Genomic DNA, 68,650 nt, shown 5'->3' on the forward strand with positions numbered 1-68,650 from the left:
ATGTTTCCCTAGAAAGAGAAATCTTGTTCAAGCCTCTCTGCCCTCTCCTCCTCATCCCCTGGGCACCGGAGGTACTGGGTGCTTTGCATACCCACTCTGGCACTGTGTAAACCTCCTCCCTCCCTCCCAGGCAGTTCATTTGGATCGCAGAAGGATAGTGTGAAGTGATGCATGGGTCCAGGATCTTTTGAAACTGTGTTACTGGAGCACATACAATGACAACCTAAAGTGAACATCAGTGCCCCCTCCCCGAGACATGGACGCATGAACTGGCACAGTCGTTCAAATAGATCCACAACATTTATTCAATTGCTTTGAAGGTGCAGTAGCATAAGTGCGTGTTTCTACCTGTGGCCCATGAGATCCCTGCCACTGGCATCGCTGTTAGTTGCAGTAGTTTTCCAGTTGGTAGAGGGAGCACGTGTTGTGGCAGCATTGCTCGACGATCCCTCGCTTCACTTTCTCAAACTCTTCCTGCTGGAAGGGCAACTCTCCTACCTCACCGTGCAAGGGACCACTCACTGCCAGGGAAGAAAAAGATAAGCCATGGGATATCACACAGCATCAGCCCTGGCTGTTGAGTCCTGCAGACACCCCCTTTGCAGATACCAGATTTTTAAGCCAGAGTTGGCTAGAAAATGGGGAGGAAGTTGCAAAGGTTTCCCCGGGACGATGCTGCTTGTAGCACCTTCAGGCTGTGCGTTTCCTCTCCCAAAATAATCCTGTGGTGCTCAGAAGGAGCCAAGCTGAGTGGATATCAGAAGTGTGAGGGACAAAGGGATACAGGGGCTTTACTGAGGAAGGTGTGGAGAAGAAGAGAAACCCTGCACTCTCCTTAGGGTGAGCAGCTAGTAAGAAAGACGATAAAATGGGCTGAGAGATGAGTTGCTTGGGACTGCAGCCTCCCTCTGGCAGTTACCCACTCTTCTGGGAGCCTGGGCAAACAACTGGGATTTCCATGGGATTGCAAGGACAGTCCAGTCCTGGAGCTGGATGCATTTCCCAGCTGGTCCTGAACAGCCTGCTCCTGTTGTCTGCCAGGATGTAGCCTCAAGCCGATGGCAAAAGCATTCATGTGTGTCCGTGTTCACAGCTGGGGATGAGTTTTTAGAAGAAATGATGAATTGGGGTATTTGGACACACACACAACTCAACAGAATATCTCGTTTGCTGGTGGGAACTTGAAAACTTGTGGATAGAACTGTTCAGGTTTTAGTTGCCAAATATAGAAAATGGCAAATAAAGTAGTGATTTTTTGCTGTAGGAAGAAAAGAACCCCTAACAACAAAAAGAAAATGCCTGGAAAGCGAGAATGAGATGTGGTTTCTAGGGCAATATGAAAGTACAGCACAAGATGCAAAATCCCCAAGCCCCCAAAGTGTGATGCAATGAACGAGGCACAAGAGTAACAAGGAATCATTATGCTAGTGTGCTAGGAGGAAAATTTAGGAAAGATTTAGTCCAGCATTAAACAAAAGAGGAAATAGCTAGTCAATGTTTTGTGATTTACTTGTCTTCATCCTTCCAGCCAGCTGCAAGCAGACTGTAAACACAACCAGCTTGTGTGATGAGATGGTGACTCAGGCAAAAGTCCTGGGAAAAAGAGGTAGAAAGTCCTCAGATACTTTCAAACTGTTTGGCCCTGATGAAATTCTCCGTACAGTATTTAGGGAATTTGGCTAACGAAACTTCCAACCCATTCATGGCTGTCTTCAGAAACAAATAATCAGAGAAGGGAGCAACTAACAGCCCAACTGGCCATTCAAAACGAATCATGGCAAACCCTCTGCTATGACATTACCTTGCTTCACCTTCCAAAGACCTCTAAGACTATTTCACAAGATGGTTACATATGCAGGAGAAGGAATCAAATATGAATGAAACCAGTTTGTGATGGGAAGAGAAATGGTAGGAGAGGTGTATCGTACTCAGAGGAAGTTAAGTAATGGTCCATCTTGAAATGGCTGGGATTTGGCAGGGGGCTCTTCTGCATCTATTACAGTCTCCATTAGTAGCTTGGAAGACAGAAGAGAGAGTGTACTTGCTGGATTCATAGAGGAGCCAAAGCTGAGAAGAACTGCAGTTACCCATCTCCAGGAGAGACATCATCCTTGCATTACAGCTGGAGCTGGCCCCATCTAGATACAAATACTGAGTCGAAGGGCAGCTCTCTGGACTGCCTCGTGCCACCTGCCTTGCCATGCAGACACAAAGTGCTGGACCAGGGGCACTGACCCAGCACTGCACTGCAGGGTGTGGGGGTAGGGCTGTCATCTCCTCCTGGCTCTTGTACTCATCAGTGGTTCAGGAGTCCTAAGAAGGGGAACCAAAGCAGCTTCACCAGCATTTCACCACCATGAAATAAGAGATGATATAAAGCTGTGGGGGCTGCAAGTCTCCTGAAGGGCAAGATTAGTACTAAAAATTATCTTTGAAACTACAGAAACACTGAAAAGAGGGGATGCTGTTCAGTAAGAAATGGGAAAGATGGTAAAGGTAGGCAGGAAGACTGCATTGCACATCTAGGACAAGGGTTTGGCTGTGGTAGTGGTCCTTCAAGGACTGCTGATCCACCCAAGGGAGGGCCAAGGCATCCAAGAGAGGCAGTGATCACTATCAATCAAGCGTGGAGTGCTGCTTTGAAAAAGGCAAACCACCTGTGTAGACAGGAACATGGTGTGAAAAACATGCAATATTTTTCTTCCAGATTGCTCACTCTACTTGCTGGCAAGGCCTCAGCTGGGGTCCTGTACACTTCTCCAGACATCACCAGTCAGTAAGGATGTGAGTGAAATGCAGAACAATTTGCATGGACAGACATCTAGAAAATATGACCTAAGAAGGTAGTGGGGTGGGGAGGGGGGAGGAGTCTGGAGAGGATTTAGTTGAGAGCAGGTTAAAACTAGACATTGGAACAGTCTTCAAATATTTTGAAAAGCAGCCATAGAGAAGAAAGGAGTAGACTCTTCCCCATGTTCACTTTGGATAAGACAAAAAATAACTTACAGCAAAGGATGTTCAGGTTAGATATTGGGAAGAAACACTCAAGAAGAAGGTCAGTTAAGCATGGGAGTAGGCAATTTCAGAAGGCAGAAGAAGGTTTCTCCCTGGAGGATTTTATGGGCATACTAGACAAGCATGGGTCAGGAATAGGATGGGGACAACTGATCCTGTCTTGGGGGCAGAGGGAGGCTTCCTGAGTTCCTTCCACCTCTTTTTTCTATGGCCACTCCCAGGCCAGTGTTAAGGGCCACACAAAGAAATAGACAAGTTTGAGCTTTCAGGCACAATTCCTTTTGCCTCATAAATCCTCTTTCCCTGCATGCCCTCCCATCTGCCTTTTTAACCTGAAGACCTTTTCATTGGCAATGTGATGTTGATGGTATGTTAAAGGTATTCCTGGCATTCCCCATCAAGGACATTCTTGGTGTCACTGTCAAAGATAGGCAGTTTTTACATTTTGCATTGCATAGCATACGACTGCGCTCACGGTGAGCCTGACTTACCTAGAGGCTGCTCAATGTCCCGTCGGGCTTTGGGGGAGTAGAAGAAACCCCGCTCTCCGCACACCAGGTAGAGAGCCTCCACCAAGTGGGAGCCGCAGAGGTGCTGGTTGGCAGCCGCGTGGCTGGTCCCGGGGATGGAAAGAGCGAGAAGGGCCAGGAGAGGCAGCAATCGGATCCAGAGAGCCATGGTGAGCAGGGTGAGGCCTAGGGTTAAGAGGCAGAGGAGACACAGGGAGGTGTAGGAGGGAGAAATAAGTTGTCATCAAGCATCCTATGTTCTTCGGCTCCTTTGGCATGAAAATGAGACCAAAGTAGCAGATGGACCTTTAAAGATGCCCTAGCTTGAGAGGGAAGGAGAGCTTTCTGCATTAGGCTTTACAAGTCTTTACAGTAAATGATGAATGATTATAACCAGAAGTCCATCTCCATCCACATGCTCACATCAGTCCTGGCCTCCCTGCTGTCTTCCCCCAAAAGGCCAAACGAGACTGGAAGAGCCATCCCACCAAGCCCTGTAGCATACATGCCCAGGAGACCTGAGATAAGCAGACATCTTCAGAGGAAAAACCCCCACTGCTAAGTCAGAAGGGGCTGTTATTTATGATGACGGCCAAAAACCAGTACAACGTGCTCAAAGACCTGAGGACACCTCATCTTCTTGGACTAGTGAGCCAGCACTTGTCACCACCAGCTACATCAACTTAAGAAAACAGCTCTGCAAAACAGGTAGAAGCTAAAAGAGCAGCAATCAGACTTACCCAAAGAAGGGGCAGCAAGAGATGGAGAGAAGTTTGCTCTGAGAGATGAAGACTGGTTGGCTGGTAGTAATATCCCCATTCTCTCTTTCCCATATTTATATGCTTTACATTAGCCCAAGTGACAGAAGAGCTTACACAAGCTCCACCTCCTTGATGATGCTCTAGCCAAAATTTTTGCTGCTTGTGCACATTAATTTCCCTCTATGCAGCATCCACAGGTCTTTATGCAAGTTAAGAGAGAAGCAACAGTTTGCAGTTTCCATCTCATTTCATCCGACCTGTTTTTGCTTCCCTGAAGCTCTGTCCTGAGCCATCAGTGACCCTTTTAGCAGGAGATAATGGCGCTATTACAGCTGCAATGATCACTAATGACACTAATGCTGGCAATAGGCACTGCTGGCATTGAGGTGGCTCAACAGCTGTTTCTAAAATGTAAAATTAAAGGCAAACATGTTAATCTGTTTGATTAATATCACCTTGGAAAGTATGCAGCGATGGGACCAAGTTGTCAGTGAGACCATGCTACTGTCAGGTGTTAGAGGAAGGAAAACACATTATTGCGCTGAGGCTATCTGCAGCCTCACTCACTGGCCATGCGGCACACAGCGAGAGACACGTGTCCACAGCTTGGGCTGGGGGAGAAATACCATCTGCATTTTGCAGGAGACCTTGGGTGGTTGTTTTATCTCAGCACAAGGCCAGAGTTAGAGCATTTGAAATTTTGTATGTGAAAAAATAAGCTTTTCCCCCTTGGCCCACTGAAAGGCAGGTCCCCTCCTTCATCTGCCAGGTGCTCCTTCAAATTCCTGTTTGGGATTAACCAGAGTAGAGACTTGGTCTCTGCCATTTGCAGGTGAGAGCTCTGAGCACCTCAGCTCTTCCCTCTGGGGCTCTGTCCAAAATGGTGTCTTCAACACCAAGAAACATTTCTGGTAAATCCCAGTGAAAACCAAGAGATAGCTGGTTATCACCATTCTGACTGGTAAGTTTGCTTTTAACATGAGATGATGGGTTTCATGGTTTTTGTGGGTCTGATTTTGGCAACAGACCTAGCTCGCTCTTTCTTTCACAACATTACCCCTATTTTTGGATACCTCTGTGCTCGACTTTTCTGCTACCAATAGCATGTTTGTACCTTTTTCTGCTTAAAGTATACTTTTTTTTCTGCCTGAAAAGGCCCATTTTAAATACTGAGGATGAGATGATCTTCAAACTTCCCATTGCTCTAAATTTTGAGACTACAAGTGCTCAGCACCACTGAAAAGGAGACATTTTCATCTGTTTGAACTCTGCTGCTTGTTTAACTTAGAATAAGCCTTATTCTCCATACACAGTATAAATCAGAAGGAAGTTCACTGAAATCTGCAGAATGCCTGGAGGCTCGAACCAAACCCTTGATTTCTTGAGTAGCCAAAGCAATTTCATCCATCAGCATCTAGGAGGTAGGAAGTCCCATATGCCCCTGTCATGGCTTTAAGTGTGAAGTATCATATGTTTGCTAAATGACTACGATTGCAAAAAGGCTGGTGAGAAACGCTAAATCTCTGATGAGCATACAGAGCGGGGACTCATTTGCTCAAACGGATGCGAGACAGGGTTATCAGTTACATCCCCTGCCATGTAGGTCTTTTGGCCTCCTGTTAATAAATCCAAGTTGTGATGTTCAACTACAGTTAATAGCATTTCTGCAGAACGTGTAACACTATCTCTGTCTCCTTTCCCCTCAGAAAAGATATTGGATGTACTTGAATGACCTAGTGGTATACCCATGAAGAAGGTCTCAGGTTTCAGCAAGATATGAGTACAGGGAATTCACTTACTCAGACCTTCTTTCTACCGGGAGAAGATGGGGAATTAGCAGCTACACAGGATAAAACCTGGCATTTTACCCCATTTGAAGTAGGTTGTTGAAGCCAGGAGCAGAAACCTTGTGCCACTCATGCTTCTTCCAGAGCAGGAAGGCCCAGACTTGGCATCTCACACGAAGGGGACAACTTGCAGAATTACCCTACAGATCCCCTTAGCAGTTGTTTTCCTGCAGTCACCACACTGCATGAGGTCTGATGGATCTCAGTCCAATGGTCGCGTTGGAAAGGTTCCGGAGCAGGGTGTTCCCCGGGTTAATCACACACTGAGATTTGCCATTTAGGGTTTTCCTTCTTGCACTTTTGAACATTACCTGTGCTCACCTGAATTCATGTTTTATTTATAGCGGGACTTTGTAAGGAGGGTCCTCTGTCCACTTTCTTCTCCCTTCTAGGTAGCTTCCCTGCTGGGCTTCCCCCTTCCATGAGGCTTACCCCACTGATGTAGCAAAAAAAGCTGTTTTATTTTGTGTTGGAAGTGCCACACTATTAGTCTGTTGCTTCACTTACTCTTGGCTAACCAAATCCTGGAGGTAGCTTTGAAAAGCTTGTGGCATTTCCACAGCATGCCCCAGCAGGGGAAGAGTTGACTGCACCCGAGCATTCAGGAATCCCTCTTGGCTCGCTGTAGTTTGGGTGCAGAAATAAGCCAGAAGATTTATTGGAAGGAAAAAAGATATCACGCTGGCTCAAAGTTCAGCATGGGCCAATTTTTTTGCAAAAGTTTCCTACTATGATTTTTCTTTCCCCTTCCAAAATACGATCACTTTGATTATTTATTGGAAACCATATTTTCTTACCATAAATGGTCGTTTGGAATACAAAAAATGCTAGCAGTGATATAAATGGATATAAAATGGATATAAACTGCGGAAAGTTTTGTCTTAGAGGGAAAACGCCCATGTCAGCAGCAAACTGAGAGAAGGGGCCAAAAAGGGAGCCCATTTCTCAATGGAAAAACTTTGTCTAAAGAAAAATCTCAGCTCACTCCTTCCAGGTTGGGCTTCCCCATGATTTTCTTGTGATTAGGCAGCGACGGGCCAAATGCTCGTCCATTGTTTCAGCTACACATGCCTCCTGTGACCCCCCCCAGATCCTCAGCTCCACATTGGGCTCACTTGGCCAAAGGGTGGGAGCAGCTGGGTGGGAGTGGGCTGCTCCTGGCTCCTGCCCTTCCTGCTAAACCACCTTTAGACGTGACTTGAAGCCACCTCCCTCACTCACATCCCCCCGACCCCAAGCAGTTGCATCAGTGGGAATGAGGTTTAGGCAATCCCTGGTGTCATGTAATCAAGTTTTACAGTCCGTTGCCAGCACAATAAAATCTTTACTACTGTAGATGTCTAGCATTTTCGAACCCTGTCCTGAAAAAATAACAAGCCCGCTATGGGGGAACTAGTTAACAATTACAAGTTTGTGCAAGTTTTACTGACAGCAAAGGTCAGGTCTGGAGGCGAGTGGGTTCTCGGAGAGCACCAGGGGACCCCGAAACGCCACCCACATCCCTGCCACTGCTTTCATGCTCAGCAGCCACCGTCGGGGCCGCTCTACCCGTCCCCGGGTTTTGTGTTGCCCCAAAAGCAGAGCTGAGAGCAACGCAGCAGTGACAGCCTGCCTCCTTTTCCCTAGAGGGCAAATTTAGTGGCTTGTGAAACAAATAGCCCCAGAAGAGAAACCGCCTGCCAATGCACCCCTGTGCTGCACTGGCAGCCTGCCGAAACATGGTCCTGAGGCACCCGGGGGAGTCTGCACCCCCAAGAGCAGCTTTTGGTGGTGGCCAGCCCCTGGAAGGTGCTCCACTATGGCCACTGGTGGCTGGGGATGTGTAGTTGGGGCAATGAGTTCAAGTACATGGGCCGTTGGAGCTACAGAGGTGTAGCTTTTCACTCGGTACAGGGAAATGGGGTCCCCCCAGGTCCCCGCGGTTGCCCCCTCCAGGCTTTGCTCTGCTCCCCATGCAGGGTGCAGCAGCAGCCGGTGGCATGGCTCAGAGCAGGGAAGCTGGCATCGTTGTTGCTTCTTGTCTCCATGTGGTTTCCAGCAGCTGTGATCCCGCTGAGTGTCCAAGCTCCTGTGGAGCGGCAGCGTGTGACTGTCCCGCCAGCGGCCGTGATGCGAGTCGAAGGGTGGGGAGGTGGACCTGGCACTGAGGAGGGTACTTAATCACAGGAATGCTTGCAACCAAATCCTGAGATGCCTGCAGAGATACGTGGCAGGTGGGGCAGCCGCCATGGGCTTGGGGCTGGGGGGAGAGGGGGCTGCTATAGAAGGGTGAGGCTCTGCGGCTTATCTGCAGCCACACAATGAGAGATGCCCTTGCTTCAAAAGGGGCATTGTGCAAGCAGAGAAGGGGGCCACTCACTGGGATACAAGTAATCTCAGCTGCTTCTATAAACTACTCCAGGCAGCAGCCTGGGTGCAGCCCATGTGAGCCATCCCCATCACCCCGCCAGCCACCAGGCTCAAGGGAGATGCTCCTGCCAGACTGCAGATTTCACAATGTTCCAGGCTCTTCCAGGCCAGGGACATTATCTTGCTGCTTAGAGCACAAAGGGTTGATTCATAAAATGGAGGGTGTAACCCAAAGCCCGGTGTAACCCAAAGCCCAGTGTAACCAACCAGGTCTGGCCAATCGGTTTCTGTCACCTTTGGGTTAGCTGCTAACAGCAGAGAGGGTTGTGAGTACATCCGCACCTCTGGAGATGCAGCTTACTGGTAGAAGATGATCCAGGGAGCAACTCAGAAGAGCCAGTAGCTTTCGTGAGAGGACAAGGGAGTTTCCCAAGTGTGCTGTGGCTCTGAGAACAGCCTCCTGCAACCCAAACCCTCTGGCCGTCCCTCCTGAGTACATCACACCTTTCAGCAGGGAAATGCTGGCCTTTGGCCAGCCCAACTTGCTGGGGACCATGGAACCAGCAAATTGAATTGGCTGCACCTTGCTCAAGCCCCCCTGGCCTCTGCAGGGTCAAACCTCTACACAAGTACAGCTACCCAAGCAAAATAGACCAAATTTAATGATCTCTAGGGTAAAGCTCCCAAAATCTTTCCCATCCACCTTGGGAAGAGCATATGTGAGGTTATAAATATAGATGGAAAAAACAAAAGTGTCCTCCTTTTAACCCCATTAAAATATTACTGGCCACATATTTTTTGAGAAAGTAGAGGAGAAAATAGCACCTAAAAGCTGCTAATAGTTTCTAGACACAGCTATTAGCAGATGCAGCAGAACAAATTAGTGTGTTTAACAATGAGGAGAAGATGAAATCTGTGGCTATTAATGGCCCCAAAGTAATCCTTGGCCTAGATAGAGAAACATTAGAAGAGGTGACGAAACCATACTAGAGGACAAGTAGTGAACAACAAAAGCAACAAATAACTTCCACAGAGTGGAGACATGCTGGAAAAGTAGCTGAATCAGCACCAATCAAAAAATACACATTTTCAGCACTGATACCACTTCTGTCCTTCTTCATGTTGTGGAAATCCATGAGAACAACCAAAGAGGATCTTGACCTGGTCCTCAGGAAGCAACCATGAGAGGGGCCATTGAGTCCATCAGGGAGTTTTCTCCAGTGTCCACAACCGTAGGCGCTGAAGTCTTAGGGTGCCACCACCATGCCTTCCACAGCTAGTGGCATCACAGGCACCACTTGGGAAGCAAAGGCATGGATGACCTGGAGAAGCCTTTGGTGAAATAGAGAAGATGACCTGGTCCTTGGCCACTGTGCTGGAAAGCATGGGCAGGCCACCAGAGAGCAGCAGACATAGCAGAAATCAATGGGTGCTGTAGCCAGTTGAGGCAGTGAGGGGGTAAGGAGTGAAAGGCCAAAAAATGAAGGAATGGTTTTTGCTGGCTCAGGCTGGATTTGTCCCCTGCTGTAAAGTGGTCTCACAGATCGAAAATAAATGATCACGTAACATACTTCTGTATTGTCTGCCACTGCTCATGTCTGCAACTGTGGGTGCACTGTCGACGTGTCACAGTGTCTCTGATGATAAAATTGGGGACTGCAAGTGATACTGTAAGGGGACATTGAGGAGCAACGTACTCTTTCTCGCACTACACTTTCTGCTGAGTTTAAACATGAAGATTTGAGACCCCATTTTCTAGAATAAACTTTACTTTAAAAGCCACTGCTTTGCTATTAGGGTGCTCTTGGAGATTTTGGCTAACACTGCCCTGATGCTGCTGCCCTGAGGCCCCACTTTTCTCCAGGAGATGTGGCTTGCTATCTGGAGGTACTGGAGGTACCGCTCGCTCCTTCGCTTTCGCAGGGTGCTCCAAGCTTTAGCACTTCAGATGCCTCCAGCTGGGTTGGGACCCGAGTCAGGAACTGTGATTTCTTCCACCTTCCCCCTCACTCCCACAGCATCACCCACGTGGGAACTGGTGTTTCGCTGACCAGCGCAGCTCTGCACCAAAGGACCTTTGCTAACACAGCATCCGGCAGCGAATAAAACCCAACCCACCATTGCTTTTGTCAGCAGTGGCTGCTCCCAGGCATCCATCTCCCTGGCGTTACCACCAGCACTGCTGGTTATTCCTCGCTCCCGGGATGCTCTGCCAGGACCGGGAAGTGCCGAGGACTTGCAGAAGGGCTGATCCCCTCCCGGCTCGCAGTCGGCCAGATCCCACTGTAGAGTGCTCTGATATTCCCTGCCAGGGCATGGGGACTCCCTGGTCCGATATCATTAATTATCACCGGGTAAGTGGATTGTTTTGAACACTTAAAGCTACTTTAAGGATTTGGATGCACACCAGTAACTGGTCCGTAGGCTTGCCTATGGGTCCCTAGACAAGGAGGTGTAAATCCTACTGATAAGGCTTGTTAATGTTAGGGGGCTGGGGAGGGAGAGATGAGGGGGTGTTTGGAGCCAGGCACAGGGATCTCCAGGGGCCAGGAGGGGTGAGCCTGCCACTGCAGCCCCCTCCTTCTGCCGGGGAGCCCCGGGCTGGGGGGAGGCACTGGGGTGCTGCGGGCAGCTGGGGTCAGGCTGATTTACAGCAGCCGAGGAACCGGGGCTGTTAATTCAAAGTTGCCGCTTATCGGTGTTTAGAAAGCAAGCTCCGATCTGTTGGTTAGCAATTTGGCCTTTGCTGTAAATAGAGGGGCCCTGTGCTTTGCTCTGACATTTTTGTCCTTATTATCTTGTTTCAGCCTCTGAGGGAGGTGGGAGAGTTATTTAAGGCTGACCTTAGTGGAAGGAAAATGAACAACTCCCTTACCCCACCCTGTTTTTCTCTCTGCCGTCCTGGGTAACAACTGTTACATTGAACTATCTGTGTGAGATACTTAATCCTCCACCAACCCTGCAAATATTTTGTAGATCAATTCACCCTGCTGTGCCCAGAGAAAATAACTGCAACGAGACCACGTAGAACTAATGAAGGGAGTGAAAAAATGGATTTTGCATCGTTATCCCTCCAGGAAAATCAGTGAAGATGGGCCTTGACCCCATCAGGCACTGGAGCTCACCACTGAGCCTGTCTGGTCTTGCATCACTGCGGTTCAGGTCTAATTCAAACCTGTGTTTCACATGAGTTTCAAAACCAGTTGCTCCATCCCAAGCTAAACCTCTGAACATCACTTACAGAAACACGTGGTAGTGGCTGGTTGGAGGTGGAGGGAGTATTTTGGATTTGGGGAAATATAGATTGTGACACAAACCCTCTACGGTTCTGGAGGAGAGGATTTGGGGGATGTGCAAGGAGTCTGCATGGGGTGGGTACATGGTTTTGGGAGGCTTGCAGTACAGAAGTCAGTATGTGCACGTGCTCCAGCTGCTCCTGGGTGATATACACTGTGTACAAGGTGGTCAAAGTGAATTCATTAACAGAGACATGAAGAAACCCTCCTTCATTTGAAGCACAGCACCTGCAAGTCTAAAAAATGTCCAGTCTCCAAATACTTGTTTTATTGACCTGCCACCACCAACCCTACCAGCTGCATAAGAGTGCGGCAAGGCTATGGTAGCACATCTGGGGTGCAGTCACACAGGTTTTTAAATCCCTTACCTAATCTTTGCAAACCTCTCTATTCAGTTAAAAAAAACCAAAAAGCAACCCCCCCCCCCCCCAAAAAAAAATCTCCTGATCAGTTTTCAAGACATTTCAGATACTTTCTGCTTTCAGCCGCGCCAGAAAAATGTCGAAAGATCGTCTTTCCCCTAGAAAACCTAGTGTTTTCCCAATCATTGTAATGAACAAGTGTAGGAAAACTGAAAACAAATTCTTTGCAGTGGAAAGTGCAGTACCTTTTCTGGTCCCTGGGGAAAAAAACAAGTCTGATTTGAGCTGGATTAGCAGTACGAATGACAGCTCAGGTCAGCTGCAGCCTTATCCAAATCAATTCCCATCTCCAGGGGGGCGGTGCATGTGTGCGCGCATACCTGCGGCTATAGGATTTGTAAATAATTGAGTTCTTCTGATCCGTACCATCACAGCACAAGAAGAAAGATTTGGTCCTGAGGGGGCTGACAGAGGTTCAAGCCCCAGATCTGCCACTTAGACGCTTCTTCCCAAAGCTGTTTAGGCATGTAATTACTTTTCAGGCTCTGCGCCTGGTCTGAGTCTCTCTGATTCTCTGCCTCCTTTTATCTGTCAGCCTTTTACAGGGACAAGAGTACTTCTCTACCTCCCAAGCGTGTAATGAAGATGAATTCATTACAGCTGTAACACTTTAATGAGCGCTATGAAGATACAGGGTATCCTTACAAGTCCTAAATTAGGAAACTCCCTCTCAGACACTGCTGGGGAGCCTGGATGCATAGTCCAGACCTGTGCCGGCAACACATTAATCCACCTCTGTCCGTGATTCTGGAAGGCATTTAACCAGAGAAAGAGTCTGGCTTTCATGTAAAAGCCAAGCTTGCAGCAGTGACTGGAATTAGTTTCCTTAAACATAAGGATAACTGGAGTAGGAAACACTTATGTGGCCTTGGGCATCTCTTCTGGTCTGCGGGGGTGCATTCCAGTTCCTGGGCATCCGGTATCCCATCCACCACTCCCACATGGATGCAGCAGATGCCTTAGGTCATCTAAAATACTCCCTATGCTTAAGCAAGCAGGATCCTCCCCTAATTACTCTTAGAAGGGTGTTCAACACATTTAGGCTCAGAGTTGCATAGCCTGGTTACACGCAAACCAGACTACATTACCAGGCACAGTGCACACACCGGCATTCCTACATGGCCAGCATTACTGGAACTGAACAGAAATAGTGAGAAATGCTGGGAGAGAAAGCACGTAGCGAAGGCAAGCCCCCTGGTGTGTTACTATTTAAAAGAGACCTCCCAACTACTGTTCCATGCATCATTGTGCAATTGGTAATATCCTGGCAAAGAAAGGCTTAGATCAGCTCGTCGGCAAACAAGGGACCATTTTTCACCTCCAAGTTAACATTTTGCATGAGCACAAGTTGCGGATCTCCTGCCGTAACGGGCCCCAGGTTGGATTTTGCGTACTGCCTGCAGGCAAGATGTCTGGCTGACTTGAATCTGGACAGCAGAAGGACGCAAGAGCCAAACTCAGGATGCTAGACCAGAAATATAATTTTTTTATTCTTAATATCATGTCAGCAGCAGCACGATTCCAAAATGAAAAATAATTCTGTTTCATATTTCTTTACGCAGAGAGACAGACAGACAGATCCACCCACAACAGCAGCAGCGACAACAGCAAGAGACTGCTCAGCGAGGCACTGGGACACGCAGATACCAGAGGGTACGGTGGGGCCTGGCTCCGAGGAAGGCTCTTCTCCTTTCTTCCTCCCTCACCAGCCCATGCTCCATCTACAGGAGGGTTTAACCTGGGCTGACCCATCACCTTGGCTTTCTCCAGGTGACTTTTTATAGAGCTTGCAGCCACGTTTGGTAAGGTCTGGGGAAATGGCATGAAGGCTCCCATGACCCACCCAAAGGACATGAGCTCATGCTTAGATCTAAGCAGCCACATAATCCTACCAATCTGTTCCACTGTCAGGAAAAAGGAATTTATAACATCTTTTGGTGGAGGGTGTGACTGGGTAGATCCTCAAAGTCTTTTCCTCTGAGCAATTTCATTCAAGGCAACTCTACAAATCTGACCAGCCTTGTGCACAATACTTCAGGGATACCTTAAGACGAAATTTAAAGCATGGGAAAAATCTAAGACAACTCAGGAAAAAGCCTAAAAACAGGAATATTGGAGGGCTACAGGAAATCCCAACAATATCAGAGATTACAGCAGGGGCTGTGGGCACCTCTCCAGCCCACAGGAAGCTGATGGGTGACAGAGACCAAATGTTCCCCAATACCAGAGAACGGATGAAGGCAGACTCAAGGATCCACCGCCTCCATTAGTGGGACTGGTATGGGAAGCAGCAATAATCCATGCCGACCAAGCCAAGGCAACTTCAGAATATCAGCTGCTTCAACGGGAAAATCGTGTTTTAAAAGAGTCTATCAAGTGACTTGAAATAAGTTTGTCTTTAGAAAAGGAATACCATCTAGTGGCCCAAAAAGGCAATAAGGAGGTGCAATGGCAATTAGAGAATCAGATGAATTTAGAAAAAGAGAAGGAAAAACTGCAGAAGTAAGGAGAGGGATTAACATATATAGTGCAGTGATTCACCCTGGAGCAAGGGAGAGCTCAAAAGGGACCTGATCATAGTAAATGCAAAGCTAAAATTAGACACTTTCAAAAGCAGATTGGGATGCAAAAATTAAAAATAACTGCTGTAGCTGCAGGAAGTGGTGGAGAGAACTGGATCGGGAGCCATCAGAGGAAGATGATTTCAGGGATGATATGGGCAAATGAGAAAGAAAGAGAAGTTGGGAATAGCAGCATATCCCACAAAGACTGCAAGTGCTATCCTGGGGCAGACAGGTACAGCAGATCAAACTGCTGTAGCTGATAAAATGAAAAAAAGTGACCCCAAGGCAGGTAGCTGCAGATATGAAGCCACTGAAAGGAAGCACAACAGTAGAGTGGAGTGTACGAATAAGAGAAATTGCTTCAAATTTTGAATTAAATGGGAATTAAGCAGTAAATTGATTAGAGCCTGTGCTCCACCAGCTTTTATTCATTGCACATTGGGCACCTCCTTGAACATTTCATCAGGCCATCATGGGCATTTCTTCAAATTGCCCAGCAGAATGGTAAGACAAGGATGCAATTGGCAGCATTAACATGAGTCCATAAGCTTGAGGAAGATGGAGAGCCTTTAATGAACTGATGGGGAGCTGCTCAAATGTCAGCAGGACATTACACCACGTACCAACCACCCACTCCCAACGGAGCACAGGTATCTCCATTGCCCCTGGCAGCCCCGAGGCTGAGTAAGGCTCCTTGGACAGCAGATGAATTAGGAGAGCTAGTGGCACAAATGCACCCCCACAATTCACAGCAAACTCCCATATGGCAAAATGCAGGGAAAGAAGCAATTTACAGAGTTGCTTTCACATTAAGAGACAAACAATATACTTTTATTTGCATCCCACAGGGCCGAGCACCTGCCCCGCTGCACACACTTGCATTAGAAAAGTGTTCGAATGATGGTATCTGAGAAACAAAGAAAAGAAATTGTCTTATGTGAATAATATTAGGGGACCACAGCTACAGAAGAAGAGGTACAAGAGAGAAGTAGCTGAGTTTTAAAATTAATAGACCAAAAGGGATTTAAAGTCAATTTGAATATGGCACAATTAATGCAACCCCAGGTTAACTGCTTGGGAATTCGAACTGGTAAAATAAGAAGATGGATAGATGCTAGAAAGGTTAAGCTTTCTGTGAAATAAAGACTCCCACTAATCAGTCCCAACTCTGAAGAGTGCTGGGAGGATTTAATTTCTTATGGCAGCATATCTATAACTGTGCTAGTATCTTCTGGAAGCATATCCATCTTTGCTAGTACCAGCAGAGCATTATGGAAATGACAGAAAAAGAATCAGGAAGGGAGCTGGAGCAAAGAGCAAGACTGTGCTTTATCTAACGTGAAAGAAGCTGCTTGAAAAGCTCCTGCACTAAAATTCCCAGTCAAAGAAAAATTATTTGTAGTAAGAATTCCAACATGAGCTGATTCTGTGGGAGCAGTACTGTTCCAGAAAAATAGTGAAGGAAAATGGATACCGGTAGCATGAGTCCTCCTCTCTCCAGGGGCTGCACCAAAATTTCCCTGGCCATAAGAAAGCCTGGCTAGAGGCAGTCTGGCCTGTGATGGTCTTTGAGGCTTTCCCCCTTGATAGTCCAGTTGTACACTAGTCTACTCATACTCTGCTCTTAAGCACAAAGAGAAGAAATGGTTATTAATATGGATATCTTTTTTAAGGAAACTGGTAATAAACCAAAGGTATTGTGCACTCAATGGGAGTGCTAAATTTGAACAAGAAGGAAAAATAATCTAAGATACTGCTATTAGAGGAATGAGGGAAAAAATAGTGGGGAAACTAGAGAAAGGATCATGCCAAGGAGCTTACAGGCTGTCAGTAAAAGACAAACCCCTCACAATATCTCTCTACAGATAGCTACTATGCTGATAATAGAATAAAATACTGGATGCATGAGAGGGAGAAAGGCGATGGCAAACACATAATGGGACACCATGAAGAAAACAGGAGGTTTATTTCACAAGTCTAGAGGGAGAGTGGGAATAAAATATGTGTAAAGGGTGTTAAAGTACATGGGAAGACTGAAAGCAATACTGAGAAACAATTTAGTGAGCAAGTAGATAAATTGACTCAGAGTTTGTTTACTGCAGCCCCAATGAGGAATCAGCTAAAAGGAAAAATGGGATGGATACTGTGGCTGGCTGAATGACAGCAAGTTATCTTAGACTGTCGTAATAAGTTACATAAAGGAGTACAGGGTACTCTGAAAAGAGTGCAGAGAATTTATATTTGGCCCCAAATGAAGCAAGAAATAGAGGACATAAATAAAAACTGCATAAGGCATGCAATGATGCAAAAGTGGACTAGTAAAAGAAAGCTGCCAACTCTACTGCACTGGCTAAACCGAGGACCTCGGCAAATACTGCAAAAGGATCATCCAGGTAAGCGGTCACAAACTAAAGAAGGTTATCAGTATCTCTTTGTCACTATGACTATCTTTCCAGGGTGGATTGAGGCTCTTCGACCTAAAAGGAATACAGCCGCTTGAACTGTAAAAATGCTGTTAAAGAGAGTTGTCCGTAGGTATGGAACAGCAGCTGAGATAGGATGAGATGAAGAGCGGGTTTGGGGGGGGGGGGGGGGTGGTGGGTGGTGTAAGTGAGGTAACTTGAGCCTTAATGAGTAAACTGGGGATTAAGCAAGGACTGCATATACCCTACCACCTGCAATCCTCCAGACTGGTAGAAAGAAATGAGTCAGACTATTAAAAATAGACTAAAGAAAATTGTAGGACAATATCCAAAACAATGCACTGAAAAGTTAACCTCAATATTAGTAGCTTTAGGAAGCAGTGAAAGATTAGGGCCTGGCTTACAACTCTACCATATTTTGTTTGGTTAGCCCGTTCCTTGGCAGCCCTAAAATATTATGGCAGGAAAAAGAAGAAAACAAGGCTCGGGTAGAAGCAGCAACATGAGAAAAATACGTAAAATGAGAAAGGAAGAATCCAATTCATATATGGCTTATGAAATAAGGGGCCAAGTAATGTATCTGAAATCAGATAAAAAGGAACAAGCCCTAGAGACAAAATGGAAGGGGACCTATTTGTTACTAATAGGATAAGTCCTCTAAGATATTAAATAGATGAGGGCAATGGTAAATACAAATGGGTTCATGTTTCTCAGATGTCCCCCTAAGGGGCCAAAAAATTCTGGAATCTGTCATGAATTTGTCAAGAACGCAGACACAGAAAATGCCCCAAAGAGGAACCTCCAGCGCCTGTTCAGCCTGAGCCCCCGCACTCACAGCACGCCCCAGCTCAGCCTCATCTCTCGGAAGCAAACAGGAGCAGCCCACGTGGTGTTTACCTCGCGTGTGGCTGCAGTAGATCTGTTTATATGCTTGCATGCTAACGGGGCTGGTTCATGCTTCAAGTTTTGCTTATTTTCTATTTTTGTAGGGCAACAGATTTTACTACAGCTCCTCGAACAAGCAACAGCTGACAAAGTCACGGAGCAGCAATGCAAACTCCAAGGCAAGGCGGAGGAGTTGAGGGCTCCTGCAGTTGCAAGGATTTTTAACTTGGCTTTTCACTCCATATTAATAGCTTTGGTCTTTTTATAAATTGCATTAATTTTAGACATTTAACAAGGCAGATAATGACTGTGATGTGCTTCGGAGAACTAGAGACAACCATCTTCAGACCTTTATGGGGTTTGAGGCCAGGCCAGAAAGCAAACACCTCCACAGAGACTCCCTGCTCAGTCCTGATCAGGAGCCTGTCATCACTGCAGGGTCTGCAGCATCCTTACTGCACTCATGGGCAGTAACCCAGGAGCTGGAGACTACCAAAGGAGAGGAGGAACAGCGACCTGCAATAATGTGGCATTGCTCTTACTGACAAGGCCATAAGCTGTGCATTAACTATACAGGCTTCATTGTTACTTCTTGCCTGTTTGAAGATTTATTTTCTTTATCTTAGCCTGTTTTACTGGAGTCACTAATAAGATTTTCATGGCTAGATAGCTAACCTATGATCTAACCTGCCTTAGTCTTGCATAGCTTGCTCCAGCTACTTAATCAAAGAGTAATAGCTTAAGACCCCAAATTAAAAATTGTTAGAGCCCTTAAGGGAACCTTGAGAGTTACAGCTCAAGATCTGGATCCACCCAGATTGGGAGATCATAGCTGAAGCTTTGGAAAAAGTGCTCTAAAATTATAACAACTGAATGAACTCAGTAGTTTTATTAATTTATGGGACAATCGAGGAGGAGGAACAGCTTGAGGAGAAGTAGCTAGCCGTAGTGTTGAACTGCTGATTTCAGTAATGGCCTTTTAAGCAATTTAGGAGGAATTTAGGAGAGGGGTCAAATAAGAAAGGAAACAGAAAGGAGGGATTGAAGTAGGTGGGAGACTAAGAGCTGTCAGTGGCTCAGTAGTTAAAATTTGAGAGAACTGGGGGTTAAGCATATGTATGTGAAGGTCTGAAATGGGATAAATTGTAATGGATTGTAAACTATTATGACTGAGCCACATAACATTGGAGAGCGATGGTATATATAAATATTGGAGGATACTTACACCTAATAGCCAAAACTTAACAGCTAAGCCTTGCATTTCTTTAAAGAGGAAATAATAAAAATAGTATATAGTGGACAAGGGTGGTAAAAGTCTATACAGAAATGTTATAACTGATCATGCAAACATCTATGTGTAATTCTCCCCTTCGCTGTCCCCCACAGCTGTTTAGCTGCCTCCACGCATCCCAAGCCCAGCTCTGATACTGCACAGCTGCATAACCTTGGGCCAAACTTCTGAGCAAACCGCTAAGTTATGAGACAGCCTGCAAGAAGATAAGAAGGGCAAAAGCAGGGGGAGGAAAACTGAGACCTTTGGATCACATCAAGCCATTAATTTCTACAGTGAAAGCTGGATGAAACTGGGTTTGAGCATCCTAACCATGTGCTACCTTCCTCAGAAATGGCCAGCAATGGCATTAGTCACACACCTGAGCTACATCACGTGACAGTGATATTGGGATATCTAAGAACAAGACAATGCTGTACCTGTGTAATAGACTGGAAAAGTGAAAGCATGTGAAATCCTCCCAGGGACTGGAAAACTTGGGACACTAGTGGCCCTACTCAGTCTGCCATAAGCAATAAAGTCAGGACACCAAGAGGCTGCCAGGGCTGCCCAGGGCCACTAGCCCACAGGAACATCAATAGCTGTGACTGCTATCTGCTGTGAAGGATGGCAGCTGGGCTTTTGAGGACTCCCTGCTGTAGGAAGCTCTTAAAAGAGGATTTGAAGGGGATGCCCACGCGCTGGTCTGGGGTGGCCAGGGCTTGCTCTGTGGTGCTTGTGCTGGGAATGATGCAGGTAGATCAGGGCTGCTCTATGCCAGACAGGCAACTCCTAGCTTAGGTCAGTTTGGAGGTTCAGGGGAGCTACAATGTTTATTTCAGCCTGGTGGGGTGGTGCAGCTCAGGGTCTTCTGCTTAAGCATCACCCTGTGCGAGGAGCTATGGGGAGGCTGGGAGCTGAAATTTTAAACCTCGTAGGGCTGGTTCAGGCAGAAAAGTTTCTAGAGCAGCTCTTCATTTCCCAAATGTATAAGGCTGTAGGAGGCAGGAGATGGTAGGGACTTAGGGCCCCTCATGAAGTTCCTATAGGAGTTGCTCTGGGGCTAAAAAAGCAGATTAATTTATTCTCTCGAACTGCAAAAAATAGATTTCCTCTCTCTGTTTTTTTAAATAAAGAAGTTTTTCTCCTCTTCCTTGCACCCAGGAGCCTAGCACACAGCTCTTGACTTCAGCTTTGTAGCTTGGCCATGCTTCTGGTGTGTATTAAGCCTCTTCCAGTGGTCAATAGAAAAGCTACCCAAAAAGCCAGCAGGCCTTGGGTCCATCCCTCTGCCCTCCTCCAAGCTGGCCCTAGATATAAAAGTGGAAAGCTGTTGGGGTCGCATGGTGACAGGCAGCGATGCAAATGTTTGAAGAAGACAGGTAGGAGTTAATAGGTGGGAACCAGGCGAGAGCAGAGCAGGTGGTTTTGGGGCTGTGTGGGAAGAGGGGAAGGAAAGAGCCCAGTTCTCATATTAACTGATAACATTGAGCGCGTTAATCAGCGAGTGAAGCTCATCCCTTACACTCTCCAGGGAGTGGCAGATCGTCTGAGGGCTGTCCAAGAGCTCGATGCTGTGAGTGTAGGGCTCGTATTTCACTGAGAAGGGCCGCTTGATGTGTGCCGCGTAGCTCCTGCAAGGAAAAGGTGCAGAGGGCTTGGTACAAGAAATGGGTCCTGAGTCTCCCTCCTACCCACCACCATTTACCCAGATCACAACAGGTTAATGCCTCCTTTAGGCAGAGTTTCTAGGTTAGCACAAAAGCTCTGGTCTCCCACCTTTACAGCTCCACAGGGCTATAGCTGTAGTTGAGATCCCTTCTCTTCAGCAAGGAAGACCATGAGTTTGACTGCAGGTGTCCATGGGCTGAACACACGGGCTTGCATCAAACTGGAGGGTACACTGAACTGGTCACCTCCATGGCCATCATCAGGCACCCTCTACTTCAATTTCTTTTTTTCTTTTTCAAAAATGCCGAGGAGATTTAGAAGCTAATCGCAGGGAAAGCCCGTGGAATTATAGTATTATATTCCTAAATCCTTTCTGACATTCATTTATTGACTAATCTCTGCTTGGGGAGGGGCGAACTAGCTGCAAGCTCTATTCAGGACAGATTTGACAGGCTGTGGCTCAGGCGTGGCTGAAAGGATGGGAATTGCATTATCAGAGCCATGTGCTTGAGCAAAGTTGCACTACTGTACCCAAAGCCAGCTGGAGTGCAGATCTCAGTAATGAGCCTGACTTTACCTGATACCTCTCAAGAGCAAGACCTTCTTGCTACCTTTCTAATGGAGAAGTACATGGTCAAGTGAAAACAAATCAAGGGTAAGTTTTCCCCAAAGTTGCTCCTGTTCACTTCCAACACCAAAATTTGTACATTTGGCTGGGTACGGGGGTTTTTTCTCTAGCAGCCGTGTAAATATGGAGCTGGGGATCTATATTTAGGTACCCATGGCTACAGTCTCATGCTGGAAAGGCCTGGGAAGATGAGGGGACAAACAGCACTAGCACCAGGCATGCTCCTCGCCTCTGCTGAGGTTTCACCCTTTCGCTCCTGAATTGCTTAGCTTAGGGTACCCTCTTGTGGCTACCGTGGGTCTGCTCTGGCGCAGGGCTCGGGGAAAACGCATCCCTTTCCCGGACAGATTCTCCTCTGGCTGGTACTACATGCCGTGGGGAAATCTAGTCCTGAATTGCTGGGGCTGGGGGGCGAACCCCAGACAGGGCCAAGCGGCAAAACGGTCAAAGCCACAGGCTGGTGCTGGCAGGGGGCTGCCAGGCTTGCAGGGAAACAAAAAGAAGTGCAAACGGAGGGGCTTTCTGCATACTCACGTTGTCCAGTTCCTAAAAGATGCGGCTTATCTCAGTATTACCAGGCAAGGTCCAGCTCGTCTCACTTATTAACGTTATTGGCCACTGTGATGACTCGTAGCACAGTTGCTAATGGTTAGAAACTTGCCTTCCAACATGGGTGTGTTGACACCTTTTTGAAGCATAAAAGTACCACATGGATGCCTAGAAGGGCACTGACGGAGCTCTGTCTACCCTAGAAAACTAGTAGGAAGTTTTCTTTCTAGGAAAAGAGGCTTTTCATGAGGGATAACACTGATAATCAGTGTTCATGGTGGCAACTGCCAGTAATGCAAAAAATATAGATGTTTTAATGTTTTCACCTCATAGACTAACATCTCTGTGGTCTCTGAGCTCTTTAAAGAGGATCATTTACAGTGCTTGTCACTGTCAAAATCCTCTAGCCTCATCCTGGCTGTGTATATGGTGTATTTTTACTTTTTAAATGCAAGGAAATGACTCATTAGGCCACGGTTGTTTGGGTTTCTTTAAAGCAGCCTAGTGTGTGTGAGAGGACAGGCTCCCCAGCTACTTGCTTTTGAGCAGCTGGACTCCAGGTTGTATGAACGGTGCAAGTGAGGGTAATAAAAGCAGAAGTTGAAATATAGCAGTCCTCGCTACGTTATTTATATGAAATACCCCACTAGCAGGAACTGCAAAGTCATGTCATTGTGTAATACTTCATCTCAGCCTACCCCTTTCCTAAGGTAAAATGGTATAGGCAAAGTTTACCTCTGTCAGTCAAATGTTAAAGGACTGAGCTTTCCTCCTGTGGGCAATTCTGGGTATGACTAAGCAAATCCTCTTCTGAACACATGTCCATGGGTAGAGCTGCCCCTCTCCATCCTGTCTGAAGTGCCACGGGATGGGGAAACCCAATTACACTGGCTGGATGCTGTCTGGCATCTGCTAACCCATGTTAACCAGCTTAGGAGGCAGAAGTTCCTTTTTTTCCATGGATAAATCAATCCATGTCAAGCAAATATTTTTTGTTTTTGTATGAGCTACTAACAATGCCTGGGGGGGGAGCTGCTGTTTGAATGCTAAATGGCTACGTTGCCCAGCAGCTGCTCAGAAAGACAAACATCTTTCTGCATCCTAAATTCAGAGAATGCCACCATTTTGAGCAGCTCTTCACCTCTCTCCTAAAACTTTCAGCCACAGAGCAAACTTTTACATGACACAGAAGCCTGTGTTTCAGAAGGACACATGCTAGTGAGATGCTCCCGTGAAGGACAGCCAGTACCTGACCTGTATCACTTGGCCCTTCTGCAGCAAGGAAGCAAAGGGGGACCTGGTGGATGCTTTGGGTCTCCAATTGCTGGACCACCAGCCCTCTGTTATGTTGCTTGGCCTCCCCTGGGAACTTGAGATGGTCTGTAACTCCTTCTTGTGGGAACTAGGCAGACGAGCTAGATTTGTCCCTTTTCTTGCTCCCTCAGTCTTGTCTCCAAGAGTGCCTCCCACTCCATACCACTCCTCCACACCCACACCCTTGAGTCCAGCATATTTTGGGGGGACTCTTGGGTGAATCCAAGGGAATGAGTCTGGACCCCGTAGGAACTGGAGAATCTCTTTACTTTGAAAGACCTGACAACACTTTCCAGAGTACTTCTGAGACCTTGAGCTGAAAGCAGCCATGGTGTCAAACCCTGTTTCAATATATTATAGCTTCATTTCCTTCTGTTTGAGTGTCTCACTGCCCAGTCCTACCTTAGTTTATTTTTGGCATCGCTGAAGCTCTCGGACACAAAATATACGGGCTGGTAGTTCTGGTCCTGGTAGGGCTGAACAGCAGCAGCATCAGGGTCAAAGTCTCGCACCTCTGGTTCATCTGACAAGGAGTGCTATGGACACAGCAGAAAAATGTTGGCATGAAATTAAGGGATCAGAGAGCACATATGTGATAGACAGAGGTGGAGAACAGATTGGGTAAAGCCATTGGAGCTGTGCAGAGGAAGAAGGTTTTTTGCCGTAAGGGGTCTAGAGCAGAGAGGCAAGTTATGCTGGGACTTACTATGAGCTCCCCGTAGGAAGACAGGAGCCCGGCTCCGTAGGCTTTGACTATCCCGTTCTGTCTGCAGAGCCCAAACTCCACCGTAAACCAGTAAAGCTGTGAAAGGAGAAAGAAAATATGCATAGGGGATACAGCTCCTCATCTTCATCTCCCTGTCACTTCTGAGCCCTTGCATCATGACTGATGTCTGGGGTTGTTTAAATGAACGGGTGCCTGGCATTTTGTCCCTTCTCCTTACCCTGCACCCATCACAGCCAGAGCAAAGTGCTAAACTAAGTTTCTGCCACACCAGGACAGATGGAAACTGTGTCCCTGAGCTGGTCCTCTGCATGTCTGGCTGCTGCACGGTGCTGCCGTTCGGTGTCCTTGGAGCAGGACGGGTCACCTTGCCAAGGGAGAGCCAAAGGAAGTGGATGCCATTTAATCCCATCCCAAAGAGTCCCAGCAGTGCTGTCGTTAGAAATACGATGCTTGATGATACTATGGTGCCTGAGAAAATTGGGTTAATGTGCAAGTGAGCTCTGCTGTTTAACTGATCTCTGCTCTGCACAGTCATCATGAAAAAGCAGGTCTGAAACAGATCGGGTAGGGGCTCTGAGCCTGCAAATCTGGGGAAACTAGGCTGGACCACTCCCCTTGATACTGCAGAAGTGCTGCTGGAGGGGTTGGGGCCCCCATCTAGCACAGAGAAAAACTTACCGTTGCGAGTTTCTCAATTTCTTCATCAGTTGCTCCCAGAGACGCCAGCCCAATGTCCTGGGAAGAGAAGGGAAAGGGTGAATGTCAGCACAGATTTGGTCTGAGGGCCTTACGCGTGCATTGCTCTGTTTTATTGCCTTGAGACAACAGATACTGTTGCCCTGCACTGCCATGCATCTGCTGGGGCTTCATCATGCTCGCACTAAAAATGCTTTGCTGCAGTCTGATATTTTTACTCTGTATTAGTGTTCTCGGTCCATCACTAGGGCTCCTGAATATCATGTTTAATATAAATAAATCCTAGAATAAGAATTTAGGTGGCAAGAGCAGGGTCGGTTTGGGGCAAGGAAGCAGACAAACACCTTACCTGAGAGAACTGGGCAAACGTCTTGTCAGCCAGCATTGGGACATGCCCCAGCAGCTCGTGACAGCAATCCCTGCCAGCGCCCATGGGGAAAGGAGGAAAATATGGTCAGCAGTGGACCAAGTTTGTCCGTTAGGGAGAAAGGTTAATTACTGGCCAGGTGAGATGTCTGGGTAGGGGAGGCCATCAGGGCTGGGCAATACTCACGGCTCGGGGGAGTGCATGGGCGAGGACGCGTGGCGGATGTACTGCGTGCACTGGAAGACACGGAAGGCCAGGCTGGCGAGGAAGTCCCGCGCCGACAGCAAGCCAGCCACCGGCCGGAGCTGGAAGCCGGTCCTCTCTGAAACAGCGCATACTGTCTCTGCAGGGGTGCACGGCCCATGGGCTGTGCTGGTGTCCCGCATTCCCAGCATGGACAGCAAAAACATTGGTGCTGGAAACTAAAGGGTTTCTGCTGTGCCAAGCGTAATCTCTTTGCTCCTGCTAGGGAGCAAAATCTGCTCTTTAGGTGCTCAGTGGGATCATTTGACTCTGAGCTTGACCTTCAGTTGCAGCCCACTGTGTTTTGCTGCAGTTCCCACCACCTGGGGTCTACCCCTGTCCTCTGTGGTCAATGCAAAAGCCTCTACCAGCTCTCCTCCCAAATCTCAGTTCACACACTCCTCCTTCCAGTTCGGGTTTCCCAGCTGTAGCTACCACCACGTGCTGGAGCCCCAGCAGACCCTGGACCTGGGTCCCCCGGGCTTGCACCCACCTTTCAGGAAGCGGGAGACCTCCTCCAGCTGAGGGATGTTGTTCTCATTGTAGCCACAGAATTTCTCCAGTAGATTGAAAGCTTCAAGATACTCCTTGCAGGCGTGGGTGGGGTACAGGCTCTTCAGGGTGCTATATACCTCCTTCCTTCAGGACAAGAGGTAGCAGACGTTCAGTGGCTTGATGTGTCTAGTCCTCTCTTGTCCTCTGGTTATGCACTATCAAGGACTCGTGCCTCTAGGTTTCTTGTCCTTTTGCCTTTCTCTACCACTAAGTCTATGTCTGTGCACATTGGTAGGGGTATGTAAACATACAGACACACATTCAAATGAGCCTCCAAAGTCAGCAGCTGCATCTGCACAGACCTATTTCTGACCTTGAAGGTCAGAAGATTGTATAAAAGGTATTAACTGGAATTAAAATATTCCCTGTACTATGAAGACAGTCAATATAACCAGGAGATGATGTTGTTTAGGAGCCTGTGTACTCAGCTTGTATGACCTGGCCTTGTTATCAGAGACACTCCTGCAGCAACACTCCTGGAATTAATCATGTTCAAAGTGTTTTCCTAAGCGAGGCAAGTGAGGTACTATGCAGATATTCACTGCGGGCCTCATACTTCTTTCTGCAGCTATGATAACTGCCCTTTGGAGGCTGCTACTAAACTAGGTCCCCTTAGAGACGTGGGATTCCAAATTATCTGCCTTGCTCTCTGGGGAGGCTCCTTTGGAGGAAACTCCTGGGGGCTGAAAGTGCTCTCGGTGCAGCCCCAAGAGAAGATGAGACAGAGCATCACTGTTTTGGAGGTAGCTTGCTCTCCCAAATGCATTCCCTACCATAAAACACCACACAATGAGTTGCTGGTTTTTATAACAAGCCATTAAGTAGGATGCTTGCACTCCTGGTACGTTCTTCAAGAAGTCATGCCCTAACTGTTTAGGTTTTGATTCCCAGCTTCTAGTGGTGAAGCCAATAAAGGCCACAGATTAAATCAGTGCTCACCAGGTAGCTATCTCCTCCGCCGTGTACTCCACATGAGGGATTGGGTCCCCGCTGCAAGGCAAAAGCACCGTTACTGACAGCAGCAGAGCACAAGCTAGACTCCTCTTCCCTTTGAGAAGGAAGCACTTTGGAGAAGCTCTGCATGATGTTGATCAATCTTCTTTAAACCAAACAAGGGGGTGACAGGAAAGACAAAGCCTTAGCACTGGGTCATTTGTACAAGTGCAACAAATACATAGACACAGAGAAAAGCATTAGTCTAGCCAGAGGTTATAAATGAACAAGGGATGCACAAAAGCTTAGCAGGCATAATGTTGTCCAGGAAAAAAAATGGTCTTCACTGGAAAAAATTGAAACTTTGTGTGAAAATACATTAATTTCATGTGCCTGAACTTCAGGGGGCTGATGGCTCCAAGAATGAATCAGTGGCTGGGAAATAAGGAAAACTAAATGCATTTGAAATGCAGAAAACTATATTGTCAGTAAGATTAAGGACAGCAAAAAAAGAAAATCTTAATATTGATATAAGTGGGAACTAAAGAAGACTCTCACTTTTGTCTTTTCTGCATCATAATTAGCAACTGTATTTCCTACATCCTTCTGTTCTGTATTTGAACAAATGAAGTATTCACATATTACAGCAATAAAGCATAGTTCCTCTTCCATTAACAGCCTGAAGGGATGCTACACAGTGGCTCATAAATGCTAACCGGCAGATGAGATGTGAGGAAAGACATCTTAAATGGGTGCATCACCTAGGACAGTATTTCTTCCTGTGTCCCTCAGGACTCTCTTGCTGGCACAGTGACTTTCTGTACATTTAGTATTAGTACCAGATAAAAACATTTATGTCTATATTCAGGGCTTCAAATCTGCAAAGAACATGAAAGCTAACAGAGCAGAAAGCCATGCCAGGATTACACCAGTTGCAGGGGTAGTTCAAGAAGGTGACCCATATAATTTCCATAGCCTGCTTTCAGCACACCTTGCTACAGAAATCAGCATTTAAAGTCTTGCTCAGAGAAAGAGATGCTACGGTGGAAGGCAATGTTACTGAATAGGGTCTAGGGAATAATTTACAAACCCAGCTGAATATTAGAGCTCTGTTGGATGTTGTAGTGAAGAGGCTGAGTCCTATCACTGCATATATCAGAACAGGAGTATTAAGCAGGAGTACAAGAGATAGTCTTAAATCTATATAAGACAATGATAAGACCATTACTGGCGTCTATTTAATTTATCAGAGAGAGGAGGTGAACCATTTAGTCTATAAATTTCCTCATAGCAAAAAAAATGTATCTGATAGCAGAACTCAATCTAGCAAATGAAAGGCCTGTATGATCCATTGGGTGAAAGCTAAAGCTACAACATTTGGTTTAGAAATAAAACCCACTTTTTTTCACACCCAGGATAATGAACCATTGGAACAAGTTTTCTGAGCACATAGTAGCTTTTTCAGTACTTGAAACACTGGAAGTCAAAACTAGATGTCATTCTAAAAGAGATGCTACGTTTCAGAATTAACTTTGAGGTCTGATGGAGTTATACGTGGCTTTTGTTATGCAGGAGGTTTATTCTGGCTTTATCAATGTATGAATTAATGACCACAGTAATTTTTTAATTGAGACTGGAAGACGTAGAGAGAAGAGGGACACAAAAAGAGCTGGCCAGGCTGAATGGGGAGACAAAACATAAAAGAAGTCTTATGCAGGTAGAACAAGGACTTCCCAACAGGTTGCATCGACATGGCATTATCCCTGCATGGATGTTAGGAAAGAGACTTACTGCTTATAGTGAAAAGCAATTTCTGCTATCGATTTCCTTCTCTGGCGATATACTTGGTCAGAGTAGCCCTGTGATGACAAATAGGAACAGAGACAGGATTTTTAATCGGTTACTAAAATTTCTCACCCAACAAAGTTCATCACTGGCTGGAGAAATTTCTCTCATGGTGGTGATTGCACTGCAGTTCCCTGATCAGCTCCACTAATGGGTGTTCTCCAGCTCCCTGCTTCTGAGGGAAGGCTCAGGACTCCAATGTGAGGCTGTGCCCACACAGACTAACTCACCGGGTGATCCAGATCCAAGTCAGGGTCAAACTTGGTGACCAAATGGTGGCACTTGTCCAGTTCACAGATTTTTCTGGGAAACCAGTGAACTGTGGGGAGAGAGAAAGAGAAAAGATGTCTGTGGAAGTGAAGATGGAGCATATCCTGCTGAGAAGGGGTTGTGAGGTTGAGTAAGATACATCTGACCCAGTGTACCAAATGCACACCCACAACAAACAGCACATGGCACAGCTGTGCCTTCCAGGCAGTAGTCCCACACTCTCAATGCTCTTGTCCTAAAGTCAGGTCTAACGCCATTATCTGCATCTCATGACTTCCTTGTCCATCTCTCAGGAGAGTATTTTGTGACAAAAGTAAACAAGAAGATGAAAATTGGATTTTACTTAAAGATTCTAGACTTCATATTCACACACATCTAGACTTCACAAATCCAGAGTTCCAACTGGTTGTAGAGAGATTACTGCAGAGCTCTAGGGAGATTTTACAATAAGAATCACCTTGCCTTCAGAACAGGACGGCATAGGGGGTGTCTTGTAATTTAGTGCTGGATCTGTACAGAGTTCCTGACACATAGGTAGGAAACTACTTTACATTTATAATATAAAACACTGGAATAGAGATGGAGAACTCTGTAGGAGAGGGTATGAACAAAGCATGAAATTTCATCTTCTATCTCTATTTTTTTTCAATCTGGCACCAGAATAATGGGCTATGGACTCTGGAGTCTGTTGAGAAATGGACAAGGCGGGAAGTGGCTTTCAGGATTCAGCCGTCCCAGAGTCAGTCTCTTCTGTTTTACTCAGATTCGGCATACAGTAGCCCTTCCTCTTCCCGGGGAATTACAAAGTCTCCACCCTGTTTCTACAGCTCAGCCTCTCCACAAAAGTGAAACAGTTTGTAAGTGCCTTACATTTGTCTTCCTTAGTGGTCCTCACGTCTTCTGCTACCCTCTTGATGGAGCTAATGAAAGTATTGAGGTCAGAGCTGTGGACTTCACAGCGCACAAAGTATTCCAGTTCAGCGGTCCCTTCACGAGGCTTTCGGCTAAGCCTGGTCTCCAGGTGGTGAATTTTAGCTTCAAATGTCTTTGGGGACATGGAAAAGGAGAACAAAACCATTAAACAACGCTTGAAACACCTGCTGGTACTTCACAAAGGTGTCCATATGGATACGTTTGGGAGGGACTCCCCCTTGTCTTTTTCTTCTTCCTTTATTTTCCCCACTGGGATAGACACACTTATCTATTAATTCCACAGCTTTTCCTCCTGGACAGACAACTGGCGGGGCTGCTCAATAACTATCAACAGAAGACTTCCACCATGGCAAAGAAAATCGTATCAAAATCGGGGAAGCCGATGTGGCACAGTGCCACCTCCTATGACCTCCCTGTCCTTCCACCTCCCACTTAAGGCAGAGGTGCTTTTCTACCGCTTGAGGGGGAAGGGGCTGGCGGTGACGCGGAGGGGCGGCCCTGCCCGGGCGCGGCGGGCGGCGGGCGCTGGCCATGGTGCTGAACCGGCGGGGCTCAGCCCGGCCGGTCGGCAGTCATGGGGCTCACCATCGGAACTGACTCCCAAGGAACAGGGAGGGGGCAGAACGGAGCCCACAGGCGTCCAAAGGGCCTGGTAGATTTGTGGGTATTTTCTTTAGCTCAGTGAAAACTGGCAGCACAAGCTCAAGGCCCTGGGCAATGACCCCACCTTCCTAAACTCCCTGCAAGGTCTTTGGTAGAGGAAAGGACACGATTTCTCTTGTTAATCGGGGGCAGAAAGATGAGAAGGAACAGATGTGATGCCACAGGTAAATCAAATTTAGGACCGTGTTTTTTAATGTACCTACCAACTTCACTATTACATTGTCCCCTCAACAATCAATACCTTTGCATTAATCTGACAGCCGTGATTACATTACCTATGCTTTGGCTGCATGTAACACATACAGAAGAGCGAAACCAGCTTCCCTGCAGCCTGGTTCATGATGAGGCAAATGTCATTATGCCCGTCTGCTTTCATATCTTGTAACCTTCATTGCCGGAGGGATCTGGGAAATGAATCTTCCTCTGTTGTGGCTTGACATGCTTGTCTTTTTATTATATTTAAAGCGCTCTCAGTGACAAGCTCAAAGAGCTTTTTGAGTAAGAAAGCTCTTGATGTGGCAAGTGAATTGCTCCAGGAAGAAACAAATAATATTTGAACATAAGCTGCCTCTGCCTCTTGCTTGATGTTTTAAAAATTATTTAAATTATAGACCTTAAACGCAGTGTAACTTGAAATCTACCAAGTACAAAAGCCTATACTTCTATTTTTCATACTCGCTAAGCGGTCTGTTGCATTTGAAATGTTACACTGATGGATTTTTCATGCCTTAGCTGGCAGCTGTACAGTTCTAGGAAGGAGATCCCAACCATGAAAACACCAAGGCTTTTGTCTGACAAGCTTGTCTTAGAGATTCAGTCTTGAGATAAGAAACATATGTTGTCCAGAAAACATCTTTTCTTGCAGCAGTCCTTTTAGAGGAGATGCAAGTTGTTTTGTAATTGCTGAAGATCTTAAACACTTTTCATAAGATGATCAGAGATAGTACTGCATGGGCAATGAATAGTTAGAATGCCCAACAATTGCAGGGAAATACTTATCCCCCAAACACACTTTTTGTATGCTTACAGCTGTTAAGTAGTGGTTTTGCTGTATAGTGTTGCTGGTGATCTGTTTTTACCCCAGAAGTGGTTGCATTTCATGGGGAAGAAGTTGTCACATAATTATCACGTGTATTAACATATGAGCTAGCAGTATGCCCTTGTAACAAGAAAGGCCAACCACATACTGAATTGTAGCAGCAGACTACAAGACTGTAGATAACAGGTCAAATGAAGTGATTCCTCTATCTCTATCTATCCCAGATGAGGGAGACCACATCTGGAGTACCATGTCCCATAGAAGAAAGACATTGATGAGCTGTAGCAGGTATACTGGAGGACTGTCAAGATGCTTGGGGGCTGGAGCACAAATGTTATATGAATAAAGACTGAGGGAATTGGATTTGTTCAGCCTTAAGTGAAGGGGTAGGGGACATCAGTTCACTGTCTGCTAGTACCTGGTAGGAGGATGTAAAGAAGACAGAGCCAGACTCATCTGAAAAGCATACAGTGGGATGGCAAGAGGCAATGGGCAAAAGCTGGAAGCAAGGACATTAAAAAGAAAAGGGAAAGAGAAAAATCTTTTTACCATGAAGGCAGTTAAACACTGCTCAAGTTGTCCAAGGAGACTGTGGGATCTCTACCTTGGTGATATTCAAAATGCAACAAGCACAGCCCTGAGCAACCTGCTGTGATTGGACCTGCTTTGAGCAGGAGGTTGGCCTAGAGACCTCTGGAGGCCCCTTACTACCCATGTGACTAGTTAATAGGAACAAATTGTCCTCTCCTCTTACTGCTGAAATCAATGAAATTACACTGCTGTAGATAAAACATATCTCAGAACCTCAGTTTGCAAAACACTTTTGAATCCTTCTGGATGAAAATGTACTACATAAATGCAAGTTGTTGTGTTTTGATTACTGTTTAAATAGGCAGCGCTTATCTCAGTCTTTCCATTCATGGTACCGAGATTGTAGATAATGCAACATTATAGTGCTGGCTGGGGGAAAAAGCTCAATTAGTTACCAGTTTTCGTTGGTATTAAAGAAATACACAGGGCACATCTCAGTGGGGGGACCAATAGAACCTTTAAGATTTGAATCAAATTAATCCCTGAAGTAGGGAGGTAATTTTGAAATCAATATGCCAATACTAGTTTTACGCCCAGGGTGAAGTTGTTCCTGTAACTCTTTGGCCAAGGACCAATGTGGCAATGCCATTCAGAGACTGCCAAATCTTTGACCCCCAACTAAGGTGGGTTTGGTCTGTAGCCATGCAGGACACACAGCTTGCTTTGAATGTGGGATCAGAACCCTGCACATGAAGTTGAAGTTCTGAGCAGTGGAGGGGGCTGTCAGAGTACACTACAAGCCACAAGAGTGTGGATTGTAGGTGTGAAACTGTGTGGTTGGATCCAGTAATTAAGCAAAGCTAAGCCCAGAGCTTAACAGCACTACCAGACAGAGATATGGTTCATTCTTACTGATGGAAAGTGAGGGCAAGCTGGGGCATGAGCAAAGCATGACTGTGGGGACATCAGACAATTAACTGATAATTTGCAGTAGGCAGACCTAGTCTGAGTCTTCTTTAGTAGACTGAAGTGATATTTCTCACAGAAGAGCCGTGAAACCTGTAGTGTGTTCCCTGTTTCCCATACAACAGGTTAGGTACTCACCTCAAATACCTTAAGGGCACGGGACAGTGGTGAAGTCTTGGCTCCCTTGAGCATGAAGAAGAGGTTCAGCATGGCTCTCCCATCCTTCTCCTCAAAGACAATGGTCTCTGTAGACTCTGCAGCATCAGTGGCTGCAGCTGCAGCCTCTCTTTCCTTCCTGGCATCTTCAATGAGGCTTTGACGTCTACCAATGAACCGTGGAGACTGAAGGCAGAACAGAAATAAGTAACACTTCTGATAGAACTGTAGGGGAGATCAGAGGCATCCCCGGTAGCTGGATGAGGTGTGACCAATGTGTCTCAGCAGAGGAAGAAGGGGAAGGTTGGACTGACTTGCCTGGCTTTGTAGAGGAAGCTCTGGTGATGAGGACTGAGGCTTTAGAATTGAACTTTCGGAAATGTGGAGCTTTAGGAAAAATCTGTGTAAAATATCCTTGTAGCACGACTGGAGAGTGGGCTTCTCCCCTCACCTTTCCTAGCAACAGTTTTCAATATCCTTCAAAAAATAAAAACCAGAAACAATCTTACGCAGTTTTCAGGTGTCTGATGAACCCAAGTGGAGTGGCATTAGATAAACATGAAGTCATCTGAGAAAAGACACACTGTGAGGGACAGCTGAAGCACACAGCTGCGACCTGGCCAGGAAACACGAACTGTTTGCAGGTGTATTACCAGGGCAGCTTAGCTAAATTGTCCCCAGGATCCAACATGACATTTTCTTCTGACACTGAGTGGATGCTTGCCCATCGAAATGTAATTGGAACCACATCCATATACTCCAGAAATTAAATTCCTTCCACTGATCTATAGATTTGGTTTGTCCCAACAAACTCCTACAGACTTCTGTTACTTGGAATTACACCTAAAATGCTGCAACTCTCTGCCTGGGGTCATGTTAGGTCACTTTTTATATTTATAGTGAGCTACAAACTATTTCAATCACTGCTGTTTCTTTTGTTACACAAATAGCTCATATACAAACTTATTTGTTCTTGGTCTTTTTACAACCAGTTTTCCCTTTAGAGGCAGCTCAGCTGGTTCCAATTTTCTGTGTTCAATACCCAAACCAGATGACAAACCCTCAGAACTTGCTAAAAGAAACCTGGGGCAGCACTGAAGAAGGAGCACCATATAAAGCCTTCCAGCACCTGCGCAGAGAGCAGGACTGGCTGCAGTTTTCCCTCTGATTACATTGAAAATATATGGAAAAAGATATAGATGCTAACCAGGCAGCATCTTCCCTGCCTTATGAAAATTTGGAGGATGTTTTCCTTTTAAAAAGGCAGCCTGCTGAACTACTAAGCTTACTTCCTCTCTGATTTTCAAAGCCCCCCATCAGTAACTAATGTTTCCTGTGAAAATCCTCTTGGATGCTTTAGCAGTGTAAAGCTGACATTTTAAATACAGCCTGAAAAATACAGCTCAGCTTTCAGTGTGTTTTATATCACTACTGTTTAAAGCTAAGCTGGTGTTTACTTTAAAGTGCTTGCAATAAGCAGGGTGAACAGCCTTGTGCTAGCCACCATAACTGGGCTCTGCAGCTGCCCCAAGCTGGGCAGTGCATTAGCTAAGGATGTTTTATCACACTGTGCCTCGAGGTGCAGAGGTGCAGCAGGACTTTACGTCTGGGGTGGGGAAATTAGACCCCATGTTTAAGCTGTAAATCAGGTTAAAGTCCAACTGGGAGGAGTTTAAATAGCGAGAAGACTTGTGTTACTGCAAAGCTGCACTGGGAGAGGCAGCCTCGACCAGTCAGACTCATGTGCTGGGACTGGGTGGCCCCTGGCAGGCAGGAGTGGGGGTTTCAGTCCCTCTTGAGGGGTCCCTGAAGTTGCTTAGCTCCATGCTGGCATGTGGGTGGGTAAATTAAAAAAAAAAAAAAAAAAAAAAAAAAGTCTGAATCTTGCTTGTGACAAGAGGGCTGGGAGGGGTCTGCCTGTCTGCTGCCTCTTCTGCTGGGTAGGGCTGCCTGGCTGCATGCTCCCCATCTCATCCTCCTCTCCTCTGCCACTCACATGTACGCTCATTAGCCTATTACCTCCTTTTGCTGGAAATTAGGAATCTGGCATATAAACTAACCAAACTGATCCCTCATGATAAATGCTTTCCTTTCTTCGGAAGGCACAGTTACCTGGTATTTCTGAATTGACTTGCAGACTAGCTCCCTGAGTGCATATCTAGCTACAGTGTGAGAATTCCAATTTGATTTTGCAAAGCATTTATTTGCCTAACCGGGGCCTGAGTTTGTCATTCACCTCTTATGAAGGGTTAGTTTGTACCTCTTACAAAGGGTTAGTACATTTTTCCTTCTTTGAATTTGCTGCCACTCAGAGTGCCCAGCCTGAGTAGTGACACTAAAAATACTGTGTTCTGAGTTAAAGTACTTTGGCTTTTTTTTTCCTGGCTCATTATTTGCAACAAGCAGGAAGGATTGTAAAGACAGTTTCCCTCTCTGTAGCATGGGGACAGTAACGTCCAACTCCTGCTTGCCTGGGAGCTCCTTGCTGCTGGTTTACCTCCAACTGCTCTCTGCTGCTTGGCTCTGCTTGTGTGCCCTGTAACCAAATCCTGCTCCAGCTACAGTCCTGGGGCGTCTCGTAGAAACTATTAGGAGCAGAAAAACTAAATAAGTATCAAAAGATTTTTTCACAGTGTGAGTTTGACCAGCTGCCTAGCTGACATGTAAAATACCTGCCTGTGTAGGTGAGTTCTGGGATTGCAAAGGTCCTTTTTTTCCCCACAGTTTGCACAGTTTCCCCTGCAGTGGGGTGAGGTCATCACGAGGGCCAGGAACACGCAGTGTCACGTACAAATGCAGAGTCATGCCTCTCGCCTGGTAGAAGCCAGTAAAATAAGTGATGGGGTTGTGGAGATCTGCTGTGCTAGGTGAGAGCAAAGGGCAAAGCCTTTCATAGAGCCTGCTCCTGAAATGATCCTCACAGGGCTGTTTTAATTTTTTTTTATTTTTCTAAGAATTTCCATTCAAAGAAGGGATACGAAGACGGGCTGAGGTTTTACATCCACCCCAGGCTGGAGGAGCCGTTTACCCCAAACATGTTGCCACGCTCCTGCCATCACACTTGGTGAACACAAATTCCTCAGGCCCCTTTGTTCAGTGGCCCATTTCCTATCAAACACGAAGCAGCAGCCCAGAGTCTGTAATAACCAAACACTCTCCCCTCCTCCAGACAACACCGAGCGTCTCAAATACTGATTTGAAGAGCAGTCTGGAAAATACCGGGTTTTCAAGAATGACTTAAGTGTTCATTATTTCGCCAGAATGAAAATGGTTATGCAAGAGGGAAGCCTTCCCTGATTTCCATTTATTAGAGAAAGGAAGCTCACCTCCTTGTTTCCTAAATGTTTCCCTTCCTTTCCAGCACACTCCACCCTCCAAAACACCTTTTGCTGCCTATGTAGCAGCTGATTTTACAAAGTCAGAGCATCACAGAGGGTTAAGAGGAGGGTGGGTGAACAAAGCAGCGGGCATAGGGGAAGAAATTGGGAAGCTCTTTAACCGACCTGCTGGAGTCACCCTGCAGACATCTGCCGAACATATCTGCTCCCTAACCTGGCTCGATTCCCGGGTTTCCTCCTGCCGAGCACCCCGAGGGGGTCCCCTCCTGGTGCACTTGCTGCCACCAGCTGCTCTGGCTCCTCCAGGGTCACTCACAGCCCGGCCACATCTCTGACCCACAGGACTGTCCCGTGCTGGGAGTCTCCGGGCTCCTCCTGTCTGCCCTGGCATTTGGGTTAGGAGGTGAAATGTCCCTGTACCTACAGCCAGTCCCATGGGTTGGCCAGACTTAGCTTTCTAAAGGCACTTGACAGCTCAGCAGGAAGTTTTTCTCTCCTTTCGCTGTCACATACAGATCTGGTGTGTGCAGAAGCATTCCCTGGGCTAAACCCAGGGCTGAGACCACGTCAGGGAGGGCTGGGAACAGAAGCGGGGGAAGAATGTGCTGGGAGAGAGTGGAACTGCGGACACAGCAGAAGCGAACAAACTGATTAAATTGCCTGTGCCTCATATGTTGTCTGAAATAACAGCCTCACTTTTTCATTATGCTGGAACAGGTAAAATCTCTGCAGTTTATTGCCTTGAAACCAGGAAGGCATTAGATTTTTGAATTGCCTTTCACACTGGGGATTCCTTGTTATTCCTGACTTAGGTCTATGGGTTATTTACCTTGCTTTTGGTTGGGGGGTTGAGGGTTGCATTAGTCCAAGATTTCATCCCCCCAGATGTTTGCATTTCACATGTACCAGTACGTAGAGAGAACTGTTCAGGTAATTTCCCTTTGCCAGCCTGGAGCCCAGAGGTGCCAATGTGGGGGAACTCCCACAAAGGCAGTGTTGGTCCATCTATCCCTGCCTGCCTCTGCCTATAGCTACAGGAGAGGCTACAGTTTTTGGAGGGGGAGGGAAAGAAGTGGAGTAGGGTTGTCTTACCATGATGGCCTCAGCTTGCTTGGAGTCCAGCTCTGACACCGCCCTGCGGAAGCCTTTGGCTGCAGAGGTGGAGATGTTGGGGGTTGGCATCTTTGCTCTTCCACGAGCTCTGCTCTCCGCTTTCCAGCTCCTTGCCAGCTTTTTATAGGGCAGGGCTGACGTCAAAGAGTCTTTCAAATCTTCTCTCCCCCCCGCCACCTCCCCATCATCACCTCCCTCCTCTCTCCCCCTCGGGCTGAGAGGAGGAGGGGACGTGAAGGAGAGAAACGTTTCTGTCCCATTAAATCTAATCGCTACAAAGATTGCAGACACCCTGCCTTCGCTGACCAGACACTCCCCCCACCTGTTTGCCTGTACCCAAAAGATTGCTACTCTGTTTTTTCCTTCCCTTCTTCTTGATGGAGTTCATTCTCATGCCGTGTTGCAGTCCAACACATTTGCTTTCCCAGGTTTGGAGCTGCATGAAAGGATTTTGGTCTGTGAAAGGATGAAATAAAAGAGATTCAGCCCTCTCTAGCCCTTTTTTCCCCTTGTTTGCCTTGTCATTGAGGCAGTAAAGGAATAGGAAAATAACACTGATTCCCCTAAGGCAGCCGCGGGACTGGATGCTGTTCTCACGTACGCACCTCCCGACACCCGGCTCCTGCAAACGCTCTGCATTTCAGTGCTCTCTGACCACCTCATGTCTTGGCTTGGCCATGTAATGCTGACAGCAGGATGGTAGAATCAGGCCCCTTGAGTCCTCAGAGACAAAAAAGGCTTTAAAGAAAATAACCTGGAAAAACACTCTTAATCCTGCCTTCCCTGGGGCTTTGCTCCTCTTGAAGTAATTCCTAAGAGACCAAATGCCTGAGGACAGCTGGGGCTGTGACAGTGGGTGGCAGCTCAGGACCCGTCCTGGACTTTGCTTTGCTGTGAGTAAAAGCGGCCTTTTTCTCCTGAGGGATTTGTAGCATCTCTTCCACCACAAACCAGTGCTGAGGGAATGCATGGTCCTGCTTCATGTTAGCCAGTGCCAGGCTGGGGACAGGCCACTGGCTGGCACAAATCCCTGCTGGCCACCTTGCCAACCACAGCATTGCTTTGGAAGACATCTGCTGAAGACATCTGGTTAGCATTCGTGGCTCATCCTTCCCATAGTGGGACAGCTGAGTTCATGCCAATGTGCTGATGATTTTTGCAGTGCCAAAAGCCCTGGAGGATCGACATCCCATTGACCTCCTCAAGGTTGCAAAGGTCTTGACGTTTGCCATCTCCTGCAAACACCGGAGAGCAGAGAGCATGATCAACATTGCCAGTCCCACCAACGCAGCTTGGGAAGCCCCCACTGGCTAGCGGTTGGTAGAAGTTAAAGCTGAAGTAAGCAGTTGGCAGCAGCAAAATATTTGGCCAACAGTGAGCCAAAATTCATTTTTAAGTCAGGTGGAGCAGCTTCTCTTATTGTGGGTGCTGAGGACACCATGCTGTTCAGTACAGTGGAAACCAGAGGAAGGAGTTAAGCAGCCATCAGGGCTCCTCTCTCCCCAGTCTCTGTGTCCTCCTGTGTGGTACTATCTCGCACACTGAGACCAGTCCTTGCTTCTGCTTTAATTTCATCTCTAATCCCCTCTGAGTCTCCTAAACCTTCTATTTTCCCTCTGCAAAACCCTGGATGCTTGAAACACAAGCTAAAAACCCACCAAACTGATGGAGGGTAATGCTGCCTGGTGTTGCAGGATCATCTCGAAAAACATTTTGCAGGCAGGTCCCAAGTCATGCCTGCTGCCCAGCAGCCAGGTGAGGAGCAGTGCTGCAGGCTCAGTCACCTCCTAGCTCCCGGGGTGGCCTTGGGGACCCCCTTACTGGAAGACACGAAGTAGCACAATCCTACGGTTGATTTTTTTTGTGCCACTGGCTGAGGTGGGCCATGGTAGCCAGAACAAGCTGGGCTACGAGGAACACGACTCCAAGATACCGGCGCTCACTCCCATGCTGCCGCCTTAGCCAGGCGTCCCAGCTGCAGTCGCTGCAGGCTGCACCTTTTCACAACCCTTTTAAGCCCATTTTTTCCAGCAGGTGGACAGAACAGATGACCTTCGGCATTGCTTCGGGCTACCACTGAGTGACTGCTGTCACCTCAGGAGTGACAGCTCTCTTCGATGGCCAGGCTCACTGACCTGCTCAGGAATTGATTGCCTGCTGGCTAAGGGAATGAAGGGTTTGGGGGATGACTATAGGACAGCATTCATTTAAAACATAGCCCAGCTCCTGCTGAAGTTAATCTTTCCATGAAACTTAAAAAGTTTAGCATCTCATGCAGATTGCCACCCATGTTGTCTCATGATCTGTCCCGACTTTTGTGAAGCAAGATTTTTCTCAGGGATCTCATAGACAGGACTTTCAATCAGCATGATGCTCATTTCCATGCCGGAACATTTCTGTCTTACCTCAATCACAGCCACAGAGTGTGAAGAGGGATGCCCACCCCAGACAATCCCACAGAAGTCAATCACAGGAATTCATCTTGATTTTCACCCAGCAAGAGATCTGGTCCTTTTTGGAAACCAAGGGAAAAAAAATTATTGGATTTGGGAGGGGGGGGGGGGGGGGGTGGTGGTGTAAGTTTATCTTCAGTAGCCTTTTTGATATAGGAGGGATTAAAGACAAGCAGTAAGTCAGTAGACTGTCAGAGGCAGTTCCTTCAAACAAGCAGGTGTCTGTCCTAGGTTGCACCAGTGTCTTGCCTTAGGAAGACTGAATCCACTCTGCTGTTAGTGCTTCCCACTATGTAGGAAGTCGATCCCATATGGAAATATATGAGTTAAAAGCAAACTAAGACCATATTGGTCATCTGAAAATAATATATGAAGACTGGCAGGAAGAAGAACCAACTCTAAAAGAGGCCACAAAAATAAAACTTACGTATCTTTCATGTTATACATCAATGAAGAGCCCTCACTGGGGATTCTGTAACTTCATTAATGCCAATAAAGTAGACGTATAAAGAAAGCAAAGAAGATGCCTCTTGCAGCCATTGCCTGTTTGCTTTGCTGAAGAAGTTGTCTTATGCAGCTTCACAGCCACATGAGGCCATTTCATGCAACGGTGGTGTTAGATAACCTAGGATGAAGCTGCAACGGTGTTAAGAGCAGAAAGCCATAGTTAGGCTGAGTACTCAAGAAATGTTTAAAACTATTCAGTGACTTTGCTAGTGTAATACACTGTTAATATATGAGCATTGTCAATGAAGGGCCTTGCCAAGATTGTGCCAGATTCACTGGGATTTCATTTGGGAAGCGAAAAGGAACTTGGGTAGGAGGAAAGTTACAAGAATTGCATTTGAATATTTTTATTGAAGAAACTTTCAATTCTGGGTGAGCTCTTCTGGATTGCACTACCTTTAAAACAGCATGTAGAATATGGAATTTCAGCATTTTTCATTTGAGGTTTTCAGTTCAATTTTAGGACAAAGACAAAATTCAAATTATTTAATAAATTTGATCTTTTTTCCTTCATACTGTTTTCTTACCTTAAAATCAGAAAGAGAAATCATTTTGCTAGACTTTTTTTTTTTGGTAACTGACTTAGTTTAAAGGTCTCTTTAGAACAGCATTTGCCAGGATTGATAAAGCTAAAATCAGCCATCAAAGCAAGTTCCAGCTATTCAAATTTGTAATCAATTTGCTGAAAGGATAGCCTTAAAATGTCAGTTCATGTAAAGAATTGAGAAAATTCGTAAAGTACTTTAAGAAATATGGGAACAGAACGAGTTATTCAGCCTTCCTGCAGACTGTAACATATTCAGTGATCACATATGAAGGATATTCTGATAAACAGTGGCTTTAAAAAGCGCCAATAACATCAGACAAGTTTTCAAGACTATTGTATGAATAGATGGTATTTCTTTGTATATATTTCCTGTTTTCCTTTTGTCTTATTACGCATTGTTTCTCTCCTTGTGAAATCCAGTACTTCATTTAAGCTCATCAGTTCTTCTATTTAGTTATCTCATCCCAAACCCCTTGATTTTTAATCCCTCTTCTTTACATGGATGACAAATTAGTTGTACAACTCTTTTCTTCTTTAAGCCCTGCTAATCTGTCACCCCCCATCCCTGTCTGGTGATAAGCGTCCTGCATTGTATGGAAGCACTCTCCAGCGCAGAGGTTCCACATAGCCAAAGTGAAGTCCTGCTTTCCATGCAACCAAGGGCAAAACTTCCAGATTGCCACAAGTGATGGCAGGACGTTCTCCCTCTGATAAGAGTGGAAAAATCAGGTTGGTTCTCCTGTCCTGGAGGAGAGGACAGAGAGGAGAGCTGACAGAGGACAAGAGCTGGGAGAAACCACGCGGCAGCAGGTTCTCCTTTTGGGCAGGAAAGTGGGCAGTGGGTGGATGCCCTTCAGAGCAGTGTTATCAGCATAGCTGCAAGAGGACAGGCATTCTTTTTTCACAGCCAGTGCAGTGCAAAGCTCCTTAACACATTTTTCCACCTGTGTCCTTCCCAGACTAAGTCCCACCTTTTTGGAGCTTGGACATTTCCATCACTTTGTGTGTCTACATCTCTATAAACCACCTGTTTGGGTCCATGTTTAAGTCCTGCTGCTATCAGGCATGACTTCTGGGGGATGTGAGCCTGTGTGGTTAAACCACGCCAGGCTTGTCTCAGCTTTTGTCATGTTTGACTAACTACCAGATTTGCTAATGAGGAAGAGGAGCCTTTGGGAAGCTTTATGAAAGAAATACAACAGATGAATGGGTCTTCATCACTGCTTTGTTTCTCACACTCCAACCACATGACCGTCCTTGAATGTGTGTGGGTGCCATGTGTATCCAGCTGTGTGTTTTAAGGGATTAATCTGACATAAAGCAGAAACAGCAAACTCTGTTGGACACCGCTTCACTGCACTAGTCCCCAGACAGAAAAGCCCATAAACTGGGCGGCTCTGGCTGTGCCTTCCTCAAGGGTAAAGCAGACCCAAAAGAATCCAGAAATGGCATTAAGGTGCAGACTGCTGCTGGTCCTTGGGAGACTCATTTCACCTGCCACTGGATGCAGGATTGGTGTTGCAGAGAGAAGAGCAAGATATTTTCTTCTTTGGCTGGATCCATGTGGTCATTTTGCATATCCTCAAGCACTGTTTGCAATAATTACCATTCCTGAGCACCTCAGGTGTGGGCACCAAGAGGAAAAACCCATCTGCCCAATTACCGTCCCTCACCATGGGAGTTGGAGGGATCTCCACGCGACAGCCTGTGGCCTTGATACAAGTCCCAGGGTAAATCAGTGGCAAAGGCACTTACAGCCCAGCCTGGTGAGGGTGGGGGTCTCTCCAGTGGCCCAGGCAGCTTCATGGACAGGGTTTGTGCTGTGAGAGTGGCCTGCCAGGAGCCAAAGGAAGGGACAGTGTACGCTGATGTGAGGGTGAGCTGCCGTCTCCCATCACATCCGAAGCAAACCTGATGGCCATGTGGGGTGCCTAGGCCCCCTTGTTGCTCTTTCTCCCACCCACGTGCTCTCTCTCCCTCTTCCCCTCCACAGCCTGAAAAATTACAGTCTGCCACATGAAGCAATTACAGGGGGCTTAGCCAGCTCGATCAAGAGATGTTTTTTTCTCTTCTCCCTTCACAGCTCCATTCAACATCCCTGAGTGCCACAAAGGAGTTTAATAACCCATAATGACACCTCAGGCCTCCACATCATTGCAGCCTCCCTAGGACTGGGGCAGTGACAGGAGGGGAAAAAAAAAAGATAATTAAAACCCTCATCTCCCTCTTAAATTTGCAGCCTCCTATTATCTAGAAAACACTGACTTTCATGCTCACACTCTCTCACAACTGATGAGCCCGGGCGAATGGGGGCCGCAAGCAGCAGAGATGTGCTAGCTCTTCAGTAAGGGCAGCCATATGTTTTATGCCACCCTGGGAGAAAAGCTCTGCCAGATCAGATGGTCATGGCCCCCCATTCCCCGCACTGCAGAGGCGACCACTGGGACATGAAGAACTGCAGTACAGGGGTTGTTCTTCCAGCCAGTGGGTAAATCCCAAGGCAAAATCAAAAAAGTCAGCTATGTTAGAAGAAAAAAAAAGAAGGCAGAAGATACACTTTTCTAGAGAAGACACAGTAGGGCTGTGCAACCTCTTCCAGTGCTGTTTTGCCTCGGTATGTGCCAGTACATTTTCACAGTGTAGTGTACAGGATAGATCTGCTCCACACACGCAAACTGATGACTTAAGGACCAAGGCCAATACCCTCAGCAACTAAATGCAAACTTCTGTGTCCAAGATTTCACATTTCAGAAGACCAGATTAGTCTTTAACTAAATCTGAGAATATTCCTATTACTCACAAAAAATGCCCTCCCACCCCTGGTTTTGAAACATGGGGCCAGCTGGTCTCACAACTTTGGTTTCATCTCCACATTCAGATACAAAATTTTGTACTCATGCTGCTCAAATGTTGCCTCTAAACCCATTGAATCTGCTCTCATTGGTCAACAATGAAAATGCAATTCTGGGAAGTTTTTACAGCAATCAACTTTTCAGAGGAAAATAACCTGGTTTCCAGCAAAATAGTGAATGGTTCAGGGAAAGGGTTTTCAGAGAGAAGGGAGGCTGCTTGGATGGAGGAAAAAAATCAGCACCTCCCCAGGAACTGAGAATTTAGCCTTGAGTTTTCAGAAGCAGAAGAAGCAACAATCCCTCTCTTTCAGGAAATGGACTCAAAACAGGCCAGTGAAAATTCAGAAATATTGTATTGATGATTCACCCACTGCTGCAGAATCCAAAACAGCCATCTTGTCTCGGATCAATGGGGAAGCACTTAGGAGCAATTTTCTCTTTGGAAATGTGGGCAGCAAGCAGACAGTCAGGAGCAGGTGACAGAATAAAATGCACAGTCTCTTGGAGCATGCCGTCTTGTCGGTTTGTAAAATTAATTGCTGACACCTCTGGCCCACTATATTTCAACTCGTAGAAAACTTCTTTAACAAGGTCATCAGGGAATGTCACCTTTGTGTGGAAAGGTAGCCTATGTGTATTGCAACAGGTCTGTCCTCCTACACTACCAGTCCTAGTGATTTCAATTTATTTCTGTGATACCCAATATTTTACTCCCAGCTCCTGGAGTTAGCTTTCTTAAAAAAAAAAAAAAAAAAAAAAAAATTAAAAAAAATTAATTAAATGCAGCCCTTTTGCGGAGGAAAGATTGAAGAGGAGTCTAGGAGCTCCCAAAGAGGTGGAAAAAACCTCCAGAAACAGTAATTATCATATGGAGATCTGACACAGAATTTTTGAACATTGAGTTTGACAGTGAATTTACTTTTCTGGGGAAAAAAAAAGGTTGTGCAGGTAAACAACTAACTGAAAACATCAGAAACATTATGACTAGAAAAATCAAATGTCCAGCACTAATCCTATTGCCAACAACCAGTGCAGAAAAGACAGGGCTGCTCACCGCCTGGCTGTGGGCAAGTCGTTTAACTCACTGCCTTTGTTTCCTGCCTTCTGCCTCGAGGCTGGTAATTGCTGTAACCTTCAGCTACAAAGAACCAGTTAATAGTGGGCGATAGATGCAGAAATCGATGGAAATATTTAACTCTCTCCTCCTTTCAGTCTGATTGCCCATCAGGCCTTTGCATTGCTGAATAGGTGTGGAAAAGGAATTCATGCTACTGCTCATTTTTCTCCAGACCCTTAGAAGTCCCAGCACTAAGAGGTTTGCAGTGACCTGGATCCTCCAGCTCTCTCTAGATGAACAGAGAAAGTTGAGGGCTTGTCCTCGTTTTATTGCCAAGTTCATTAAGTCCCAGTCCTACTGTATTAAGTCATTCTTGGAAGTGGGATTTGGGGTGCTTAATCTCTTCACTGCTAGTGACCACGATGTCTGGCTTGATGTGCTTCACCCTCTTGCTCATCCACCCACGCCCATGGAGTAAGACGTAATTTATCTAACTCATGGTGCCATCAGAACAGAGAAAGACAAGATGTGGTGGGGGACCCAAATCAAGTTCCCGTCGCCCTTTCAGAAGGACTGTAAATACTGCACTGTGTGTTGGTGTGGTCTTAGCACAGCCAAAGCTGATGGTGTGGGGCCAGAAGGGACTTTGATCCATTGCCACCAGTCCCCTGTGACTGTTAGGACCTGCACTACAAGGCTGCACAGCGTGGCTGGGACAACTCTGGACCCCACATCTCTTCTTGAGCCATTCCCCTGAGTCTTGTTTTCTCCTCAGTTTCCCAGTCGCCCATCCCTCACTGCTCTAGCTGTGGAAGCAAATGATGCTAAAAGAAGCCAGGGATTTTCCATCAGTGATTTGTCAGTGTTTGTCCAACACTCTCCTTTTTCATGAACATGTCACTTCTTTGACATAGATATATCTCCTTCCCCCTCCTCTTACCCCCTTACTCATCTTCTGTACCAGCAGATCCAGGTCAGCAAGGTGGACCAGCAAAATGCAGCTCAGTGCTACTTCTGTATGAACAGAAAATTGCCGACTTCTTATCCACTCGGTTCCCTCTCTCCTCAGGCGCTGGAAGATAAAAACCATCCGCCTGTCAAACAAAAGGTCTGATGTGATTTTAGCATTAGGAGTCACACAAAGGGTCTCAGACCTATGAAAATGTCACCATACTGACTTCATACAAATGTTTATTCATTGTTCTGTTTATAGGTGGAGAGGCGTTTTGCATTTAGCATCAAATTGATGAGATCTATTATAGAGACACAACCAGTTCTGAATTTGAAATTGTCACCAGCATTTCGTACTGAAGTCAGTGGTTTCCTACAGATTCACATCTGCTCAGTATCTCATCTGCTATTCCTAACAGGTAGTCATCAAGTAAATACATGGGAAAGAGCATAAGGAAATATTTTCCTCTCCTTTTTAGAGGATGAATGTAAATGTATCACCCATGGCAAGGTTCATTCCACCCAGCAGGCTTAAGAGGATGACTCATCAAAGCCCTGTGTTTCTCTTCTGGATCTTCAAGGTGTATCAACAATGGTTTATTGATCCACAGTCATGGAAAGTAAAGAAAGAAAAGAGTGTGAGATCTATACTGGTACAATATGCCTGACTTCAGTAATGCTGCCATTAAGCTACTGGGATGAAGCAATGGAAAAGCAGGGTCTACGAGATTACATTTCCTATTCCCCCAGTGATAGGACTGTCCTCTACACATACAGATCTTTTAATCTAGTGGAGAAGAGAACAAAAAGATCAGTAGCTGAAAGTTAGGCGAAGAAGAATAGTTCAAGTCGGCAATAGGACATGCATTTTTAATAGTGATGGTGAGCAAGCCCAATGGGCATTGGGAAAGCCATGTTCCCCTTTGCTTGAAGTGTCCTAACCAGAACGGGCACCTCACTTGAAGATTGTGTCCATCACACACAGAGACAGGACAGGGTAGTGCTAATGGGGATGGCACAGCCCACGTGCCGTGCAGGAGGAGATATGGCTGTGATGACCCATCGCCACAAAGCACAAAGCCAGAGCAAGGGGACCTACTGTCCCCAGCCGGGAAGGCAGGGTAGCGCCCTACCAACTCCCACCAGCACAGCATGGCTGAGGTCCTTCTACCTTACACCTGGCCAAGACTGGTCTTGGAACCCTCACATTTTTAGTGAGAAAAGACAGGTAAGAAAACACCATCCCTGCAGGGGACGTCTTTAGCCTTCCCACATGTACCAGCTGGGAAAATGCATGTCTCTGCGTCACTTAATGTGGTGGAAATTATGTGTTTCGAATGCTCATCCTTCCCCCTTCCCCTGTTGGTGCAGTGAGTGCCTGCCTCAGGAGAGTTAATAGTACTTTCACTTATTTAATTTACATCAGGGACGTGCTAGATGGCAAGGAGATGTGCTGGTACAGGAGGACAAGCACCACACAGAAGAAGAGGCTAAAAACTCCCCAGATCTTCAATGTTCTGTCTGCCCTCTCCTTCCCACCCCCAAAACATCACCAGAAGCAAATAAATGCCTTTCTGGGGGGAGCCAGTATGTGATTTTCTCCAGCGATGTCCTCTTTCTCCTATCGCTTCCCTGCCTCTCCCGTGGGTTTGCCTTCCTCCCAGCCTATGTCTGACCTGCACAGCCGCAGGAGCCTGGCCATAGCCTGAAGGGATTTGCCTTGTGCCTTTAGTGGGATGGCGTTCAGTCTCCCTTATCTGTCCCCGGTAGGGCCATGTGTTTTGTCTCTGCTCCTCCGCCCTGCAGATGCATGGCTGAGGGCAACCAGAGACAAGGGGTCCTTGTAAGTGCCTTATGATAATTGCAGAGCAGCAACTGCTCTGAAAATCTAAATTCCTCCCTGACATTTCCAGTCTAAAGCTCCCACTGACTCAGCTGCTGCTTGTGATATTTAAACAAGGATTATCTCCTTTTTTATTCTTTTCTTTTTGATAATGGGATGGCAGAAGGTTAGTTTAACACTTTCCTACAGTTTGTTCGGCTGTTACAGATACAGCGCTCTTGGGGACTGTAACAAAATCTCTGTTTCCCAAGTCACTTTGGCATGGCTGGGATGAACAAAGGCTCCCATGATAAAAATACAAGGATCTTTCCCTGGATTGTCATATTTTCCAAATTTTTCTTCAGCATGAGTTTTAGCATACTGGGAAATTTACTACTTCGGGTGTAAGAGGAATTATCCCACTGGCTTTAGCACAACTGCACCTGACTTATCCCTCCAGGTCCTAGGGTATTCCATCTCACAGTAGTTTTCTGTATACTAAAATAGATTTCATTTTTGTAGGAACGCTGAGTAGCATCTCCACAAAGGAACCTTAAAGAAAGCTCAGGGCACTTTTTGATCCCCAAGAGACAAAAGTGGGGCAGCACTGGGGGAGAATATGCACTAATCAAAGCTCTCCATCAGTTCAGAAACTACCTGACAGGAGAAGGACAGCACAGCAAGTAATACCCCATCAGACCCCCCCATTTCAGTGCTTTGAAAGAGCACCCCAAATGCAGAAAGTCAGTCCCCCTTGTGACAACACAAAAAAGACATCCAGCCCCAAGTGTTGGGTCATCCTGAGCGAGCCCTCCATGTCCCAAAGGGTGCCCTGGGGCACAGAGGCTCCAGGAGGCTGCCATGGGTCTTACTCCTGGGGGGGGTGTGGGATGCTGCAGCCTCCTCACTAGCACTCAGAAATGGGAGTGGGATCAATGTGCCTGATAACCTGTCATTATGGCATGTGCTGAGCCAGATCAGCTCTTCCAGTGCCCTGCCATTAGCCAGCCATTTATTCCTGAAATTGGCCAAGAAATTCTAAGGATAGGGCAAGGGGGAGCTGAGGGGGGGATCTGAGGAGGACAAGGCTGGGATGCAATCCCAGCACAGCGTGCAGGACCAGCTTCTCACCCTGGGGCCAGGGTTTTGCAAATGACTGAGCAAAATCTGAGCATTTCTCTCTGCTTTTCAAGGAGATGGAGGGGTTAGGAGGTGGTAAGGGGCCTTTCCCACACCCCATGGTGGAGGTTAGTGTGGGGTGGACTGGACAAGTTTAAATAGTGCAGACATGTTTGAAAGCAAGGAGAAAGTGGGCACACGGCCGTGGGCTGGACCCAGTGGAGGTTTGGGATGGGAGTGAGGGTCTGCCTGTGCACACGGGTGTCTGTAGCACTGACAGTGGCAGCGGGGGGCGGCGGGGGCCCCCATGTCTCTCCACGGCCCCTATCGCTCTGCCGCAGTCGGGCAAAGCAAACACATCCCTAAATGGAGATGCTCCCGCTGCCCTGCCGATAAGAAGCGCAGGGTGAGTGCAGAGACAGCTGCCTGTTGTTCCCCATGCCCCGTGACGCAGGGCTGCTTTTCAGCCCCGGCAGTGTCTGGAGATGGTCTCTGTTAAGCCCCTGTTTGATCAGAGCCAGCCCTGTTTGGACTGCATCCCTGCTGGGGGAGGCCAACACCTTTGGGCACCTTAAATGAGCAACCAGTGCAGAGCTGGTGTGGCCCTGCTGTCTGCTGTGGGTCACCATCCCACCCTCATCATCCCCCCTCTCCGTGCCAGACCTTTCTTGCATGGCAGCCTGTGGTCTCAGGGACATCATCCAGGGTAGGGGCAATATAAGTCACGCCAGACCTCAGATGGGCAGAAAACCAGGTCTCCATCTCCATCTTGTGGTCACCCCCAACTTGGGGAACCTGTTTCCACTCCTGGGGTGTCCCCACGGCAATCGCAGCTGCCAGGAGGTGGAGACACGAGGCTGAAATCCAACACTGCTCACTGTTTTGCTCCTCAAGAATAAAGCTCCAGAGAAAAAGCATGCTGTTCTCTTCCAGCACAACTCGGGGAGCCGGCAGTGGGGTATGGCTGCGCACCATCTGTGCGCAAGACCTCCTCTCCTGGCACTATCCTCTCTCCTAGAGAGCAGCAGGCAGCCACCAAAGCATGACCAAAGCAGTGCAGCTTAGGCACAGAGTGATAACAGTGGCTTGAGTGCAAAGGTGAGACCGGTTATTCATAGAGCATGTTTCCTACCTTCTTCTTTTCCCAAATTAACATATCCCCCTGGTCCAGATCTATTTGAAAAGCCTTCTGTGCAAGCAGCTCTTACAGTATGTTTGGGATTGGTTGGGTGAGAATGTGTTTTGAAGTCCTCTATCAGGTAAGTCCATGACCCAAGATGGAAAACACTTTGTGTGTAGTTCTACGGACCCAAGAAGGACCAGGGGGACTTCTCAGGCCCAGGAAGAACTTAAAAGCTAGATTCAAACTAAGCTGAGCCTCAATTCCCCAGGTGGCCTGTGACACACTGGGTGGCCAGATCATCATGGTGCCCTTCAGAGGGACCTTGGCAGGCTGGAGGAGGGCTCAGATGGGAGCCTCAGCAAACGACAATGTAAAGTTCTGCCCCTGAAGGGGAATAATCCCACACATCAGCACATACTGAGGGCCAACTGGCTGAAAGCAGCTTTGCATGGAAGCTGGACCCAGGCCCATGCGGCTGCTCTACCTGAGCAGGGGGCTGGACCAGACGATCTCGAGATCCCTTCGAACCTCAACCACTCTGCCATTCTGGGATCATCAATGGAGAGAATAGAAAAGAAAAAAACAAACACCAAACAGTAGATCTTGAAAAAGATCCTCTTGAAAAGCCCACCTCCAAAATGTAAAAAAAAAACCCCAAACCCAAACTAAAAAAAAGAAAGAAAAGAGTCCCTTCTCCAGCTGTTAACTGGTCAATGCACTTTTCAGTTTGCTAGGAAAATTTTTATATAAGGACCACTTTGTGGTCTTGTCAATAATATGACAGCTTGCCGACTTATTCTAATCTCCATGACACATGAGATCTGCTACCAGATCGACCACAGGTCTCCTTGCTCTGTGCCTTCGGGTCCCTGATGCCTGTGGGGCAGCCATGAGCCATGGGGACGGAGCAAAGGCAGAGCCAAGCGAGCATGGGAACGGACGACCAGCTGCTGCTTGTGACCTGCTGTCTGGTGGCCTGTCATCTCCACTGATGGCGGCATGGAGTGACTCAGTGCTCCAGGCTGCGCCCCACGCTGAGTCGTGGCCCAGGAGCCTCCCCCCCAGCCATTGCTGGCACAGGTGGACCAGGAGAAACGGTGGCTCACGTGGCTGATGCTATCTCTGGAGAAGGCTCCCCCTCTCCTTCCAAACTGTCTCCAGAAGATGGCTGATATTTGTCTGTCTCTGCAAGGTGCTTTGGAGGTCCTAGAACAGGAAGATGCTGCATTTCTGTTCAGTAGTAGCATGAAAAGTCACATGCATGTCTTTTCTAAGCCTCTTTTGTAATTACAACACCATGTGCTGCTCCCTTCCCCATCTCTCATAACGGTTGCCCCAACAGGCCTCCGACACGCAAGCAAAACAGGTTGTGCTTCTCACCGGTGCCTCACCAGCTCTAATACTCTCTCCATTATTCTCCCGTCTGGCTGTAGGTGGTAGGATTGACCATGGGTAAGTCAGTCTCTGGGCTTTTTTTCTTGCTAGCAAGACCCGCAAAGCAGATCCCTTTCTCCCATAGTCCACAGCTGTGCAGGACACTAGAATTGTTTTATTTCTGCCCACATCCCCGTGTGCATGGCTGAAAGAGACTCCATTCTCATGTTTTCTTGAGAAGTGGTGGTCTGGAGATGTCCGCGAGATGGTCCTGAACCTGAAATCTCCTTCTGAGGGCCAACTCACCTTAAAATAGGAGCTAAAGCTGGTCTAAAAACCTACTGTGCCTATTTTGTATGCAAAGCGGATACAAAGTGCCATAGCTGTCTCCACCCTGCCTTTTGGTCAGTGATATCAAAACTCTGTTAGGTCTGAAAGAACTGTAATCAAAGATGCATCTGGGAAGAAGAAAAATCCAAAACATCCTCTCAGCTCCCTTCTTTACCACGACTCACCGTCCACAAAAGGAATTGTTCATAAATGTGCCTGATGTTGCAAATGTCTCCTTACCCTTCCTCCGAAGACTTCCCTCTGCCCCAGCCCAGGTTGCTGGTGGTCAGCCAGGGGTTGAGCCGGAGCTGCTCCCGTGGGTCCTCACGCCAGGCAAGCTCTGCCTGGTGGGGACACGCGTCAAAGGAGGATTGCAAAACCTCAGCAGCTCTCAGGTCTGCTCCTCTCTTCTTCTCCACTGACAGCTGCTTCTACCAGGAGATGTCCAGAAGGAAGTGGTTTCCTGAAGCAAGAAGGCCTTGGAACAGCCCTCCTCCTTTCAGTAAACACTCATCTGATTAATGGTTGGAGATGGGCAGGAGAGCGCCCGAAATCTCATTCCCCTACCAAATTTCCAGGAAGCCGAGCATGCTGACTCCAGCTGGACACACAGCCCCAGCCCGCAGAAGCCTCCTGTCCCCCATTTGCTCTTGACAGCGTGTTCGCTTGTCCTTTTTCTCCATTGTTTTTACCCTCTCATTCGGATCCTGCTTCGCTTCAGGCTGACTGTCAATAATCTCTGCGGATGGGCATCTGCCTTTCCCTCCCCATCAGCCTCAGCTGCAGCCCTGGGATATGTCATGGCAGCAGACAGGGAATGGCTCCAAAGCCAAGCGTGCCCCGTGGCAGGGCAGGGCTTGCAGCCTCTCCGCTCCCTTTCTCCATGGTCAAAACCCAGGCCACCCAAAAAGGCTTCAGTTCAGACACCTGCATTGAAGTAACTGATCTGGGCCTGATTTTTGGAAAAGCTGGACACTTAGGTAACTTTGGAAAAATTACCTGTCTGCTGTGAAAAATGGGTTCACAGGGTTCACCTGAAATTCTTTCTAAAAGGTCTTAAACCCCCCGTTCCTCTTAATGTATTTTTTAAAACTTGCTTTTTCCCCGTTGTCCCTATTTTCCTGATAACTGGAGGCATGGGGCAGTTTCCCTTCATGGCATTTCTTTTCAGCATTAAGTAGTGACCTCCTGAAGTGGCTCAGGGATGTGCTGGCATTTTGCAGCCTTTTATTAGGCAGAGGTCCGCTTAGAGATGCTGAAGAGGGCTTAACCGCTGCGGTTGTCAGGAGGCAGGGAGAGGCAAGGGAAGGGTAATTGAGGGTTTAGACAGCGCTTCACTCTGCGAGACACCTACCGTCAAAATCAGGCGGGTCTATCGATTGGCCTCTCAAGTGGTCTGCCTCTCCTATTAGCCCTTTCCTGGGCAATGCACAGGGTATTGAATACTTATAGATTTTTGGTGGCATTTTGCAGTGACACCGGAGGCAGCTGGAATTAAGACGCTCAGGAAAATAGGAAGACGTGATCTCTTTATGGGAAAAAGACGGGGTTGCTGCCTCAGTGCAAGGGCAGGCCTTCATGGCACCATCACTTTGTGGGGGGCAATTCATCCGAGCTGGTTGGGGACAGTCCCATGGCAGATCCTTTCAAATAATGCAGTCTTAATTTAAGATGCCCCAAATGACAGGCTGAAAGCTTTTCTGTTTAGGGAGATGAGGAGTTAAAATGCAAAGAAGAGTTAGTTATGGAGCAGAAAAACCACGGAGAACTAGCCCAAAGCAAAGCACACTTAGTAAAAAGGAGGACGGCATCCTCTCTGGCCAACGCTGTTTGATATCTTAGCCAGTGATCTGAAAGAAAATGATGGTGGCTGGTTAACCTTTGCAGACAGGGAATGAACTGGTGGTGCAGTGAATACTGAGAGATCTGTAGTTTTCTCTGTGTAGTGTGTTTTAAGATGGAAAACAGATTAAATAGATGACCCTAGCAAGATAGGGATGATCTCTGCATGTCTGCGACTAGCAGGAGGGAGTTGGCCGTGATGAACAAGCAACTTCCTAGCAGGGTGCACCATGAGGGGCTGCATGGTGCAGAGGAAGGAGCAGGGGTTGGAAGGTGCCATCCCAGCAGCAAGGAGACCTTTGCTAAAATCCTTCTGCTCCTATGGGCTGCTTCCCTCGGTGGGTGTCCCCAGCCTGTTGTGAGGCCGAGGTTGCTGTGCGAGCAATCTGTGCTTTGCTTCAGGGCTCCATCGCCAGCACCTGGACCGCACACGCTTTGCCCAGGTGGAGCTGGACAAAGGCAAGGGAGCATTTGTGACAGAAGGGACATGTTGGGGCACAAAGAGGAGATGTCATCATCTTGTGGCCTCCACGTGGCATTGGGTGTTGGGATGTCTGCTGTGGTTTCACTCCAGCCAGCAGCTAAGCACCGTGCAGCTGCTCGCTCACTCCCCCCACCCAGCAGGATGGGTACAGTGTAAAAAAAATGTAAAACTTGTGGGCTGAGAGAAAGACAGTTTAATAGGATAGAAAGAAAGAAAATAATAATAACGTTAGTAGTAATAATAATGAAAGAATTGGAATATACAAAACAAGTGATGCATAATGCAATTGCTCACCACTTGCTGACTGATGCCCAGTCAGTTCCCAAGCGGCAGCCCCTGGCCAGCTTTCCCCCCAGTTTATATACTAGGCATGTTGTCCTATGGTATGGAATACCCCGTTGGCCAGTTTGGGTCAGCCGTCCTGGCTGTGTCCCCTCCCAGCTTCTCGTGCCCACCCACCCTTCTTGCTGGCTGGGCATGAGAAGCTGAAAAATCCTTGTCTTGGTGTAAACACTACTTCGCAACAACTAAAAACTTCAGTGCGTTACCAACGTTATTCTCACACTAACTCCAAAACGTAACAGTACACCAGCAACTAGAAAGAAAACTAACTCTGTCCCAGCCGAAACGAGGACAAAGCCTGAGTCCCATCCCCAGGGCTGGTGAGCTGTGGCCCGGCGCCTCAGCATCCCCGTGGCAGAGCGGATCCCGCTGTTCTGCTGCGACAAAGGCTGCTTCACCCTGGGGAAGGCGGACGGGGAGGGCGGGGGGGGACCGGAGCTGGGGGGACCTGCGGTCCCGGAGGCTTTCCGTGCTCGTGGGGGTCCCGCCCGGCGGGGTGAGCCCGGGGCCGGGCGGAGCGGGAGCGGGAGCGGGAGCGGGAGCGGAGCGGGAGCGGAGCGGGCCGGGGCCGGGGCCGGGGCCGGCCGCAGTACGGTGGCAGCGCAGCGGGCGGCGCTGCGGGTCCGCCGGCGGCCGCGGCAGCCTCCCCCCGCCGCTTCCCCGCGTTTTAGGGAGCTGCAGGTCGGTCTAAGGAGGAGGGAGACGCCGCACGGAGTCACTGCCGAGCGGCAGCGGTGCGGCCCCCCCCCGCAGCCGGCCTTGCTAAGGACGAGCAGCCGAGGAGCCTCTCTGCTGAAGGAGCAACGCACCGTGCGAGGGCCGGGGTCAGGCCCGGGGGGCGAGGTCCGCGCCTCCCTCTTTGGAGGCTGCAGCTGTTCTTGCTGTCAGCGTAAGGGTACAGCTGCAAAGCCCCTCTCCAGGCTTACACCCAAAGCATTGCATGGCTTACTGCAAGATATAAAGATGGGGCTCTTTTTCCTTTGAATCTACGTGCTGCAAACGCCCTAGGGCACAGCTTGCACTTGCAGAATCGCTGTCGCAGGGAAAATAACCCAAGGAATGAGTTTCTCACTTGAAGAGTGACAGACTGCTAAAATATAATGCAAAGTATTGGTAATCCTATGGCAGTCTCCTGAGGTTGACAGTGACCTCCAGTTGGCAACAACAAGGAATTTTGATCTGAATTCAGTCCAACCAAAATTCCCACAAAATTCAGCCAGTTCTTCTCCTTCTGCTCTCCCCCCTCCCCGGGCACCACATGCCCTTGCTGGGCTCCCGTTATTTCTGATCAACAGGGACCTGCAGAGACATGGGTGGTACACAGGTGACAAGTCGTTCACAAAGGCTTCTGGGTGACGATTTACAGCGCTCCCTCCCGCAGATGCCTAGTGACACCTCCATTAGCCCTGAAATGGAAGCTGGGCTTTTTGGCACTGAACAGATCCCATCGCAGCAGCCTGGCTCCCTCCCTTCCCTTGGGGCAGGAGGTTTTGAGGGACCGAGCCATGACAGTCAGCTGTTCAGGGTCTTAGGAGGTGGGCACCCACTTATGCCTCAGACACCCCTTAGTCCCTTCCTGTTGGCTGTCGTGGCAAAGTCCCCTGAGTAAGGCTGTTGCTGCTGTTTCAACACCGGTTTAACGCTGCCCCGATGAGGGCAGCTACCTTACCCCTGACCGGCCACAGGAGAGCAGTCCCAACCTGGGCACATCCCCAAAGGACACGTTAGTGACAGCCGTGAGCCATGCCCACTGCTACCTCTCCTCTCTTGATGCTTCCAGCCCTTTGCAACCCACTCTTCTACCCTCTGAACCCCAAGAAAAAGCAGCCTGGAACACGGATATTCCTGGCTTGTGCTCTTTTTGGGGCTACGTGGCCGCAGCAGCTCCCTCTGCCAGCATAGCGGGACTGGCCAGTGCTTTGTAAACACGCTGAGCAGACTCACCCACCCAAGTGGGCATGTTTTCTGCCAGAAAGCTGGCACAGGAGCCAGGGCTACTATTGGCTTCAAAGTTTGGGGGTTTTTTTAAAGATGCTTCAAAGTTTTCAAGGCTGTCTTAAGGGTTTGAATTTCAATTCTGCAGGAATTCTCCTGCTACGGCACCACGCATCCCTGTTCCTTGCTGGTAGCAGCATTTCCCGGTCTCACTTTAAGTGCTTGAAGGATTGTAGGAAACCACGCCATCATTTTTGGCAGACAGACAGGCTCGCTGGGCTGCGGCAGGCGCAGGCTGCTTCTCCACATCTCTTTGCATTTCTTCTGCTGGAGCTATGGGGGGAGCACAGCCCATTTCGTGAGATGCGACTTGCAGGGACGTCAGGCGGGAGGGAAGGAGGGGAATCAAGAAAGGGAAAACTACGTCAAGTTTGCCATGAATGCGACAGTCTCACAGTCTTTTCTGCCAAGCAGAGGGCCTGCTGGGAAGCACACAGGTCCCTTGTCACCCCGTAGCATCGGCTCCGGCTGATGAATATGCATGTCCATGGGGAGGGATGGCTTGGGGTCCCTGCCACACCATCACTCCTGACCCCCCCTGCCCCCAGCACACACTCCTTTCTTTTACCTTCTGTATGGTAGAGCAAAGAGCTCAGGTGCTGAAAAAGAAAAGGCTGCCGTCCAAAGATAGCCATTGCCCTCGCTGTGCTCTTGCTCTATGTGTTCACACATAGAGTATCTCCATCCCAGCAGCGCTTTCTTTGGATGGCCAGAACAAGACCAAAATAAACAGATTTGGAAATTCTTGGGCAAGCATTGACAAGGTCTTCTTATCTGTGACTCCTTCAGAGAAGTGGGAAACATAATCCGAAAGGAGGTACATGTTCATAAAGCTGTGTTCAACAACTGTGTTTTACCAAATTGGCATCTGTAATCAATCAGAAGAGTGACTGGCACATTTCCAGGTCAAGGAAGAGGTACACCACTGGCTATCAAGTCTGCAGGGCAGAGCCTGTCCTATCGCCTGTGTTTAGCCATCACCTCCTCTAATACATCCCTCGAAGGCACATTCCAGGTAGCCCCATAATAAAAGTAATAGCATTCATTATTATAATGAAGAGTAAACATGGTAAGGCAGTAGAAGCTGCAGCGATGCTGCACAGCCAGGGATTGCATGGCGGTTTGGGGGTCCAGGCATGTGTTCCAGCCCTGCCGCCCCTCCGAGCAAGGATGCAATCCAGCTACAATTCATGTAGACAAATGCATGTGCATCTTGCAGAGCTAGAGGCTGAGATCTGCCATGGGGCAAATTCCTGTCCTGTGAGGGAAAACATTATTAATCTAACTACCAACCCTGCAAACTCATCCTGGATCTCACAGGAGCTTTTTACAGGCAATTGCCCGTAGCAGGTCTCCCGCGGCACCAGCACACCACTTTTCTCATCATCTCCTGCCGCTGTTTATACCCAAGCAACACGCTCGTCCTCACCATCTGCCCTTGCTTACGTTAATATAAGCCCACTGGTTGATCCGTGCAATGGGTTAAAACCCAAAGGTGTCATCTTTGCAAGGCTGAGGAGCATTAAACGTCACTGCTGCTACACCCAGCGGACAGGACTTTGACAGGCAGATGCAGCGAGACCTCTTGTTTCAGAGGTGCCCCTTTGCAGACACGGCTCTGCAGAGGAGAGCTGTAGCTGAAAGAAGGGGAGGGTGGGAACAGGGGGAAAGTGAGGGAGGTACAAATCCCACCAAATCTCTTCCAGGCACTGCAGCAACTCCCTTGAAGTCCCTGGGAGCCCTCTTTCTGCAGCATGTAAGTGGGTTAGCATGGGCATTGCTGGTGTGGGATGCTCTGCTTCCCACCAGCTCCAGATGTGCTTCCTCTGCTTCCATCCAGTGACAAGGGTCCCTGTGGATATATAAAGAGGGGGGGTCCTCTGCCACCCTGCCAGCCACTTACTTGCACAAAAGGCTAGGGCAGCAGGGCTACCTCCTTACCTGCTTTCCATGTGTAAAGAGGAAGTTCTTCCAGCATTTAAAAATACCTCTTTGGTAGGATCTCACTGGCACTTGCAAATGTGCTAGGGCAACTGAGTGCCACTTCTGGACATTGCTCAAGAAGATGCTGTGGATAAAAGCATCTTCTGGGTTAAAATAGCACCCTGCCTCCTTGCCCCTAGGCTTGTTGGGAAGGGCTCATGCTTCCAGGTGATCAGCAGACCTTTGGGCTTCAAGAATTTCTGGTGGTAATGTAGACCTTGCACGAGAGCAAACCCAGCTGAAGGAGCACAGGGATGCCAGGAGGTGGGTACCTCTTCTTGGGGCTTCTGGTAACTGCTGCTGCCGAGCAGAAAATGCATGTTACTGAATCCATTTTAGCTTTCTCTTCCACACCACCATTTCACTCCTTTGTCCCCCCTTCGGAGAGCTGCTGAGAACAGCAAAGATTTAAGAACACTTAGTCTTTACTCCCCTTGGCCCTAGATTGGAGCTAAACCAGGAGTCACAAGGGGGTTGCCTTGAGGACGGCCTTTCTTTTCTTCTCCAAATGCTCTCCCCGCTCCTTCATGGGGATCCTGCTGCAAATAAACTGCCACTGTAGCACCAGCTCCAGCAGCCTCTGAAAGGGAGGTGGAAGAGGGGGTAGGATGTGTCCTCCAGAAAGGAGAAAGACATCTCGGCGTGTCTTTCAGGCTGTAAATGGTTAAGTGTTGAGAGAGCTTGGATGCAGCTTGCAGACTCGCCTAGAGAACAGCACAGGCACAAAATATGATTAAAAGAGCAAAATGACAGCTTGGCACTGGAGGGTTTCAGAAGCTAGAAGAAAATATTTTTTAAAAATTAAATATATAGATCCATGAGGAAGTTTCCACAATGGCTGGGAGTGAAAGCCTGATCCACTCGCAGATGGGGGGGGGGGTCCCAGCTGCTATCGTCTCCATCCCCCCGCCCGCGTTCTGCCCCCTGTTTCTCTCAACTCCCTCGCGGGCGATGCAGCGGCTGCGGTGGGTGCCCTCCAAAGCACCGCGGGGGACACGGAACTCGGCGGCTCCTTGGCCGTGCTGACAAGTGACACTTGGAGACAGAAGGAGTAGGGGAAATGTCAGGGTGTCACCCTCCCGGGGCCTGGGGACCTGTCAGCCGGGGGGCCACAGGCAGCGGGGGGAGCTCGAGCAGGGTGGCAGCTTTCTCTCTGCTTGCCCTTTCCACCGCCTTGTTCCAGAGCAGCTGGGCCAGTCGGGATGCTCAGCCGGTGCATCTGTGGCATCCTGTGCCCAGGGATGGCCGAGCTGAGCCGAGGGACACACACGCACAGCACTTCCCTCCCCACCACACCATCTCTTGGCTAAAAAATGCTGTTTGGCCTCCGAGCATAGGAGGGGACCTCCAGGGGTTGTGTCGGAGCTGAGAGGCAGCCCAGATCCAGCCCCGGCCTCTGGGTCCTGTTAGGAGTCCCTGGGGGTTTCCCACTCTACACCCTGTGCCCTGAGCACTAAACAGCCCCGGGACCAAGCTCACCAGTTATTTTCCTGATGCCATGCAACTTTGCACTGTAAACTGGTGGTAACATTGTGTTCCCTTGTAAAATTGTGTATTAAATCCCACAGGAAGGCTCCTAGCAGTTTTAACGAAACAAAGTACAGCGTGGGTGCTGCTGGAGTATAACAAGTACTTCTTGCAGCCTGCAAAATGCATATCCTTAGTGGTTACTCTTGTCCCAAAAAGCTGCTTTTCCCCCTCTCCCTCACTCGCAGGCAGCACAGGCAGTTCCCAAGCCGCTGGCCGTGTGCTAATACCAGCTGGATGCTTGGACGCTGCTATTCCTGAGGCGTCTCTTAGAGGGTGTTTTGGACCCCAGAGAGGTCCTTCCCATTACAGCAGCTTTTAGGTATGTTGCCCAATCTGCAATTCAGTTAATATCTCACAAGGAACTTTTCCAAGTTCTCCAAGGCTTTTCTCATCTTTTAGCAAGAACGTGCTTCCTTTGCAGATTGCTCTGGGGTTGCTGGGGTGGGGGCAGTGATGCACCCTGCAGAGAGGTGCTTTGGCACCCAGCTCCTCCTTTTTGGCCCTGCCACAGCAACTCTGTGCTATGGTGGTGGGTGCTGCCCGGGGGGCAGCCTGAATTTGGGGGTGCCCCCCCCCGTCCTCCAGCCCCCACGGTGAGGAGGCAAGAGAACAAGCTGAAGGGCTCCCCAGGCCATGGGGCAGCCAAAAAGCAGTTTTCCTTCCTCTCACCCTCCACAAACTGCTGGTTGTGCAAGGAACTTAGGGGATGGCAGGGAAGAGATCTTATGCCCAGGGACAAGAGCTTTCCTCCCTGCTTCCCAAGGCAGACACTTTCCCCTCAATCCCGATAAAACCCCTCATCTCACGGCCCCGCAGGCTGCCCACAGCCCTCCCACACCAACACTTGGTTAGAATAACAAAACCAAGACCTGCTTGTGCCCATTAGCTTCCAGCATCACTTCCACCATGGTGGCGGGAACGGCACAGAAACCTGACCGGCAGCACCTCTGCAGGCGATGGGTTTAAGGCCATCCATCTTTGGGTATGTTTGGGCTGTTTCAGACAGTGCTCAGGGAGGGGAGTGCAGGTTCCCCCCTGCAGCTGGTTGGCAGCTGGATGCTCAAGCGTTCCCCAAGCGAGTGCATGAAGCCTGGTCCCAGGCTGGAGGTGGCTGCTCCAGCCAGGGTTGCTTGGATCAGGGTGAGATACAGCCTGGCCCAGGGCGATGCATTTTCGAGCCTCTGCCTGCCAAGGTACAGCGCTTCACCCAGCTACCCGAGGAGAGCAGTGGGTGGGGAGAGCAGGTTTGGTTTTCTTCTGAGACAGCTTCGATTTTGGAAAAGTTGCATCTGCATTTCAACCCTGAAAGCTTCCCCTCCCCTTCTCCAGGGGCCTGGAGTGCCCCTGCATTAACCTCTCCCATGCAAGGAACCCCCCCAGGTTTTGAAACTTTAATGTCATAACCTGTTTGTCCTGTTTAAAGCGCAGGGTAGGGCTGGGGAGCTGACAGATCCTGAGCAAGCTACGCCTCCAGCTACCCCCGCGTCCTCATGGCTCAGCAAGGGAGAAAGAGGGGGAAAAACAACCCTTAGAGCCTCACATTTTTCTGTCTCAGGGGGGTTTTTTCCCCCTTCAAAAATAGCAGTGAGACTGCGTTTGGATGCATGTCTCGGCTCTGAGAGAGCAACTCAGTGATGTGTTCAGCAGCATGTTCATCTGAAGGGTTTGCTCCCAGACCTGAGGCCACGTGTGAAGGCTGCTCACAGGGATCCCTGAGATGTAAAGGCTCCCTCTCTATCTCCAAAATCAGGCCGGCATCTCTCATCCTGACCCGCGTCGGCAACTTCTGCACGCAAAGCCGTGGGGTTGCAAGTGCTCCGGCATACCTGCAGCCCGGCTGCTTGGCACCGGCATGCCTGCCTGGGCAGAGGCACGGGCCAGCGGTCAGGGCTGGATACTGAAAATCCCCTCCTTGCTTCATCGTCTGGCTTTGCACACCCCTGCCACCACTCATCCTCAGGCAGACCCCACTAATGAGCTCAAAGCACGTGAGGTTTTGCGCTCGTGCAGACTGCGATGCCCTCAATGGCAACGCACCGGGCACATACACATGCCGTGCTGCTTTGCTGGGGGATGCTGAGCTTTGCTGCTCAGGCCAACATACACCTGGAAACACGCGCTGTTTCTGTATACCATGTATCTACACTCCTTCAACGCAGGCATGGCATGCTTAATGAGAGAGGTAGGCAGTACCTGGATGTGATGCTGTTGGTATCCACAAGATAAACAGTCAAAATAGAGATAAATCACATTTTTTTGTGTCAGCAGCGCTCTGTCCAGCACGTGTCTTCTCTGGGATTTCTATCACTCCGGATCTCTGAGGTGTTTGATGCAACTTACCACTTGAAAAAAGGATGGGGCTTCAAAACTTTCTTAAAAAACCAGAATTTTCATCTGTTTAAGACATGACAGTATTGGTGAAGATTGTTTTCAAATGCTCAAGTTCCTACATATTTGTGATATATTTGTAGAAATAAGGGATTTGTGTTTTGTTCTGTTCTTTAACCATGAAGATAGTGCCAGTGTATTGGTTTGTGCCTGTTACGATAAAACCTGTGACAGACCCAAAGACAAATACACTCGGGATTGGGCCAGCACTGAACCCCTGGATGGTGTCCAGGCTCCCAGGCTGCAGGACTTGGTGAGCCCACAGGTGAAGTCAAGTGCAATCCTCTGCCTGTTTGCTGGTCAGGATCTGGCCCAAACCCAGTATGAGTAAGACGTCTGAGCAATTGGCCAAAAAATATTTTAAAACCCACTTGAAGTGGCAGTGGGCAGTTACATGTTACCACACCGCGTTTTCTTCTGCGAGTCCCTACGACTCCTTTTGGAAATGTGGTTTTAGCCTGAGTACAGATACGAAAGTCCTTTTGCGCGCACACAGGCACGTAGAGAGGTGAAGCCGTAGGACTTGGCATCTCCCGGGGAGGTGGTGTGCAAGGCTCGGTGGCTCAACACGTGCCCAAAATGGTGCCAAGCGCCTTCGCCTTTCAGTAGTGGCAAAAAGAAAGCCAAGCACCCTGGCCACCCGACAGGAAACATCTGCAATCAGTGAATCATAAAGCAAGCCGGTCATGTTTTATCCCTTTTTTTTTTTTTTTATGACAAAAATAAAACGATAAGTTCACTTTGAAACTCATTCTTGACTTTAGCGCCTAGAAACTTAAAACAAACTGGTTTATGGCCTGCCCCCCCTCTGATATCTCTGCTTGCAGGTGGCAGAGGCAGGCTCAGCCTGATAAGATTACTGATACGGGGGGCAATGCAGTACTGAGCAAATGTGCTCATTAAGCAGGAATCTTAAGAAGTTGGAGATATTTGCCTAATGCCCTCCTCCTCCCCTTCCTTCCTCCTCCTCCCCATCGTCTCATGGGCCAGGCAGTGGCTGGTTGCACAGGGAGGGGGGGCGGAGGGGCCGGGGGCAGAGCCAGGCTGCCCAGGCTTGGCCAAAACTCAAGCAGGCACAAGGGGAGCAGGATTCAATGGGTCTCTTGTCATCGGGATTGCAGGCCAGACTGGATTCAGGTCCCAAAAGGTCTTTAGGGCCGGTCTGGTGAGCCTAAACTAAGCACCTACATCAGGCTGGCTTTAGGACTGCAGGTCTAAAGAGACCACTACAGAATACCTCCAGATTTAGGGTCATCATTGCTCATGCAGAGCAACAACTTGCTCTGGGGTTAGCGCGTGATAAACGTCTTCGTCATTGGGAGCAAAGATAGGGGAACAGGCCTGCAACAAGCACAGCTCTGTTCCACCTTTATTTGAAGACCAGCTCTTAAGCAACCAATTTTTGTTGGTCTCTTTAGTGGTTGCACTAGGCATGTTTCACTCTTGCCTTTTTCTTTTCAGGAGGGGATAAAACTGTCACTGTGAAAGGAAATCAGTTCCTTGAACTCATTTTCTCTCTGTTTTCTGCTTTTTGGCCAAGCACTTTTATATGCCTGGATTCAGAACCTCCTTCTTCCTTATTTATTGTTAATTAAAATAATAGTAACTGCTGGTTGCCAGGGTGGAAATAAAGGGGGAGGCACAAAATGACTGCCCATAAGGGATGGGGTATCCTCTCCCTCCTGTTCTGCTCCTTCCCTCCTCGATGGCACAGGTGATACAGCTGGGGACCCTAGGACTTGGGGGCTGCTCCACCTTCTTCAGTTTGGGGCTGGAGTTTTACATGTCATTGGTGAGACATAACCCTAAAGACCATAAATGTGGAAGCTTTTAGCTGAGCTAAAAGGATCACAGGGAGAACAGGTCCAGATCAGAGAGGGCACAGATCTGGGAAACTCAAAGTCCTTCATGAAAGAAGATTTCCCGTGTCTACAGGAGTTGATTTGCTACCCAGCAGCAGTAACACCACCGAGAAAGAAACATCTGGAAATTTAAAGTGGGACTGCTATAATTTGGTATATTTATAACTTGGTTTGATTATATTTCGCAGCTTGGCTCCAAACTTCCTTTGGGAACTTACCGGAGGGTAAGAATAGGTCCCAGTGTCCATGGCTGCACCTCTCTCCATGCAGCATGTCCTCTCTCCAGGGCAGCCTTCTCTCACCACATCTCGTCTGTCAGCTCCATCGCAATTACTTAGTGCAAAAGATAACATGCAAACACGTTGTTAGTATTCAAAGTGCTCTGCAATATCAGCTCACGTAACCGCTATATAACAAAGCACAAAGACTGCAGATTACAGCCCGTGACAGTGGGCATTGCCCAGCCCTGTGACTTGCCCAGGGAAGCGATACCAGATGTAAACATGAAGGCAGTACGATCTCCTTTGCATGTTAACTGAGCTGCCAGGGCAATCACGGACACCGGCATGCTGGCTCCATTTCAGTGAGCCTCCTGATTTGCTCTTGTGGCCTGTACTGGGAGATGTTTCACCTCTGTGTCCTCCAGACCTGGGAGGCTTATCCTCATACTGGCTCAGGTGCTTCTTCTTCACCCACACAATCCAAATTTACCAAGATTTTCCCCATCACTGGTCTCTCAGTGCTGTTCAGTGCTCTGCAAAACTCACCTCTGCCAGCAAGACACAGCTCGAGTGGACAGGGGGGAGATCTTCACAGACCCCTTACCAAAAGAAGAGTGGCACGCCTTTATAGGCTGAGGGCTGCACAACTGAGTTACAAGGTGACAAGGCAAGGTTTCATCTAACGTGATAAAGAACAACCCTGCAAAGGTATGAAGCAAACGGGGAAGGATGTACGGAAACAGAGAGCACAAGTGAAGGATGGGAAAAGGGGTTGGTGTGGCCTGGAGGGATGGAGGACCGGGTCAAGGTGAGCAGGGGAGCAGAGGGCAGGACAGGATGGGAAGGGCAGGGAGGAATGAATGGCATAGAACCGCTCCTTCCCTTGCTAGTGCCTCGATCACTGCCTTCCCATACGCGGGCTGGCGAGGGAAGTGATGCACCTCCTGCAGCAGCGGAGATGTGGCAGAGAGCACTGCGGAAGCAGACCCCTTTTGCTCAAGAGCCCGGTGAGCCAGCCATAAACAGGGTATCAGTTGGGCCCTTCTAGAAAACAAACAAAAAACCACCCCAAGTGAAACTCTCTGACATTCCAGAAATAACAAATCTGCATCCCTCAGTGTCTAAATCACACAGGCGGGAGCTCAAGCTGGAACACGCTGGCTGGTTTCTGCCCTGCGCCGCGTTTTAGCCAGCTCTCCAAAGCAAACCGAAAGCCCCGGCTCCTCCTCCCAGGGAGCTGAACAACTAGCAATAAAGAAAGACGCCCTAAATTACTGCGAGCAGAAGAAGAAGTCTTGCTCAAGGCTGTGCGGTGCCTCGGCGGGGATCCATGTAAAGCAGCCGGCGTGAGAGGACGTGACACGACCTGCCGCAGGAATTGTACTGAAACTCGGAGCGTGTCAGAGCAGGAGAGCATCAGGGCAATGACTGATGAAGATTAGCCTAGATAGCGAGGAGGAATGGTATGTCAAAGAAGGAGGGGGGAAGCGATATGGCTACGGGGAAGGGAAGGCAGGGTGGAGCCAGCGATTCGAGCTGGTGCCCTGCCAAGTTACATATATGTTCATTGAGCAATCCTGTTCCTCCGCTTCCCTGGCAGGTAACAAAAGGCATGCATGCCTCTATGGAAAGGGTGGATGAGGAATGCTCCACTGGCAGCATGGAGCTGGTCTCCGGCAAAGCCCTCGCCAGATGGGAACCCCCCACCCCAGGATGGGCCAGAGTTCACTGCAGATCCTGCCAAACCATTGGGGAGCTGCCTAAAATAAAATAAAACAAAATAAAACAAAATGCCGGTAAGCCAACGGCAGGTGTATATGAGATGGGCTCACAGCCACTCATGGAGGGATGGAGGTGAAAGGGCCTACAGGGGATTCTGGGTTGCTGAAGGTGAGGCAGCTGGCCAAGCATTCATGCTGCAGCAAGCAGAGGCTGGCCACTGCCTCAGCGGGGGCCACCACTTCACCCAGACAGCTTTACGCCCACAAGAGCAGAGCTGTGTTGCCACTGTCCACATCACTGTTGTGCAGCAGGACCCTGCCATCCTCTTCCCTGGTGGCCTCCAGCCCCAGAGCTGCTGCCTCCATGTATTAGCTTTGGCTCTCTGGTCCAAGGTCTGCATCAAGCGACGAGTATAATTGTGATTTCGTGGCATAGAGGAGGAATTCAGGAGCATGCCCTCTCTAAATAGCAGTGCTCTGCTGCACCGTCAGGCTCGATGCTGCGCTCTGGCATAAGGAATATTACCCCTCCATCGCAGCTTGGTTCACCAGGCTGCAACGTTCCTCTTCTGTCACATACCTTTCGTTGTAGGTTGGCTTCTGCTGGGTAGGAGTAAAGCAAAGCTGCTTGAATATCTCTAATAAGTAACACAAAGGAAGGGAAAGGGAAAAAGGAAAGGGAAAAGGGAAAGGGAAAGGGAAGGGGAAGGGGAAGGGGAGGGGGAGGGGGAGGGGGAGGGAGGAGAGGAGAGGAGAGGAGGGGAGGGGAGAGGAAAGGGAAAGGGAAAGGGAAAGGGAAAGGGAAAGGGAAAGGGAAAGGGAAAGGGAAGGAAAGGAAAGGAAAGGAAAGGAAAGGAAAGGAAAGGAAAGGAAAGGAAAGGAAAGGAAAGGAAAGGAAAGGAAAGGAAAGGAAAGGAAAGGAAAGGAAAGGAAAGGAAAGGAAAGGCAAGGCTAGAGATTCATGATCTAAAGTTAGGGTTTTATCAAGACCAGCAGGGGCCATTGCAATCATTGATGCTCATGCCCTACAAACCATCTGAACAGCCAACCCGGACTCATAAGCCAGCACATAAAAGATAGTGAGGGAACCCTTTCTTGCCTTCATAACTTCTGTATCTTCCCACATACTCAAATCTTCTTTTCAAAGTCTTTCTTCCTAACTATTAGGGTTGAGCAGGTCTTCGCATGGCCTCTAAATGTGCTGAGTGCCTGCAGGAGGGTTTCAGAGCAGCCCAACAACTCTCTATCACAAAGCTGCAGTGCTGTTGCTCTTTGGGACACAGGCTGTCCTCCCAGAAGGAGGACTGCGAGTGTCCCCAGGGGTGTCTGAGGTCTACAGGTGTCCTTGAAGGGCTCTCACAACCTGCAACGGCACATGAGCCATGCTGTCTTTTCTCCCTTAGGCATGCCTGGGTTTTGTTGCTGTTCGTATTGTTAGGTTTATTTTCTTATAGCAAATCCTGATGGCACCATTAGGATGCTAGGAAACACTCATCCCTCCAAGCCAGTGAAGAGAAGGGTATTAATTTGCCGTGTTGCCTGCCCGTAGCCCACACATCACAGCTGATCCTTTCTGATGGAAACCCAGGACTGGGGGCCATAGAGCAACCAGGGGCAAGTCCTTCTGCCAGGCAGCAGTCCTGCCTGCAGGAGGAGTGGGGCTGGGGCCAGCCAGCGGGTTAGCAAGCACAGGATGAATCCCTGGAGCCACTGCCGCTCCATCAGGGAAACACGCCACAAAGCACGAATTAATCCCAAGTAGCAGGGGTTTGGGTCGCAGCTCTCTTTCCGTCCTCCCAGGGACCTCTGTGGGTGGCTGCAAGCTCTAATCAGCTCTTAAGTCTACTTACCAAATAGGAAGCACTTGTACCTCTCCACACAAGTATATATTCCTGACGAGAGGTGTGCAGGGCTCTGGGAGCCTTTCCATGCTTCTGGGAAGCACCAGGATGGCTTTCAAGGAGAGAGGCTGCATCAGGCTCAGTCTTCACTTTGTTGTTTGCCCTTGCAAAAGGAGTGCTAAAATACAAATAGGGAACCCAAAAATAAGGCATCTGCAGCTTTGCACTGCTCCATTCCTAGAAACAGTGTAAATCACTGCTTTGCCAGTGCCTGGCACAGGGAGGGTGAAATGCATAATGCATTGCATCAGGGCTGCCCTAGACGGAGGCGCATCCCAGGCTGGAAGCCCTCTGACTGCAGTGAGAGACCAGTGTGGCCCCTAGTCTCATCTCGTGCCCTGTGTGAGTGTAGGCTACCAGCTTGCTTG

At 48.2% G+C, this 68,650-nt stretch overlaps 2 protein-coding genes across 2 annotated transcripts; both read right to left on the minus strand.

The window, feature by feature from the left end:
* Positions 1-384: 384 nt before the first annotated feature.
* Positions 385-4,343, minus strand: INS (insulin). The gene is made up of 3 exons (XM_049820561.1): positions 4,265-4,343; positions 3,507-3,710; positions 385-521 (listed from the first exon to the last, which is right to left on the minus strand). Exons 1-3 carry the CDS (start codon positions 4,341-4,343, stop codon positions 385-387), a joined length of 420 nt encoding a protein of 139 aa, XP_049676518.1.
* A 16,451-nt stretch (positions 4,344-20,794) lies between these two features.
* Positions 20,795-37,947, minus strand: TH (tyrosine hydroxylase). Its single transcript, XM_049820155.1, has 13 exons — positions 37,858-37,947; positions 33,410-33,613; positions 30,010-30,184; positions 29,100-29,188; positions 28,816-28,883; positions 27,031-27,081; positions 26,030-26,175; positions 25,480-25,615; positions 25,276-25,345; positions 24,909-24,965; positions 24,210-24,305; positions 23,906-24,039; positions 20,795-20,975 (listed from the first exon to the last, which is right to left on the minus strand). Exons 1-13 carry the CDS (start codon positions 37,945-37,947, stop codon positions 20,816-20,818), a joined length of 1,476 nt encoding a protein of 491 aa, XP_049676112.1. The 3' UTR covers positions 20,795-20,815.
* Positions 37,948-68,650: the final 30,703 nt, after the last annotated feature.

Source organism: Accipiter gentilis, chromosome 17 (assembly GCF_929443795.1).
Source record: "Accipiter gentilis chromosome 17, bAccGen1.1, whole genome shotgun sequence".
Taxonomy (NCBI): Eukaryota; Metazoa; Chordata; class Aves; order Accipitriformes; family Accipitridae; genus Astur; species Astur gentilis.

Excerpts from the sequence above, each read along its gene's own strand:
- INS (XM_049820561.1), bottom strand. The coding sequence starts at position 4,343 with ATGGGGATATTACTACCAGCCAACCAGTCTTCATCTCTCAGAGCAAAC. Across the intron at positions 3,711-4,264 it reads TCTTGCTGCCCCTTCTTTGG|GCCTCACCCTGCTCACCATG; the intron begins GTAAGTCTGATT and ends TCTTAACCCTAG. Across the intron at positions 522-3,506 it reads GGACATTGAGCAGCCTCTAG|TGAGTGGTCCCTTGCACGGT; the intron begins GTAAGTCAGGCT and ends CTTCCCTGGCAG.
- TH (XM_049820155.1), bottom strand. The coding sequence starts at position 37,947 with ATGCCAACCCCCAACATCTCCACCTCTGCAGCCAAAGGCTTCCGCAGG. Across the intron at positions 29,189-30,009 it reads GACCACTAAGGAAGACAAAT|TTCACTGGTTTCCCAGAAAA; the intron begins GTAAGGCACTTA and ends CTCTCCCCACAG. Across the intron at positions 25,616-26,029 it reads GGTCTCCCGCTTCCTGAAAG|AGAGGACCGGCTTCCAGCTC; the intron begins GTGGGTGCAAGC and ends GCGCTGTTTCAG.